Source organism: Chenopodium album, chromosome 2 (genome assembly GCF_948465745.1).
Source record: "Chenopodium album chromosome 2, dcCheAlbu1.1, whole genome shotgun sequence".
Classification (NCBI taxonomy): Eukaryota; Viridiplantae; Streptophyta; class Magnoliopsida; order Caryophyllales; family Amaranthaceae; genus Chenopodium; species Chenopodium album.
In genome coordinates this window covers 10223468-10295556 of record NC_137835.1, presented here as the reverse complement: position 1 = coordinate 10295556, position 72089 = coordinate 10223468, and the positions used below count along the sequence as shown (strand labels likewise).

At 36.5% G+C, this 72089-nt stretch overlaps 4 protein-coding genes across 6 annotated transcripts; 2 read left to right on the top strand and 2 right to left on the bottom strand.

The window, feature by feature from the left end:
- Positions 1–33881: 33881 nt before the first annotated feature.
- Positions 33882–37881, bottom strand: LOC145595808 (uncharacterized). 2 transcript variants are annotated; one of them, XM_081652235.1, is made up of 4 exons: positions 37429–37881; positions 37086–37164; positions 34348–34416; positions 33882–34238 (listed from the first exon to the last, which is right to left on the bottom strand). In XM_081652235.1, exons 1-4 carry the CDS (start codon positions 37755–37757, stop codon positions 34134–34136), a joined length of 582 nt encoding a protein of 193 aa, XP_081508361.1. In that variant the 5' UTR covers positions 37758–37881; the 3' UTR covers positions 33882–34133. The 2 variants fall into 2 exon arrangements, with proteins under 2 accessions (XP_081508361.1, XP_081508369.1); XM_081652243.1 differs by having other exon boundaries at positions 37421–37559.
- Positions 37882–39527: 1646 nt separating this feature from the next.
- LOC145582777 (uncharacterized) lies at positions 39528–41707 on the top strand. Of its 2 annotated transcripts, none has more exons than XM_081639798.1 (5): positions 39528–39692; positions 40247–40385; positions 40476–40604; positions 40676–40766; positions 41131–41707. In XM_081639798.1, the coding sequence occupies exons 1-5, from the start codon at positions 39628–39630 to the stop codon at positions 41301–41303; spliced, it is 597 nt and encodes a 198-aa protein (XP_081495924.1). In that variant the 5' UTR covers positions 39528–39627; the 3' UTR covers positions 41304–41707. The 2 variants fall into 2 exon arrangements, with proteins under 2 accessions (XP_081495924.1, XP_081495932.1); XM_081639806.1 differs by having other exon boundaries at positions 39571–39692; positions 40308–40385.
- Positions 41708–42032: 325 nt separating this feature from the next.
- Positions 42033–49093, bottom strand: LOC145595796 (putative sodium/metabolite cotransporter BASS6, chloroplastic). Its single transcript, XM_081652224.1, has 9 exons — positions 48834–49093; positions 48708–48746; positions 48515–48588; positions 47257–47384; positions 44683–44876; positions 44348–44600; positions 44000–44253; positions 43806–43888; positions 42033–42546 (listed from the first exon to the last, which is right to left on the bottom strand). Exons 1-9 carry the CDS (start codon positions 48970–48972, stop codon positions 42484–42486), a joined length of 1227 nt encoding a protein of 408 aa, XP_081508350.1. The 5' UTR covers positions 48973–49093; the 3' UTR covers positions 42033–42483.
- Positions 49094–55510: 6417 nt separating this feature from the next.
- On the top strand, positions 55511–60626 carry LOC145595788 (uncharacterized). Its single transcript, XM_081652212.1, has 4 exons — positions 55511–56001; positions 57268–57504; positions 57612–57829; positions 60098–60626. Exons 1-4 carry the CDS (start codon positions 55714–55716, stop codon positions 60276–60278), a joined length of 924 nt encoding a protein of 307 aa, XP_081508338.1. The 5' UTR covers positions 55511–55713; the 3' UTR covers positions 60279–60626.
- Positions 60627–72089: the final 11463 nt, after the last annotated feature.

Below are 72089 nucleotides of genomic sequence, written 5' to 3'. Positions count from 1 at the left end.
AGGAGTTGAATGCATTTTTATAGGATATGCGGATCATAGCAAATCCTATAGGTTCTATGTAATAGAACAAAATGACTTTTGGTCGGTTCACACCACCATTGAGTCAAGGGATGCATTGTAACACCCCAATAATTCTCTCTTAAAAACCTGTGAGGACCCTGAACAATATTCAAGAGAATTACTGGCGTGCTACCGCCACGTGTTCAAACGTTAAGGCTTTATCAGAAATTAGCAGCGGAAAAACTAACTCATTTATAAATAAGTTTTAAAACCAACGAAATAAACCAAATTAAGTGTTACAAGTTGGAACCATTAAGGCCCTTATTCAAAATCCAAACTAGAAGAAATAGTATAAAAATAAAACCGAGTTTAAATAAATTCAAACTTGCAAAAGAAAATAAATTGCGAACAATAACTAACTCTCCACTCAAAATCCCACAACCCTGATTCAGATGCTACATGTGTAAGAACCTGTGGTTAATCTGCTCCCCAATATTACAAGTGTAAAAATTGGATCGTCACAGGGTCATTGAAAGGCGAAGGCCATGACCAAAGAAAGACACACACAAAAGCACGCAATCAGCAAAGCTGAGTACATACAAGCTGCGAAACAAATAAGAAATCCATAACATGCTACTAATAATCAATCATCATGCATCATTAAATTATAGACTCAACGAACACACGACTCAACTATTTATATTACTAAGACTCTATTAATTAATAATAGGTAAATCATTATTTTTATTCATTGGATTTTGCAATAGACAAGGTTGTCCAACCTATGCTCCATTTGGAACATCAATAAAAGAAAAACCCCATGCCTCATTTCGAAAACATCAATAAACATCCAACGACCACGGGCGCGACTCCGTGACCGTAGTTAGTATGAGATCTCACCTAACTCCTAGTTTAAAAAAAAATATTTGAAATAGGAGACTCGTAGATCAGACGACCTCGATAAAAGTACACGACTAATACCCCATGTACCCCAACCCCTGATTGTCATTACTCCAGATGTGCACCAATCCAGAGTTCTATTGCTCATCCATCTTGCACTTTACGTGATTTACAGGTTTAGACTTGGTGATGACTCATATGCAAACAATACAATCAATCCAATATCAGTTCAATCAAGCAAAACAACTTTCCAATTTCAATTCTTGATTAATTAGTGACAAGCAACATTTATTATTTATTCCTTTAACTACCTCGGTGTATAAACACCTTGAGTGCATAAGGCACCCCAAAACCTTAACCTCGTCTTACAAGACTTGAATTCTTCCTTTACTCATCCTGTTTGCATAATCATGAATGAGTAATAAATTAATCATTACACCAATCACATACCTTTGCCTCTAAGTGCACCTTGCATAATTAAAGCACAAATAATGCTTGCAATATAAAATAGTGCACATCATATGAAATTCACAATGTATAACCAAACAATTTAACCCAGTCATCCCTATACATGATACTAAGTTCTCGATCCGTCCTTAAACATGCACCTAAAGACAAGGTTTCGTAACTCGTACGTACCTTGAATAAACGAATTGGTATGCCACTTTACTATCTAGAAATCACATTCAATAAATTCATCTCCTAAACCAAACAATAACATCTCAATCAATACCCAATCATTCAAATTTACAGCAATACTAACTTACTTTAAAACCTTCAAAATCCTAATCAAACAACACTTTAAAACCTTCCCTTTAGTTAAAATTAAAGGCTTATATATAGTTCTTTAAATTTTCTTCATAAAAACCTTAAAATACACTCTTATACATGAAATTACAGCAAGTTCAAAGTCTAATAAAAATCTGAAAATTATTTTAAAACCCTTAATAATCTCCCTTTTTAATGGGTGATTAAACCCTCTTTATAAAACATCAAAAATAATACTTAGAAATTATTTCTAGCACTTAAAACTTCAATAAAAACATATATTTATGCTTAATTAACTTTAAACATAATTAATTTTATTAATCAATCTCAAGGATAATATTTTAAGTATAAAAAAACTTCGTTAAAATCAAAAACTGCCCGAAAATCATATTTAAAGGCTGAATTTGGCCACGAAAGGGTGGTGATCACTACCAAAGGTAGTGTGTCTTTCTTAAAACGTTGTTTTCACATGGAAAACACTACTTTTTCATCAAAATCGAATGAGTTCAGAATCTGATCGGGATTAACATTAACGAACGGAAATTTAAAAATTAAAACACGAATTTACGTGTTCAAAATAATATGAAATTAAGTTAAAATAATCAGTAGTTATAATCACCAAAATTTCAAAACATCCTTACTATAAAAGCCCTAAATCAATTGTTCATAAAACCCTAAAATCATGATTTTCAATAAATTGAAACCCTAGGTTTATAATTCATAAAATATGAAAATTTATAACATAAATATAATCTGAAATTTATAATCTTTATACCATCAAAATATAATTTGATACTAAAAATATAATCTTTATACTAAAATCAAAACCCAAAACAATTAAATTAACATTAAGCAAAATAATGAAACAAAGGAGGATGAAAATAAGACTAACCTTTTTGTGTGGGAAATTTTTGGAGATTCATGGGGTATTTATAGGAGAGAATTATTGTAGGGTAAAAAAGAAGATTGGGCCTCATAAAAATAATGGGTCAATTAAGTAAACAAATGAGTTAGGCTTGTTTGATTGGATATAAATTGTAGAATAAAGGTGCATAAAATAAGTGTTCAAATAATTTTCGACCCAGATTAATAATTTGAAACTTTTGAAATTAAATTTCGGAAAATAACAAATAAATATTATAATTAAAATAAAATAAAATAAAATTTATAAAATATTTAAAAAAAAATATGGGGGATTACATGCATTGTTTGAATTGATGAAAATCGATTTTCTTCAATTCCTAGACCAAAGGACATAACTCCAAGTGCCAATGCTCAAAGTATTGATCAAATTGTCATTGATCAAGAGGTGGATGACCAAACTCATTTAGAGGAGGCATCTACATCATCATCACAACCTAGGAGAAGTAAGAGGGCAAGGAAAGAAAAATCTTTTGGCCCGGATTTTCATGTGTACTTAGTTGAAGTATCAAGGGAATATGTTTCAACATAATTTCCATACATTTTTAATGTGGAAGATGATCCTTTGACCTATGATGAGGCTATGAGGTCTCATGATGCTCCATTTTGGAAGGAAGCTATTAATGATGAGATGGAATCTATCATGGGAAACAATACTTGGGTTTTAGCTACTTTACCACTAAAATGTAAACCAATTGGGTGCAAATGGATCTTCAAAAGGAAATTGAGGATTGATGGAACGGTTGAAAAGTTCAAAGCCCGGTTAGTGGCACAAGGTTTTACACAAAAACCTCGTATCGATTATTTCGATACATATGCACCTGTTGCTAGAATCTCAACTATAAGATTGTTGATAGCACTTGCGGCTATCCACAATCTTGTGATCCATCAAATGGATGTCAAGACAACATTCTTGAATGGAGATCTAGAGGAAGAAGTTTACATGCGACAACCGGAAGGGTTTGTTGTGGAAGGTCAGGAAGAAAAGTTTGCAAGTTGATTAAATCTTTGTATGGGCTAAAGCAAGCACCTAAGCAATGGCATCAAAAATTTGATGAGGTTGTGTTGTCTAATGGTTTTAAGTTGAACAATTCAGACAAGTGTATTTATAGCAAATTTGATGACAACGGTCAAGGTGTCATAATTTGTCTATATGTAGATGACATGTTGATCTTTGGAACTGATTTGTCACAAGTTGAAAAGACAAAGTCATTCCTTAGTTCAAAGTTTTCCATGAAAGACATGAGGGAAGCGGATGTCATCTTGGGCATAAGGATAAAGAGGGGAACAGAAAAGTTGATCTTGTCACAATCTCATTACATTGAGAAAGTGCACAAGAAATTCAATGTGAGTGAAGACACTACTTCTCTTTATTCAACACCTATGGATCCTAGCATAAAGTTGATACCTAATGAAGGTTATGCGGTTTCACAATTTGAATATGCTACAGTAATAAGTTGTTTGATGTATGCCATGACAAGTACTAGACCAGATATTGCTTATGCAGTTGGTCAACTAAGCAGGTTCACTAGCAAGCCTAGTATGCTACATTGGCAAGCGGTTCGACGCTTGTTGAAGTACTTGAAGAAAATCAAGGAATTTGGTTTGTCTTATAGTGGATATCCTTCGGTTGTAGAAGGGTATTCGGATGCAAGTTGGATCTCTAACAAAGATCATTCCTCCACAAGTGGATGGGTTTTCCGATATGGGGGAGGTGTCATTTCATGGGCTTCAAAGAAACAAACTTGCATTGCGGACTCCACAATGACATCGGAGTTCATTGCTTTGCATTCGGCTGGTAAAGAAGCCGAATGGTTGAAGGATCTCATGTTTGAGATTCCTTTGTTGCCAAAACTGATATCACCAATAGTGATACATTGTGATAACAATGCTACCTTGGCAAGGGCTTATAGCCAAGTTTATAATGGTAAGTCAAGGCACATTGGAGTACGACATAGTTACATCCAAGGACTTATCAAGGATAGTGTGATCACTATTGATTATGTTCGAACGGATCTTAATCTCGCTGACTGTTTTACAAAGGCATTGGCTAGCTAGAGATGTTAACAATAGGATGGCAATCGGTTTAGGATTGGAGCCCTAAATAATCACAATTAGGAGAATCTCAACTTAACGCCCAATAAGACGTTGGGTCTTAAGTTCAATGAGATTAATTCTCTTAATTGATGATTGGGAACTTGTATATTCATCCAAGGTAAAGTTCCAGTTTTCTGTGATGAAAAGAGGTTGTTTTAAACTTAATAGAATTCCTAATAAAAGTGCTTTGGTCACAGGAGCATGTTGGAACTCTACCTATATAAGTACGAGGTTTAGCCACTTCAAGAAGTTATTAGGGGTGTAGCTTTGATGTACTTATGAATAGATATGGACACATGGCTTATAGTGTCAAGCTAATATGTATTTAAGTAATTAATCTTGTGTGTGTAATATCTTCAAGTTTCCAAATGTGTTGCTTTTGGTTCAAACGTTTTACGATACCAAATCGATACGGATTCTTGAATTGTATATTGCACTAAGTGGGAGTTCAAGTCTATGTACACTTTCATTTATGCATAAGATTGTTTTGTGATGATGATGTTTTTTGCAATGTGTCTAGTTTAAATTCTCAAAATGGGGGAGGATTGTTGAATAATTTTGAGAATTGGAGACATAATTCATGTTAATTAATTATATTACTTAGGCAAAGGTGTTGTATATAAATAATAAAGAATATTATAGCAATTAATACATTGAAGGAAGCTTAGAGTTCTCGGCAACGAGAAACTCTGTTTATGGAAGACAAAGCTGCTGCCCTGTTTTGTTGCCCGGTCAGCCGCCCGGTCAGGGTGGTGCTCGCCCGACCGGGCGCGAGGGTGGCTTGAAATCTTCCTCTTCACCGCCCGATCGGGCAGCAACCGCCAGATCGGGCGCGAGAAGGATGCTATTTTGACTAAAATCGTATTCTGGAATTTGGGGCTGCCGCCCGATCGGGTCACCACCGCCCGATCGGGTGCGAGGGGACTTGAAATCTGACGTTCCAGTTGGCCTGATCGGGCGCGTGTCAGACCTGCTTTGTATGGCTGACGGTTTTTTTTTTCCCTCTCTTCCTTGTTTTTTGACGGTTACATTTGTGGCTGTTGGAGTATTTTTTGCTTCAATATATATATGTTCTTGGAACATATGTTGGATATACTTGAGAAAAATAATCAGATTTTGTTTTTCTTGAAAAACCTTTGCAACTTTATTTTTCATCATCATAAATACAAAAGCTTATATACATTGTTTTGTAATCATCCACTAGTAGAAAAATGTACATTTGCGTCGCCATATTTGCGTCACTCATTCTAAGGAGCGAAGCAAATGTTTATTTTTACCTTCCTTTTAAATTATTTGCGTCGCATATTATTTAAGAAGCGACGCAAAACTCAAGTGCATTTCAGCTTTCTATCATTTGCGTCGCTCCTATTTATTAAAGCGACGCAATTAATAAACTTATTTGCGTCACTCATTAGTTAGCAAGCGACACAAATAAGTGATTAAGTAAATTGCGTCACTCTTTTACTAATGAGCGACGCATATGTACATTGTACAACATTATAAACAAGGTTATTTGCGTCGCTTTTTTATAATAAAGTGACGCAAATAACTCTTTTGGCTTTAGGTTTTTCTGCGTTTTTTACCTTAGTTTTTCATCAGGTACCTACATTCACTATACAAAAAGAAAAAAAAAAACAAGAGTTCTTAAATTCCAGCGAATTTCTAAAGCAAAACACCCACAAATTTGTCTCTGAAATCCAACAAATTCGGCCAAAAACTTGCGTTTCCCCAGCAAATTTAACATCTAAAATCGCAGTGAAGTCGAAGACCCATAATCGGCTGCAAATCCGAGCAATTTCGAGCAAAAATTTAGACCAAAAACCCTAAGAAATTCGAAGCCTTAAACCCAGAAAAATTAATTGTTTCCGACCAAAAATCCCCCATTTCGAGCAAAAAATCAACTCAAAAGCATACAAATTCGAACCCTAAAAACCCCAAAAAATTCAATTTCGGTCTTCAAGTTCGATTGGGGGATTTCGTGGGGGGATTTCTAGGGTTTTTGGCAGCGACGCAATATACCCTAAGAAATTCGTCCCATTTCAGTCATAAATAATTTTTGTTTGAATTTCAGTCAAGAAATTACAGCAACAATAGGTTAAGTCAAGAAATTACAGCAACAATAATTGTTTGAATTACGTCTTTTTCTGGGTTCAAGTCAAGAAATTACAGCAACAAAAATTCGAGCAATAACTGAAATTTTCGAGTGGAAAAATTGCTTAATTTCGCCCCAAAAAACCCGAGGAAGTTCAAGCAAATTACAGCAACAACAATTGAAGTTCGATTTCGGCTCGACATTGTTGAATTTTTGAAGTCAATTCCACCTATGGTAAGATTGCTTCTATTTATGTTCAATCTTTTCTTGGTTTAAGGCTTCGAATTCGGAGAAGATTAATGAGTGTGCTGAGTAAGCTTAATTTGCAAACTTTGGCTATTCTTACATGATTCATAATTATTGTGTCTCTGCTTGGTAATTTTGCAAACTTTGATTTAAGTTATTACTGCCTTAATCTATTCTAGTCTAGTACAAATGTACATTACTTGATGATTTAAGTTATTACTGCCTTAATTGCAATTAAAAAGTCCATTATGATCTCGGGTTTAGTCATTGAAGCATGCTGAACGAGCACTTCAGTCGAGTGATACACTGTTATGTCTATCTTAGTTGTAATTAGCCTAACAGATGATTAAGGTTTACGTGCTCGCATTTGTAAGCATCGAAAAGTCGATATCCATCATACATACTGTCATGCAGCTTGATTATTGCTGGCATGCTGTTCAACATACCTTAAGAGCATGGTTCAACCCCTGGCCTAAGATCTGCCTTTTGGTCCAAACTTAACTTTTCCGGCAGTTGGAAATTGAACCTTTTCTGAACTTGGACCACAACAAGCAATTCAAGAATTAACATGAAAATATAAATATAAATATGAATATAAATGGAAGTATAAAATGTCAATGTAATCATTGAAGTGTAGCAAACTTAAAATTTACTGTAATGAAGCTTTAGGTGTCGGCTCCTGTAATGGTCTTCACATATTCATCAGTTCTGTAAGACCTTTTTGTTTTGCTGGTATTAGAAATTTAGTTTAAACCTTTATTGAAAAGGAGGCAATGTCAGTATTTCTTACTCAACTAAATTTATGACTATTTGGCTAATAATGAAAAATAGTGTAAATGTACTTTTTTAACTAGTAGTTTTTAGTGATGATGGTTTTTAACTTGTTTTTAAACCTAGTATCAAGTTTTCTTATCTGTTAAGCTACTTTTGAAGGCCTAAATCTGGAGGAAAAAACCCAGAATTATTATTATTATTATTATTATTATTATTTTCAATTTTTTTTTTGTAAGTCTCAAGCATGAACAACTGTCATCTCCGATTCATTAAAATGGAGAATCCGTATGTTCCCTTGTAAATGGTTGAATAAAAGGAAGTTATTGTGAATCAAATGATCATTGATAAAACAATTAATACATATGAAATTATATAAGGGAATGGTGTTGTATGCATTGCTTTTTATCTTAGTCTAGGGCTACCGGGGTAGATTCTAAAACATTGCTAATTGCAGATCATTTGATCCTTACGCTTAAGTAAAAATTGATATGTACTGTAATACACTTTGGTTATGCATGACATATTCATCCTTTGTTACATTAATTCACTTATGATTCTAGTCTATTAGCCGCTTCATCTATATATACTGCTTGGTTAGTTCTCATCTGGAAATATTTTTTTCTTATTGATTTCTAAATTTTGGTTGGTTTAAATCTTGGCAGTACTTGGATGAAAACAAGTCTTTGATTCTGAAGATTGTGGAAAGCCAGAATTCGGGGAAGATTAATGAGTGTGCTGAGTATTGTGTCTATTCTTACATGATTCATAATTGTGTCTCTACTTGGTAATTTTGCAAACTTTGGCTATTTCTCTCGTGCTCACTCTTGTTCTATGAGATTTAGGATCACGAGCACACACGCAACTATGTTGGTTTAATATATGTAATTTTTTATGGCAGATTCTTAATTATGCGGAAGTGAATTCCACAAGTTGCTCGAGGTATGAGTTGTCAAATATTTCATTTTTGTTTGATAAATACAATTTGATGTTAGCTACAATCTTGAATTAAAACTTTCCTCTTGTATATTTGTTGTGTTGATAGGATTTTTCAAGAACTACACCGTACACCGAGGAGGAGATAAATGAGATCCGAGATATTTGGGCAGAGTATTTTATATGTAATGTTGAACTTTAGATTTACCACTTAGCGCATGTTTGACTCTTGTTTTGGATTATAGGCTTGAAATGAAGTAATTTGGTTAATTGGTGTTGGGATGATGAGTATAATGTCTATGATATTGAGATGTAAATTATTGGACAGGTTGTTAATATAATGCCGTCATTCCCAATTTTATGGGTAGGCCAAATTACAAAGGAGACTCTGCCGAAATTTACATTTGCATTATTCAATAATATTGCATTTTAATTTCAATTATATTAGCGTTAGCATATTACTTTATACCTAGGAAAACAGGTACTACAAACAAATACAAGGCAATTATATTATTATAATTAAAAAAAAAAAATTCACCTCATTTGCGTCACTCATTAAACAAACAAGTGACGCAAATACAGCAGTTTTGTATATTGTCTACTCAGTCATTTGCGTCACTCCTATATAAACAAGTGACGCAAATAACAAAAAATAAGTTTATTGGAAGAGTCATTTGCGTCGCTTGTTTATAAAGGAGCGACGCAAATAACAAAAAAAATTTATCTGAATAGTCATTTGCGTCGCTTGTTTATAAAGGGGCGATGCAAATGACTAAAAATAAGTTTATCAGTAAAGTCATTTGCGTCGCTCTTTTATAAAGGAGTGACGCAAATAACAAAAAATAAGTTTATCTGAAGAGTTATTTGCGTCGCTCCTTTATAAAAGAGTGACGCAAATTGATTTGGGTATTTTATACCCGGCCAGGTGGCCCAATCAGAAAGTGCCACGTGTCCTCCGTAAAGGTCCCATTTGGACCTATAGAATGATGACACGTGGAGGGTGGACTCTTCTCCGTCCTACGTGGACTGAAGGTCCAGCAGGGACCATTCAGGTGGCAACGCGTGTCACACAAAAAGTGCTTCAAAATCCTTTGGGCACAGTGACACGTGTCACTCAGGCATTGGCCCTGGGATGGCGGCCTTCTAAGGCCCAAATCCCGAGGCGCCGCAAAACGGCGTGACCTAATTACTAGGTCACCAGATCCTAGGAAGGCACACTTTTCAAAAGGACCCTATAAATAGGGACATTATGTCATTTATGACAGGGAGAGAATTTTTGACACGCAATACGAGACAATACGTCACTTACCACAGAGCTGTCGTTTTCAAGGAACACACAACACTTTACCTGAGCTTGGAATCCAAGCAGATAACTTTACTTCCGCACGTTTTATCTCCGAACATTTACTGACTTAATCTTCGGAGGCGGACCACCGACCATCCGGCGATCCGTTTGCTTTGCAGGTACAGGCATCCTCAGTTGAATCCAGTTTCAGTGTTGTAACTCTCCCGAGGGACAAAAACCCCCGAAACATTTGGCGCCGTCTGTGGGGAGAGTACCTCTGAAATGGCTTCACAAGAACCTGTACCAAATCCGGAGGCCATTCGGCCTCCAAATGATGTACTGGTCCAAACGGACCATGACTCAGGTGACGACGCTGATGTCGAAACCTATGTGGATCCAAATGGATCCCTCATCTCTAAACGCATCCGCAGTAAGGAACGACGAGAGCGTCCCCATGTTCAGGCAGGACCAAGCAAAACTGCTGGTCAGCCAAAGAAGCCCTCGGGGCGGCCGGTTGATCCTTCCCAGGCGGCAGGATCAACTCCCGTCACTCGGGATGAGCTAATGTCACTCCTGAGCAGCCTCAGGGGTGAAATCAAGCAGCTCGCCTCTAAGAAGTCGCCTGCCCCTAGAAAGGAGCAGTCGGCCAAGAAGCCAGCCCAAGCTGGCAAACAGAAGTCGGTCAGGGACCGTCAGCCGACTCCTCATCCTGCTCCTAAGGAGAAGGCCCGGCCCCAATTTGATCTCACTCGGCTCCGTTTCCCAGAAACAAGCACAAGAAAGCCCATCCGGCATGTACAGCCGGATGGCAGCAAGAAGACGTTCTCCGACGCTCGGCAATACATCGAGGAGAAGAGAACTCAGCTATCAGAGTCGGCTTCAACGTCGACTTATCATGATAGCTTTCGGAATACCTCTGTGAGGTGTTCCCAGTCTGTACATGAGACCCCAGCAAGCAGCCAAAGGGTTCAGTCTGGGCCTCATGTGATTCAATCCGCCCAGTACATGGCACCGCCACTGTACCAGGCGCCAGTAGTACCTTACATGCAGCCTACCCTCTACGGGGGACAGGCGGCATACGGCTATCAGCCGATGGACTGGAAGCTTAGACTGCAGCACCTTGGAGATCAACCCTCTGCTTTCTCCAGAGAAATAACTGAAGCCGTGCAACCGGCTAAAGTTAAAAACGTTCTGGTTGGAGCCTATGACGGGACCTCCAACCAAGAGGACCACCTGTTGGCATACACCCACCTCATGTATTTACAGGGGTTGGATGATGCCGCATGGTGTCGTTGCTTTCCAGCCACCCTGAAGGGCATAGCCCAGCAGTGGTTTGGCAATCTGCCGGCTGACTGCATAAATAGCTTCAAGACGCTTGCGTTCTTGTTTGCATCAAACTTCTCTATGAACATCCCTGCCAAAAAGACAAGTCTTGACTTGGGCAATGTACAGCAGGGAGATAGAGAAGGTTTGCGATCCTACGTCAGGCGGTTCAATCTGGTCCGAATCCAGATTCATGGGCTGTCTGATTAGGTCGCCTTCACAGACTTCTTTAAGGGTCTAAAGGACGGGTCTACTTTTAAGTACGAACTCGTCCGCAAACAAATCTTTACCCTACAAGGAGCCTTGCGAGAGGCGGAAGCCTACATACAGGCGACCGAACTCTACTCCTCCAGTAAGCAGTCGGACCATAAGAAGTCCGACCGGCAGAAAGAGAGTCGGCCTGCTCAGCCGGCTCCTAAGCCAGAAGAGAGCAAAAAGAAAAAGCAAGTTTGGGCCATTGATAACTCTAATCAACCGGCCCAGAAGAAGAAAAAAGAGTGGAAACCGTACGTCCCAAGGTACGAATTCCACAAGGACTGCTGCTCCATCCTTTTGGAAATTAAGGATCGGCTAACTCTTGAAAAGCCGACTGCTATGAAAGGTTCCGCTGAAAATCGGAACAAGAACAAGCATTGCCATTTCCATGAGGATGTTGGCCATGACACGAACGACTGCTTTAGTCTCAAGCGGGAGCTCGACCGTCTGGCCGACAAAGGACAGCTGAAGTCCTATGTGAAGTCCAAAGTGACTTCAAAGGCAAATCCGGGGCAGTTTAAGAAAAAGACTCCCCAGCCCGCTGTGAGTACCGAAACTGATGAAGAACCGGTGTACACCATAGCAGGCGGATTTGCCGGTGGTGGCCCGACCATTCGGGGTACCAAGGACCATCTAAGAAAGATGGTCAATTCTGTTGAGGAGGGGGATGCAGCTAGCACATCCACCTTCCCTAAAGTTGTCATCACCGAACAGGACAGAGGCAAAGTCCGTCGGCCGCATGATGACCCTATTGTCATTGAGTGTAAAGTCGCCAACCAGCTGGTTGGCCGAATTCTGATTGACACAGGAAGTTCCTCTGACCTCATCAGCCTCAAATGCTTGTCCAATCTCAAGTACAAACCGGATAGCATGATGGAGGTCACCCACACCTTAGTTGGGTTTGGGGGAGGACTTGTGCACCCGGTCAGACGAATTGACCTACCTGTCCGCCTGGGAAGCAGGGGAGATGGTCGGCACATGACCATCCGTTTCCTAGTGGTTGAAGAGCTCACGGCTTACAACCTCATCTTTGGCCGACCCACTCTTAATGAGTGTAAGGCCGTCATCATCCCTGCTCTCATGCTACTCAAGTATGAGAAGGATGATGGAACAGTTGGTTCCCTTAATGGGGACCAAAAGACGGCTCGAGAGTGTTATCTCTCGGACGTCAAGCCTGCGGCCGCAGCATCCGGCCGGGGCAAGCAAATGATTGACCTCGACGATGTCGAGGAAGAACAGTCGGCTCCACCAGCCGGAAAGAAAAGAAAGACTGATCAGCTGGTGGTGGTCAAAAAAGAAAAGCAATAGCAATCACTGACCGGGGAAAGGTCGGATGATCTTCGTCCCCAGCCTACTGGAGAGCACATTGATATCCCTCTGGATGATAGCCGTCCAGAGCGGACTGTTAAGGTGGGGACGATTGCCTTTGCAAAGTTGGGTGAAAACCTTCACCAGCTGCTCAAGGAATTCAAAGACATCTTTGCCTTTGAAGTGGAGGAGATGTCAGGCATCAGCCCGGATCTCGCTGTCCACAAACTCGCCGTGGATCCTAAAAAGAAGCCCATCCGGCAAAAGAAAAGAAACCACGGCAAAGAAAGAAGTCAGGCGGCAGCTGCCGAAGTAAAAAAGCTGTTAGATGCCAAGTTCATTCGGCCGTGCAACTTCCCTGAGTGGGTAGCTAACGTTGTGTTAGTAAAAAAGCCGAATGGAACTTGGCGGATGTGTGTTGATTACATAGACCTCAACAAGGCATGTCCAAAGGATAGCTATCCACTACCTAAGATCGACAGTCTGGTCGACTCAACAGCCGGACATGCCCTGATGAGTTTCATGGACGCCTATTCAGGTTTCCATCAGATCCCCCTGTGGAAAAAAGATCAAGAAAAGACGGCATTCGTCACTGATCAGGGGTTGTTCTGTTATACGGTGATGCCGTTTGGTTTGAAGAATGCGCCTGCTACCTTCCAACGAATGATTAATACGGTCTTCATTAATCAAATCAGAAGGAATGTAGAGGCGTACATTGACGATATGATAGTCAAATCCAAACAGCAGGCGGATCACCTTGCTGATCTCCGAGAAACATTCGCCACACTCAGGCGGCACAAGGTCATGCTTAACCCAAAAAAGTGTGTCTTTGGTGTTGAGTCTGGGAAGTTTCTCGGATTTTTGATTGACCAAAGGGGAATAGAGGTCAACCCTGAGAAAATACAGGCGGTAATCGACATGCAGTCGCCCCGTACTGTGAAGGAAGTGCAAAAACTAACAGGTTGTCTGGCGGCCCTGGGGAGATTCCTCAGCCGTTCAGGCGACAAGTGTCTCTACTTTTTCCAGGCAATAAAAAAGAAGACAAACTTTGAATGGGGGGATGATGCAGAGGCGGCCTTTCAAATGCTAAAAACTCATCTGCACTCTTTGCCGAGGCTTGTCAGCCCTTTGCCTAAAGAGAAGCTCTTCATGTACTTAGCCGTCTCTGATCATGCCCTCAGTGCTGTCCTCTTAGCTGAAAGAGACGACATCCAGCTCCCGGTGTATTTCATAAGCCATGTTTTGAGAAATGCGGAGCTTCGGTACCCCATGGTTGAGAAATTCGGCCTTGCCCTTTACATGGCCATCAAGAAGCTTAAACCTTACTTCTTGGCGCATGCGGTAGAGGTCTATACTGACCAACCGATCAAACGGCCACTCACAACCTTGGAGTCTTCTGGACGAATGCTCAAATGGGCGATTGAAATACAAGGATTAGAAATCACTTATGAATCAAGGAAGGCAATAAAGGGACAAGCATTCGCTGACTTTATTGTCGAAATGACAAGGCCGGTTGTTCCGGACAATACGGACCAGGTCTGGAAAGTGTATGTGGATGGGAGCTCCACGGTGAATGGCTGTGGTGCGGGGATTATCTGTCAATCTCCTGAAGGAGATAAGTACGAATACGCACTACGGTTCAAGTTTCAGGTCTCTAATAATGAGGCCGAGTATGAGGCCCTGCTGGCCGGCATCCGGTATTGCAAGGCGGCAGGGGCGAAGAAGATATCCGCCTGCTCTGATTCTCAACTAGTTGTACTCCAAGTTAATGGAACGTACGAGGCCACTCATCCGGCCATGATAAAATATTTGCAGGCGGTCAAGAGTGAAGTTGGGACACTTGAAGAATTTCATCTAACTCAAGTGCCCAGGTCTTCAAACAATCAGGCGGATGCTCTGTCCAAGTTGGCATCATCCGCCTCCTGTGAAACGCCTCGGTCAGTCTTCTGGGAGGTCATGAAAAAAAGAAGTATATCTGAGGAAGACCCCATTGGAATTCTTGACCGAAGCTCAACCTGGATGGACAGCATCCGGACCTATCTTGCAGACGGCACGCTCCCTGACTCACCACGGGAGGCGGCTATTCTAAAAAAACGAGCAGCTAACTTCGAGTTGCGACAAGGAGAGCTCTTCAGGGCTGGCTTTTTGAAACCCCTGTTGAAGTGTGTTACCCCTGAAAAGGGGAAGGAAGTTCTCGAAGAGTTGCATTCGGGATTCTGCGCCTCCCATATAGGCGGCAGATCCCTCGCGGCCAAGGCCAGGCGGCTTTACTTTTGGCCAACTCTGGAGTCGGATGCCATGGAAATGGTGAAAAAATGTGACAAGTGCCAAAAGTTTGGCAAGCTCATCCATCGTCCGGCTACAGACCTGACGGCCATCCACAGCCCAATACCCTTTGCCAAATGGGGCATGGACATTCTGGGGCCATATACAACTGCACCAGGCGGCAAGCGCTATATATTGGTGGCTGTGGATTACTTTACCAAGTGGGTAGAGGCTGAGGCAGTCAAAAACATCAAGACTAAAGATGTCATTTCCTTTATCTGGAGGAACATAATCACTCGTTTCGGGGTGCCCATGTCTATGGTTTTTGACAATGGTCCTCAATTTGAGACGCCTCAACTCAAGACTTGGCTGGGAGACCAGGGGGTCTCAAGCTTCTTCGCATCAGTCGGCCGGCCGCAAGCAAACGGCCAGGTCAAAGCCTTCAACAAGTTAATCTCAGACGGGATTAAAAAGAAAATTGAGCGGGTTGGTGGCCTTTGGGCGGATGAATTACCACACGTCCTTTGGTCCATCAGAACGACTGCTAAAGGGGCAACGGGAGAAACCCCATTCTTAATGGTGTATGGTGCAGAAGCTGTTCTGCCCATTGAGCACTATGAGCCGACCCTTCGAATCATGTTGTATGATGAAGAGGCGAATTGGGAGGCCATGCGCCTAGCATTGGACTCACTTCCAGAGCGCAGGGGCAATGCTTCCTTGCGTCATGAGATATACCGTCTGAGAATGACTCGGGCATACAACAAAAGAGTACACAAGCGTCCTCTCAAAGTGGGGGACTTTGTGCTACGGAAAATGGAGGCAGTCGGTAGGACGAACGAACAGGGAAAGCTAACCCCAAATTGGGAAGGCCCCTACCGAATCTATGAGGAAGTAAGAGACGGCACCTACCGCCTGGAAAACCCAGACGGTAGGCAGCTGCCCAAAACTTGGAATGTAGACAACTTGAAAAAGTACTACTTCTAAGTACGCATGTAAAAACCTCAATTTTGTAAATCTCACGTATTGTTAATGAGAATATGCCTTCATTTCCCAACTTGTCTTTTTATTTAAGCTCTTAGTGTCGCCTGTATACAATACAGACGGCCAATACGTTTGTAGAGCGTTTGTCTCAACAGCAGACATTCCAATCCTTCTGAAGGAACCGATTGTTGTAGAACAGTCGTTCCTACGAAATTCATCAAGTTTACACCAACACTTGACGAATATTTACTTAATCATTTAAGAGGCCTAAGGCCAGATAAAATCATGATGAGGCCCATGGCCGGATGTTAATAAACAAAAAGAGACCGAATGGTCACAGTCTGCTCCAACATGAGTCAGATAACCGGCGACGTCCATTTGGGCGAATTCGTCGAGGAGAAGCATCTCCCATTTGGGTGGCACATTGTTCTACGAATATATCAAGCGGCCCTACCGAATGCTAAGGCAGCATTCGCAGTCGTTTGTTTTAATCGAAAATGAAATCTAAAAGACCTGAATTTTCTATTTAGCGCAGTTCAGAAATGGTCACTGTTTCATAAGTAGAGGCTAAGCGAGGCATAAAGCCGGATGCGCCTGTTATTGCTCAGGGGCAAAACAGGCGGAATATTTGATTATATACAAGTTAAGTTAACTACTTAACACTTATTGAGGCTATCGGCCGGATGACGCCTGATCCTTGCCTATGGGGCAAGACAGGCAGACAATTATTTTTAAAGGAAATTGGTTAAGTTACAAACTTAGCATTTTATCTCAAAGAGGCCTATGGCCGGAGGCGCTTGTTTTTGCTTATGGGGCAGAACAGGCGGAGGTTTACCCTTAGCAAATTAGCTAAGTTGGAAATTTGAGTTAGTTCGAGCCAATGGCCGAATGAACACTTTATGTTTGCCAATGCTGGATGGACGTCTGCCGCGTGGTTTGGGGCAATCATCGTAGTGATTGATTGACTTAGAAACCATGCATACTCTTCTAAGTATCAAAAATTTCTAAGCCAATCAATCCAATAAACTGAAACCACTCGACATCCGTCCAGGGGCAAGAACATTCGCATTGTATACAGGTTATAATACTTGGCCAAAAACATGAAATGAAAAATTCAAAATGCAAAGGACAACAATATGGATAACTTCAGCCAAATGGCCGAATGATTCAAATTAAAAAGACCAATCGTCACCTGACGATTGGTTAAGATTGTTATCTGGCAAAGCCAGAAAGATTGTTAAATTACCCGACCCCTCGGTCGGTAAAGATACAAATACTCGGCACACAGGCCGGAAAAGAAAAGTACATGGCCATTCGGCCGCAGAAAAGCATAAAAGCTTAAGTGATCAGGGGAGAGCCTCTTCAGTGGCAGCCGGCCTGTCGTCCTTCGGCTGCTCTTCATCCTTTTTCTCTTGCTCCTCCGCCTGATCCTCCTCCTCGCCACCAGAGGACGACTCCCCAGAAGAGTCGGACCCAGAACTTTCCTCGGCCTCAGCATTCTCAACCTCTTCAATAAGGCGAGCGTCGAATGCTTTGCTGGCTTCGTCAAATTTGGATTTTCAAATCTGATAGTCCGAGTCCGGCTGTACAGCCGCCCAAGTGTCCCGCATGATGGCTTCATAATCGCTCATCATTTGCTTAACAAGAGCCTCTCTCTCTTGATCAGCCACGGACTCAAACTTGGACTTCAGCTGATGCTCCTGGTTGCTGAGGCGCTGCTCCAGGCGGCCCACCTTCTGCTTGGCTCTCTCGGCCTCTTCTTTGGCATCTTGAAGAGGCTCGAGCTTCTCCTTAAGAGTTGTAATCTCTTTCTTAAGGGAAGTGATGCGCAGGCGGGCCGAGTCCAGGTCCTTCTTCACCTGCATATTGGCTTCCGCTTGCGAATACATCATATCAAGCGTCAGATACTCATTCTGAGCAATATTAAATTGAGCTCGATCCAAGGCGGACTCGGCCCGAGCTTTAGCGATTGTTACCTCTTTGGATTTCTCCTTGAGGGGTTGCCTGAGCCCTTGGACGCGCAGCATGGCCTGCAAAAGAGCCGAATGGTTAAAACCAGGCAGAAAAAGAAATAATGCTTAATAAAAAAAAAAAATTGCTTGAGCTAAGACTCATACCTCGCAGAGGTTCCCCAAGATGCCATCCAAGTCAAGGGTGCCGACTCCTCTGACAGACGCCTTGTCGTCAGGATCAACCGCCCTCAGCATGGACTTGGCCATCTGGACTACAGTCGGCCTCTGCACAGGAACTGAGAAGGAGAGAAGTTAGAAAAATAACTCAAGTACATCTAAATGGAAGAACAATAGGGGCGAATGGATTTTACCGTCGTCCTTCTGTTCCTCCTCTCTCCCCAGGCTCCTCTTCTCTCCTGCTGAGCCGACAGCAGTGGTGGGTTGCTTAAAGCCACCCTTCGATGCCCTCTGGGCATCCGGTTTGCTGATCTCCTTTTCAGCATCGAGAGAAGAGGCGTCTGGGCCCTTCTTGGGCCTATGAGCAATGTGCTTCCGGCCGCCCTTGCCGGATGCGCTCACATCACCCGCCCTAGTCTTTTGGATTTTAGGGTCGGATGGTTTTGAAGGAGATTTGGAAGGCGCACCCTACATCAACACAAGATAAACGCAAGTTAGAAATCATTCGGGCAAATTTAATATTGGTCAGAAATGAAAGTATAACAATTTTCTACCTTGGAGGTGCCGCCAGTTTTCTGCTCGTCCACTTTGGTGTGAGTGGTTACTTCTGCCCTGTTTAAGACATTCGACCTGTATCGAGCAGCAGATACAGCCGGCTTCCTTGTGGCCGAGAGCTTTTCCATTGCTTTGTCTGCAAAAATGAACAAGTGACTAGCATCATTAAACAAGTACTGAAAAGCAGAAGTAAATTGCATAAAAAATAGACGGCCGACTACCTCTCGGCATCTCAGAACTTAGCCCACAGGCGACTAAGAATGTCCCTTCTTCAAACCACTTGTACAAAGGGAGATAGCATTGAGGGGTGACCTCCTTGTCCCCCTCATCATTCGTCCACACGGACACGGTAAACAACCCCGCGTCCATGATCTCCTCCTTTGCCCGCCTGGGAATAGGCGGCAATGCGCTCCTGCCTGCTAGGAGAGGTGGATCCTTATTCCACCTGTTATACTTTTGGTTCAGGCGGCTATCGGCAGACTTGACTATGTAAAACTTAGTCCTCCAGTCTTTCCACTTGTTCTCTTTGCCAACAGCCATCATGTACCCCTTGCAAGTGGTCAAGGTGTACCAGCCTTCACCGCCCCTAGCAGGCGCCCTGCTCAGATAGTGCATGTGGGCGAACGCTTCAAAGCTCGCCTCCACCTGCAGTATCTCACAGGCGGCAACGTACCCCAGAATATTGATCCAGGAGTTGGGTACAAGTTGCCAGATACCCAGTTGGTATCCGTCCAAGATCCTCTCCACGGCCGGATGGAGAGGGAAGCGGAGGCCAGCTTGGAAGGCCGCTTCATAGCAGCCGAATGCTTTGTCTTGATAGCTGGCCAGGCTCGGCCAGGTTATGGTGTCGCCCTCGTTAGGGACCGACAAAGTGTAGCCATAGCCTAGGACGACCTTGCGCCTAAAATTGGCAAGGCCGGACGCTATGGCGCTCCGCCTGCCTGGCGGAACATGCTGATAGTAGGGGGCTCTCTCCAAGCGCCTGGAAGCACTCGGCTCGGCCCAGCTTTCCCCCCTATCCACTGCCAGGGACTCTCTGGCAGAATCTATGTTTGATCTAGCCTCCTCTGAAGTTACGGAGGCATTCTCTGAAGAAGATGACGAGGCCGACTCGTCATCAGAGCTCTCATCAGAGCTAGGGGACCGCCAACTGGTGCCAGCGGGGTCCTCCCCTAGACTCTCTTCCGGCGCCTGTCTAGAAGGCTCGGGTTGATATTCTTCATCCGCCTCCCCCAAGATTCCATCACTGGGAGTTCCACTAGATGTGGGCGAATGGTAATAAGTGGGGGTAGGAGGAAGATAGGAAGGGCTGTCAGGGTGTTCCGACAGCTCACTTCGAGGCACTCTTATTGAGCCGTCTGAAAAAACAGTCGACCCATCCGAATGGTAGAAAACTCCATCGGAGCTACACTGCCTTGTTGTTCTTTTGATTCTGGCCATAGTGTCCTGCACAGACACGGAAACGATCGGATTCGGAGAAGTTCGCAAAGCAGGGTCTTTGGCCAAGCATTCGGCACTGCTAGTTCTAGATTCAGCCGTCCCCGGTGACCGGCTGATCACTATCCTACGCCGTGCCGCATGCATTTGGGGAGCCATTTTTTCGAAAACAAAGAAAAAATGAAGAGTAAAAAGAAAATACAGGCGTTACCTTTAGAAGAAGGGAGAAAGACGCCTGGTTGACTAAAGAACAGTCGAACTGGTAGCCGAGTGTGGGATGCTTGAAAAACGCTTAGGGAATTTTGAGATTCTTTAAGTCAAAAAGTCCAAGATTCTCCAGAGATTCGCCAAGGTGTGAATCCAAGAGGGGGGGTCAAACCTTACTATTTATAGGGGGTAAAACCCTAATTTTTTCCCTCCAGTAAATTTTCGAATCTGACCACTCAGATACTGACACCTGTCACAGGAGTCACGTGCAATGCACGTGGCCCCTGTGAGGGGCAAATGATTTGGGTATTTTATACCCGGCCAGGTGGCCCAATCAGAAAGTGCCACGTGTCCTCCGTAAAGGTCCCATTTGGACCTATAGAATGATGACACGTGGAGGGTGGACTCTTCTCCGTCCTACGTGGACTGAAGGTCCAGCAGGGACCATTCAGGTGGCGACGCGTGTCACACAAAAAGTGCTTCAAAATCCTTTGGGCACAGTGACACGTGTCACTCAGGCATTGGCCCTGGGATGGCGGCCTTCTAAGGCCCAAATCCCGAGGCGCCGCAAAACGGCGTGACCTAATTACTAGGTCACCAGATCCTAGGAAGGCACACTTTTCAAAAGGACCCTATAAATAGGGACATTATGTCATTTATGACAGGGAGAGAATTTTTGACACGCAATACGAGACAATACGTCACTTACCACAGAGCTGTCGTTTTCAAGGAACACACAGCACTTTACCTGAGCTTGGAATCCAAGCAGATAACTTTACTTCCGCACGTTTTATCTCCGAACATTTACTGACTTAATCTTCGGAGGCGGACCACCGACCATCCGGCGGTCCGTTTGCTTTGCAGGTACAGGCATCCTCAGTTGAATCCAGTTTCAGTGTTGTAACTCTCCCGAGGGACAAAAACCCCCGAAACACAAATAACAAAAAATAAGTTTGTCAGAAGAGTCATTTGCGTCGCTTATTTATAAAGGAGCGACGCAAATGACATAAAATAAGTTTATCAAAAAAGTCATTTGCGTCGCGCCTTTATAAAGGAGCGACGCAAATGACTCTTATTTGCGTCGCGAGCAGTTGCGTCGCTCATAGAAGCGACGCAAATACACTATAAATGAGCGACGCAAATAAGCCTTTTTCTACTAGTGATCCTACTTGTGATTGCAATTGTTTCTTCGTTGTATCTCCTAAGTAAATTTCCGTGAAAACCCGGTTGTAGTATAGGGTCGGAATTATACTTTTGGGAAAGTGATTCCGTTCACGCCTCGAAGATTTTCCGTTCTAATTTGTTTGCTATTTTTGTGACCTTTGTTCATACACAAATTCCCTAACAAATACAAGCAATTATACGTATATAACATTACAAAAAAAAAAAAAAAAAAAAAAAAAAAAAAAAAAAAAAAAAAAAAAAAATATTTGGATCATTTCGGAGATCCGTGTAAATGGATCGAACTCGGATCCAAAAATTATGAGTCGGATCGGATTCAGACTCGGATTTTTCGGATTCGGATCCGAGTCCATGGTCCGTTTACTAAACGGATCGGATTCGGATTTAGCCACATCCGACCCGAATCCGATCCGTTGCCATTCCTACCTAAGGGTGAACCGGGTGAAACACCAAAAGAAAAAAAAAAAAAAAAGGAAGTTAACTCCTAACTGACTCAAGACTACAGAGAAAATATTTAACTCTCTTCATCAAATTGATACAAGAACTAAAAAGGAGACTGAGGTTATAGACGTTGTGAACTGCTTGACAAGGTAAATAAGAGGGTTGAGAAGATCCATCGCCGGAACTATCCATAAGTTGTTCCAAACTTGTCCTCGCTCTTGCGTCTTTATCCCGCATAAATAAAAATTAGAATAAGTATCTTTACCTTTCTTGTTCTTCGCCCTTGACCTGATTGGTCTTCCATGCATGATAATCAACTATGTGTTTTATCAGTGAATTTTTCTCCATTCCTACGTATTATAATATCGTCTAAATGCTAATGAGCAGTGATATGCATGTTACTACCCTATATAAGAAGAATGATAATGTACAATACATTTAGTGTAACTGGCCATAATATTATGTGGTCGATTGTAAAAGAACAAAGTAATTCCTATAACACTGATGAATTAACCACTGTAACACTGACGGAGTAACTCTTACTTGTATAACACTAATAAAGTAACCTCTTATTATGGCCAGCCACATATTTGAGTTTAAAATAAAGTTTTTTTTTTTAAATGGTGGCCTGGGTTTGTTAAATAATTAGAAGTCACCAAATTCAAGTGAATAAATCAAGGCCCAAGTCACCAATATAACCAATTAATAGGACACGTGTCTCATGACCTTTACCTTAGAATCAAGCCACACAAAAATTTCTTGTTAAAGTCAAAGCATCTCACTAAACAAAAGAAGGGAAGTGCCCGTTGAGGATTGATAAACCAAGCACATTTTGTGGGGGTTAAGAATCCACACGCATCTCCTGTTCGTGCTGAAATACTCATCTTTTTAGCTACAATCCATCCTAAACATATGTCACTGATATTAAAAATAAAATATACATATTCCCATGTTTAAGAACGATTGATCCTATCGTATAAATTTTTTTAAAAAATAAAAAATATGAGTACACTTCGTGATAACATATTAAAAGGTAAAGTAGTCATAATTTTCAAACTCAAATCGAGTTTCAATGTAATTCACACATGCATGTGATTTCGAAAAAAATTTGAGATTCATTTTGAGTTTGAAGATTTACAAAGCTAAACCAAAGCAACCTCAAGTTCAATCTTAGTTGAGTTTGTTAACACCCTAAAACGATTAACCTAATCTTAGTGATCAACATACCAATCCTTGTCGGTATGCCTTTTCTTGTAGCATCACATCCATGATCGCAAGCTACAAATTCAAATATCTTATCAATGAAATTGATATGTTTTGATATCAACCCATATAAATACACGATAACAATAAGATAGGTTTCAACGTCACCATATGTTTGTAAAGAAGAAAGCCAAGTGAATTTCATATGATGAATTGCAATTGTAGTACATCATATAACAGGCACAAACAAAGATGAAATAATAGCTAATTTCGCAAGTGTATATACAACACCCTAAAGTTTACCCCAAATATCAAAAGTCATGATGTTTAAGTTGAAAATTATTCAATTTCATGTGGTCTATTTTTTCACACAAGTTCAAGAATTGCCATGATGAATTATGAAATACATGATTACAATCATAACTTAGAAGAGGAAGAAGGGGAAGCATCAAATATTTGTTATTGATGATTTTATTGACACCCTTTATAATGAAGGTGATACGATTTCCTACTATTTGGAAAAAAAAATAAAAAGTAATCAATTACTAGTGCAACTATACCCAAAAAGATCCGATCCATATTTTTGAAAATTTCATGGTTTTTGCCAATATATCATGATTAACCTCCATGTGAATTTGCACTACTAAGTGTCAAGTATTTGAGTAGTACAAGTGTAGGAAAATAAGGTAGAGATCCATTCAGTTAGTTCACTACAAAAATTAAGTACAACAACGACTCACAATATAAATATCTTTTGCTATTCTTCTTTTTTAAGTATGTTCATTTAAACTTGTTTTACTGTCTACGAATATAAGTTCAATCAACTACTATCTCGACTATCTCAACTACACTAGATAGATTCGATCCATGTAATTATTCTTTCATGGTTTTCGCCAATTTATCATGATCACCCTCCATGTGAAGTAGCACTATACAATACATGTCAAATATTTAGGGTAGTACAAAGAGTAGGAAAAACAGATAGAGATCCATATAGATCACTTGAGGGTAAGGTAGAATAAATAGAAGCAAGGGAGTGCATAAAACTTCATTTCATTGTTGACTACTATTGTATATCAAACCATCATTTCATTTTTTTAATTAGTCGTATTTGATTTTGATTGTTTTTCTTGGAAGGGATATCAAAATAGTAAACGAAGGAATAAGTGAGCATTCAAGTGGTGGGTGTAGGTATCAAAACCTCTTCATTTTTTAATTTCAAAGTAAAATTATTAGATTCTACTCTACATATTATCTTGATTTATGATAAATAATTTTGTACAAAAGGGACCCCCCAAAAAGCTTAAACTTGTGTTGGCGGCAAGGATTAAGTAAAATTTCTCTTTTCTTTTATTGACAAGGCCAAATTAATCTTGCAACTATAGTGTTTAAAAAAAAAAAAAAAAAAAAAAAAAAAAAAAAAAAAAAAAAAAAAAAAAACCCTCTGCCTCATTCTATACTATTTTAGGCCAAAAAATTAATAACTTCTAATTTATACAATAATAAGACATGCATTAATCCAATATACTTTAAGTTATCTGTCACTTTATGCCGACAACACAAAAAATCAACAATTTCTGAATTAATATGCCAGTCACTAAATGAACAAATAACTTGCTCTTAGCGACATTGTAGCCAAATTTGCAAAGTATTTGGTGCACCGGATCAATAAAACATATATACTTAGTATATTCTTTAGTTATTAACTATACGTTATTTTAATAATTTATGTTTGTATTATTTCCAATACAACCTGGTTCTTTTAATTTTAATAAATTTAATATGTTCTTTAAATTTGAAAATTCATATTCTTCGTTATTTTTAGGATTCATGTTCATTCGTTTTATATCTTATGTTCTTTTAGGATTCATGTTCATTTGTATTAATCTTTATGTTGTTTGAAGATGTTCATCGGATGTAGGGTGCACAAACCAATAATTGGGCAAAATATTGAGTCATAGATTTCTTAATAATATAAACAAAATTTAAAATAGGTCATAGTTAGTGTATGAACAATACAAAAGTGTAATTATTATGATTAATAAAAAAAAATAAAGATCTCATATTAGGAAATTAAAATTACAATCAACGGAAGCAAGTAGGGTTATGCAAACGTGCAAATGGTCAACAAAATTCAGAGGACGACGCGGTAAAAAAGAGGGTAATACATCCATAATTCCATACAGGTCCCCAAAAAGAAATGTTTGACTCTAAAATATTTGTGTTCAAACCTAATTATGAAAGCAGATTTAATCATGAGAAATTAAATTAAGAGGTTAATTAAAGAGAGAAGGATCAAGATCCCTTCCTTGATTAACAGTCTAACTTTGCTATTAATACTATTGATTACGAGTAATTAATTAATTAATTAAAGTTCGATTAAGGAAACCGGCCTTAACTCACGTGGAAATCACATAATTTCTAGCATAAGTATAACCTGCATGGACCCGGATTATGTTATAAACTAATCCCATTTTTGTGGAAATTTCTGTTCTTATGGGCCATCTATGCCCACCCGAAAATTTGTTTTGTTATAACAGCTAAACAACAAATAAAAAATTCAAGAGTATAGCAAATATGGATCCTTAGATGAGACAGAGTTACGATAATTTATACGGAGTAATAAATTAAAGATAATAAATCCTTAAAAATAATAAACAATCACGATAAATTATGGTAAGTCTCTTATAGAAGATATTGTCCTATGATGTTCTAACTGCCCTTCGGATATGGTCTATAATCTACAATATTTGGTAATCAAGCCAAATGGAAGCCTTAAAACGTAAGAATTCTATATTTACAAGGAAATTCAAACTCATTGATGAATTTTCAAAACTAGATATAATAGTGGACATGATAATTCCACCTAATCATTCCCTAAGTTTTGTTCTTTATTAGGGGAAAAAAAAAATTAAATTCCTTACTTTTAAGGGGTCATAAAACACATAAGAGAGTTATACCAATAATTTAATATAAGATATATTACACGAAATAAAGTTTCCACACCTGAAGCATAAGGACGGGAAATTCTTTAAGCAATTTCGTAATCTTCACAAAGTTGTTTTACGTACGTCGACAATTTATAGGCCACAATTATTTAGAGTCAATTTTGTAAGAACAGCCTTCATTATTAAAATACTTAATAAATTTAGGTTATTATGAATCGGCTTGACTTGTGATCACCATTGAAAATTCAAGTTCGAACTTGTTATACTCGAACATGACTAACAAAAATCAAATTTAGTATGTTTGTAGTACCCTTTACCATTTTTTTTTTTTTTTTTTTTTGAAAACTAGTACCCTTTGCCATTTTGGTTGCTCTTAATAAAAAAAAAAAAAATATTATTATTATTTTTTTTTTTTTTTTTTTTTTTTTACATTGCGAAAAGAATAATGTTGAAATCGATAGCACTTACAAAAGAAGACATTTTGTTACATTAATAATTTGAATTCAAAAAGGGTATACAGTCTATCTAAAATTAATTGCCTAATCGATAATTTATTTGGAATACTAATGTAACAACTAAATTTCAAATATGGATGAAAATAGTTGGCTATAATTACAATGCATAACCTAGGGGGAAGAAAGAAGATGGAGCAATAACGATGCTTCCATTTTCTTAGGCTTTTAACTCTTTGGGTGGCAATTGCCAAAGATGGGGTTGCCAAACTTTATAATGATGAGTCTACCTGCCATCATTACCATTCAAGAACCCAAAAGATCACTCCATTTCTCTCTCCAACCTTAGCCCACCATTTCACTACTTTGGTACATCTACTTCTTCTCCTATTTAAAGGACCTCACCTTCCCCCTTCTTCTCCCCCTCAATCCACCGCCATCGACTTTTGTATTAACTTCACCTCATCACCAATCACCATAGTCTCTTCCTCTCCCACACACACTTGTTTGATCCATCTCGAGTCTCGACCTCAACCTCTACCTCAACCACAAACCTAAACTATTTACCAAAGCTTGCTTGATAATCACACAATGTGTAGCGCAAAAGATTGGCTTCAGTCTCCTCCGAGTCCTTGCAATGGCCAACGACCCTCGAGGAAATCCAAAGTTCGAGTCCATTGCCTCATCGTAAGGTACGGTACATGTTAACAAAATACATATGCAAACCTTTTCTTGTACTAATTCTACAGTCTGTAGGATACAACCATAAACAATCTCATATAGTTTTTACTTCCCCCACTATTTTTCCGTTTCTTTGCTATGATCTTCCATTGTACAAGGTATTAACGTGTGATTTGGTGGAACAGGAGAAGGTACGAAGGAACGAAGACAGAAGACATGGAGCTAAAGAACCTGAAGCTGTACTTAGAGAACAGAAGCATTTTAGAACAGAATGAACAGCTAAGGCAAAAGGCTATTCGCCTTCGACAAGAAAATCTAGCTCTCCTTTCTGAGTTTCAGAAGAGATTCAAATCCTCTCAGCTCATGACACCAAAATGATCAAGGACATAGCAAGGAGATCGTAGTCTAATTTTCATGATATAACTACTGTATGCTAGACTGCTAGTATTCCCAAGTCCTAATGTAATAATCATTAGTATTATTTTTATTTTAAGAGTAGCTAGCTTAGGGGTGGACTAAGGAATAATCAGAGAATTTTTTCATTGGCCAACTTATCTCTTTGTATCATGATCTAAGATCCTGAACATCTTAGGTGTAAAATCATTAGTTTGTACCAAAGCAAAAAAAAAAAAATATGTAATATACACAAGTATTGTTATAATTATTATTTTAGCATGTTACCAAAATTTAATTAGAAATGGCACTTATTATACATATATCTATATACATATACCGGAAAATAGATAAAACAAAGCCGCCGTAATTTAGAATAATGTATTTATTAATTAGATTCGATCCACAATCATTTCCAAGCTTCTAAATCTAGTATATCTCTGTTTTATATTTTACTGTACTTAAAAAATAAAAAAAAAAATTAAAAAAAAAAAAGTTAACAGCCTAAATCAAAAATATATAATTTTTTTTTTTTTAAATCCCAGTAACTGAAAAAGAGAAAAGAGATGATGTAGTTAAACATGGGCAACGGGCCGTGCCGTGCCGCCGCGGGCCGTGCCTGACCGTGCCGCGGTGGTGGGCGTGCCGTGCCGTGCCGTGCCGGCTTCGCGGCGGGCCGTGCCGTGCCGTGCCTAAATTTGGCACACCCCAGCCCACGGCACGGCACGGCCCACGTGCCTGGCGGGCCGTGCCGTGCCGGGCCGCGGGCCAAACCGTGCCACTTTTTTTTTTTTTTTTTTTTTTTTTTTTTTAAATGAACGTATAAAAAAAAACGATATATAAATATTTTTTAGTACAACTTAATTTTATATAAATAATGTTATTAATTTATATTTGTGTTTATGTTAATGTTAATATATTTTGTTTTGAACAAACTTTATTTTAATTAAGGTTATAAAAATTATTTATCTAATTATGTTTAAGTTTTTATAAATAATTTTATTAATTTAGCAAAAAACAACAATACATATAATAAAAATTAAATTACCACTGCCGTGCCAGACCGTGCCACGTGTCGTGCCGGCGTGCCGTGCCGGCGTGCCGACCCACGGGCCGGCCACCGTGCCTCGTGCCGTGCTCGTGCCGATTCCCAGATTTTTGTTCACGGCACGGCCCACGGCCCACAGGTGGGCCGCCGTGCCGTGCCGTGCCGGTGATCGTGTCGTGCCGGGCCGTGCCGGAATCGTGCTAGGCCCGTGCCGCCCGCGTGCCGGCACGGCCCATGCCCATCTTTAGATGTAGTAAAGAAGCAAGACAAAATAGGAAAAGGAAGTGAAAAAAAGAGGCAACCCTACAGCATAGTGTAATTAAAAATGAGGTCCTAAAAAGGAGGTAACTTTATTTATGTCATAGTAGTGAGTAGCAAATAAAGAAGAAAGAATGAGGAAGCAATGGTTACAAATTAAACATCTCCTAGAATTCAGCCAATCCAACACTGAATGTACTTTGAGGTATCAGTGAATGAAGAAGAGAGTGTCTCAGAGATGTAAAGCATCAAAAGTGAAAAAGGGTAACATTATACTAAAGGGGTAAATCACTCTGCATTGGCTTCAATATGTAGGACAGAGTATGTTGTATCATAAAATCTGAAATACTACATGTGGAGTTATTTCTTTGCAAGTAATACATTCAGCTGAGGCATTGTAAAGCCGATAATTTATGAATATATACGACTTTACGAGTAAGATTAATCAACAACATTATACATCATAATATGGGGATAAAGCTCTTTCTATTACTACACCTGATAGTCTGATACTAGTAATAAACTAATGATAGTACACATATGTTTTGTGGGCATAGAACTTTAACTTTGTATCTATAACAATGGTAACTATAATGTGTGTAAGTGTGTTCATTTTTGTTGTGTCTCCATCTTACTTACCAACGCGTCCAATGCCATACCTCATACTATTAAGAATTTATACTACATAGAAGAATTTTGCAAAAGCAAAGTAATTGAATCCGATGAAAAATAGAAATCCTCCCAACCCAAATAGTCTTCTCACCATCTTCTTCCCAAAAGTCTATTGAAGTGAGAAATTGAGGATATGTTTAGAGATTTAACTACTCCGTACTTTGTATTATTTATTTGTATTTAAGAAAAGCACAACTTATTCCGAATATTTTACAGCAATACTCCCTCTAATCCTTTATGTTATTCTCGTGTGGACCTTTTTTTATTTTTTGAGATTAAAGGGTATATATATAATTATAAAAATTAATACACAATCCTGATTGATTCCTAATTATCTTTAAAAAAAAAAAAACACATTCAACCGTAAAACTCCCGTCAAATAGGTAGTACAGTACAACCTTCGCAATCCAATCCAGTGAGTGATCAACTTTCTTTGCCCACCTTTTTATGAAATAGTAGTAGTATAAGGGAGCATCTTGTCAAAATGCAATCATGACCAAAAACTCTTCCCAGAATTTTTACTGGGAATTGCTTTCAAATTTCTATCCAACTTTTTCCCAATTATGTAAAAACAATAAAACACAAAATCTAACCAGTCGTATTTAATACATACACAAAGTTTAATCAGTCAAAGCAATCATAGTAGTTAAAAAAATAAAAATGAAAAACTTAAACCAAATGACGTAGGAGATGCACTGAACTACTACACAAAGATTAATAATTATATTTAAAAAAAAATGACTGAGAGAAAAACAGTTAGTCTACAGACGCGGCAAAATAATCATTAGCACAGACTCCTTTTGGAAATTATATGCTTATGTTAATGCAACTATGCTCTAAACCATTTCCCACTTTGTAATTTAGCCTCATACATGCAACACATATAACCTTCTTGTCTAGGTACAAATCTAAGGTTACCATCATGCATGGATATGGTCTTAATCGTCCCATCGAGTAAACTAAGATTTGGCAAAACTAATAATCGCCCCGTCAAGTAAAATAAGACACTTGAGTTAAATTACTCGACACAAATCTGAACTATATCCAAAACAACATGGCTTCAAACTTAATCCAAACGAACTATTTGCCTGAATTGCCACGTCATAGTAGAATTCTAGTCCTTTATTAAGCACGTCGGGCTAGATATTAATACCAACAAACTATTATATGGCACCTTAGATGATTTTAGAATTAGTTATATTGGCATGTGCTCCATGCTATGTTATTTCGACTCTGTCTTATCTTCTACACCCATTTCGGACACTCAAGAGTCAAACAAGGGTGTGGGATACTTACAGACTCTTCATTGCTCACCCAAACACTTCTACTATCTTGATTCTTTTTTTTTTTTTTTTTTTTGAACGGACTATCTTGATTCTTGAACCACATAATTATAAGAGAAAATGTGAACAAGAGAAGGGAAAAATAGAGTATGTAGGATAAGTGCTAAAAATAGGACTTGAGACAAGTAATTAACAAGAATTGACTATATGTGTGTATGTATCTATACATTAAAATCCATGCATAATGTCTTCAAAAAAACAAGAATGATCCATTTATGCTGAGCCCCAGTCACCCAGATCCAATTTTAGAACGCCTCCATGTCTTAAATTTTTGGCGTTAGACATAGTTGACGGATGGATATGTACTCGTGTTTGAGTAACATAGGCTCCATATTGGATAAAGTATGCACATACTGAAATGCACTATAGGTTCAATACAAACAATTCTCTTCCACATCTCTGTCACTAAAGAGAAAACATGAGTTCAAGCTATTAGAAATTTAGAATGGCAGAGTTCGTCCCTTAATGTTTGCTCCACTTTCCTAAGAGTATTTAGTTCGCTCCGTACTACAAATGGTTGTAGGGGACCACAACTTTTCTCTCACATCCCTTACATCTAGTCCTACCACTCTTCTCTCTCATCAACTCCCCTAAACCAAATATTCAAAAAACTTCACCCCACTAGGGAAAAAAATTAATAATAATTAAAAAAAAAAAAAAAAAAAAAAAAAAAAAAAAAAAGCGACGGATGGAATACAGGAATAGCAGTGAGATCAGGGGGCTTTAATTAGCATTTTGCTGTCCAATCTCACTGCCATAAATCGTACCAAGTAAACTAAAATTTTCAATCAGGAAAAACAACTGTTATAAATCATGTCAACCTTGACAGTTTATAACTATCCCTCTTGTCAAAGTCTCCATTTTAATAGGATTTGCACAGAACATCTCAAAGTTGTCAATAACTAATCCACACAATCTGTAGATGTCTCAATTCTTAAATTCAACTGATACATGCATGAAATAGACTAGAAACAACCCATTTGTCCAAACATAACACTAGTTTATAAAACGCAAAAAATGAAGGCAATATGCATGTAGAGAAAGTCAGCAAACTTGAGCTCTATGATCATGTTAATATATAATATAGTACTCTTTAAAACTTTTTATTCCGTACTTTTTTTTTTGGGGAAGATAGGAAGGAACAAAAAAAACCGAAAGTTTTTCTTTCTGGTGAAAATGTCAAAATAAATAAACCATCTCATACGTCTTTCTCTTGACTGGTACTAAAAATTTCTTCTCCTTTCTTTTTCTTTTGATTGTTGTAAGTGTATAATGTGGTTTTTGACTAGCTAGTTCTCTTAGTCAGTAAGGATTAAAAGTCCTTTCCTTCTCTTATCTTTTTATTCAAAACTAAAAAATAAATAAATAACACAAAGTCTTATATGTGGTGTGTGGCCAGCCACTTTAAGGGTTACTTCACTAGTGTAATGGGGGTTACTTGGTCAGTGTTAAAGGGGTTACTTCGTCATTGTTATAGAGTTACTCGGTTAGTGTTATAGGGGTTACTCGGTCGGTATTACAGAGGTTACTTAATCAATGTTATAAGGGTTACTTTAAGTGGGGTAAATTTTGTTCAACTACTGAATACCAAACATTGCCCTCAACATTGAGGTGATGCCTTCTTATGGGGTTGCATATAGTAAGAAAAGGATCTTAGCTATCACAAATCGAACGAATGCATTGGAGAAATTGACTACTATCATATTGCTTTACATTAGCCAAGTTAGTTATAGGTCAGTAGACTTGAATCGCTAACATCTGCCCCAGTGTCCACCATTCTCCAGCTCCACAAAGATAGACTAGTCCTCTCGAAAAAAAACTTACAATTAGTACAGGTTATACTGTTTTCACCAGCACTATCACATATTAAAACCTTCCAGCAGTTTCCTAGGTTAAAAATACCAGGAAATCAGCATTGTAACCACTATAATTTCTTCCCTAGACCTATCAAACAGCCAAAATTATAAAATACACCATACAAACTTTTTGATGGCAGGTGTTCTGGTTAAGCCAATTCCAAATGGGACATAAAACAGAGCATCTATTGCTAATGAGTTCTGAATATCAGATGTCAATATAATTAAGATCTCAATCAGCCACGTAACACCTTCACCCATAGCGCATTAGGAAGAGTAAATACCCCACCTGAGCTTCATAAGAAAAGCTTCATTATTCTGACTCATCCTACCTATGCCTAAACCCCCATTAACCTTTGGTTGGCAAACCTGCTCCCACTTAACAAGATGGGGCTTCTTCTTCTCATTCGTAGACCCCCAGATAAAAGATCTACTGTGAGCTTCAATCTCTTCACAAGTCAATGTTGGCAGCTTAACCGTTTGCATTGTATAAGTGGGTAGGGCCGAATCACTCTTACTCAGTCAATCATTTCGGCCCGCCAAGGAAAGCTGGTTGATTTTCCATCCACTCAATCTATCCCGAACTCTATCAACAATATATTTCTAATTTCGGTAACTCGCTCATGGAGTAATGGAACACCAAGATACTTGCCTAGGTTAGATATAATAGAGAACCCAAACTCCCAACTAATGGCTTGCTTATTCCTCTTCTTTAATTACTATATGCAAGTGGTTCTATACATGTATCTTGTCCTCCTAACATCACTACGTACCACCTTTTTTTTTTCATAAATTGGCAATATATAATAGAGGACTGAGTTCTCAGCCATACTGTAAATTGTATCTTGTACTAGAGCTTGCTATAAAGACCCACAAATAAAATAAATATAAATACATACGTGACATTAAGAAAAGAAAAGCCCGTTACTAGACTAATTCAATATGAAATTACACAAATATGTCAATTCTCAATTGCATCCATTCCTACTTCTAAAAAAAACCACTACCATTGATAAAGGGAATAAGAATGTCATTTTCAGCTCCATAAAAATATAAATACAGCACAATGGAAGGAGGAGAATTATATTACAGGAAGAGCAAGTTTAATCGATATGAGAAAAAAATACCTCAAATCCAATTCTTGCAGGACATATTTAAATGTTATTTCTGTTGAAGTATCTTATAAATTTTCTGGGCGATTCTGTGACTTGTATATGCGGTACGCAGCAGCACACATAGTGGCATTGCCACAAACTGTCAAAGCAGCTTGAAGTGCCACCAGTACCTTCAAGCATTCAGACGAAAAAATTGTAAACTGTCATCAGTTAGCGTGATTCAGAATGAAGTCAGAGCAGTTCCCAATTTATTGCCAATGTTTGAAAAGGCATAGTTACCTCAAGTGACTCAGCATTGTAAAAGAAATGCCATGTACATGCACACATTGCTCCGCCAAGTAAGGGCACCTAAGCAATAATTAATATCCAAGGTTTTATAAGAGGGCGGTTATTGGCAACCAGTAAATTAAGATCAAAGCATCTAAAGGAAAATCTAATAATTTGAACGAGAGTCACAAGAGTAACTGAAATGTACGTATAATTTTTTTTATTTAAAGCAACTTATCCATTTTTCGATTTTAAATGAAGTCTTAGAATATTGCATCACCAATACAGACAGGTTAGCTCACCACTGGTCTTCTGAAATTAGTAACAGTGACTCAGTGAGTAGCTTAAAGCTTAGTCATAAGCTCTTTCATTTTATAGTCCTTTGGTAATTAATTATTCAAAGTTATTTCAGTCACAGCAAAACAATACGAACAAACATGGAAAATTGGAAACCACCCCAACTGCTAACAAGCCCCAAACAGCCAGAGTAAAGAATGAAAGGACTGCTAAACACCATAAGGCATGCTTGGAGGAAGGATAATGCATTTGAGCAGAAACAAAAGAGGTAAATAATTACTTGGAGAATGAATAAATGGAAGTGTGATATGAAACGAGGGTAAATATTACTCCTATAATGACGACTACCATTTTTCCCTCTTCTTCATACCAACACTATTTTATTCTCTTTACCACCATCTCCTCCCTCTAATAACTAACTCTTCTCATCTTCATTTTCCTTAGTTTGACTTTTTATCACCCCCTTAATGCATTACCCTTAATCCAACTATGCCCTTAGAAATAAAGCATGATTCTCTTACTATCTCCTCCAAAATTATTGACAAGTTTGAATGGACTCGACAAAGCCAACCATCCAAATTACTACATCACTGCTCACATATAAGCCTATACTTCTTAGCTCATTATAAGAGAAATTAGTGCTACAGAGCATGGTACAAACCCCCATTCAACAACTGAATTCAAGCATTCCAAAAAGCGACTCAATTCGGTGAACAATGCTACCTGGTTCAACAAGCCTATTACCAGCATCATTAATGGTATTTTTGCTTATTATTTGTAGTTCACTACAATTCCGGGCAGACCTAATTCTCTTTAGCATCCCATGTTCCTGTTCCCCTATCACGAATGGTAACATAACACATACCATGTAACATTGAATGAGATACTACTCGAATTTACAAATACCCAGCTATCATTTCCATCAAGGTAGAACATACAGGGTACAACTACAGAATTGGTGAAATTCATCATTCTAAAATTTCCAACTTAGCTAGAGAGTTATATGGCCCATGTTTATGACTTTGACCTACCTCAACACAAAGCACACTATCACCTAGTAAATTCTTTCAGGAATTAAAGAACAGTATATAAATTTCCCAACTAAAGGCTTCATATGCAATACATAACAATAAAAAACAGAGAAACAGATATATCTGATGACACTATAAGATCAGTTAATGTTCACAATGTTGGGTTCTTGACTTCTTGCTTCCTTTATATTGATAATATTGTTAGAATTCAGTTATATTGTTGCTAATCTTCATACTTCTTGATCTCTTGGACTTCTTAGATTAAAATCTAGACACGTTTATACTCATTCACTTTCAAACATAAGAGAAGCACGAGGTCTAACTAAACCAACATTCATATACAAGCCTTCGGGAATGTCCTGATCACTAAACTGATCCATAGCCTTGCAGGAATTTAAATCAATAGAACCCACTATCATGGATAACCTAGTCTCTTCCGACTAAATTAATTTTCGTCAGAAGTTTAATTTTCAGATAGCATCAGCCTATCAGGTGAGTCTTATACATAAACATCACAGACCATGATAATGAGGAGCGCGTAATGTCATAGATGATTTCATCTACGTAGTATTAAGCGTCTGGTTATGACAATGCTACATTTTCCTAATACTCCATATTATCATTAAATACCCTTCAAAGCAACGGTCATCACTATTCTACACCGCTATGGCTCCGTTTGCTTGGACAGAAACTATTTTAACTAAAAACAGTTTCCATGAAATATACTTCCCAAAGGAAAACGCAATTGAACATAGGTTTTCCTTCCTTTGGTTGTGTGGAGAAACGACTACTACCATCTCAACTCCATCTAGTAGTTAAGTGAGAAGGCAAGAAGCTGCCAGTCTATTAATATCTTTCTAGACACAAAATGCATCATCCCTTCCAAATTGGAGAGCAATGGTTCCACTAGTTGGAAAAGTAGAATTTCCATCCAAAATTTCTTTTCTTATCATCCGGTCTAATCCAAAAGTTGGAAAAAAAGATATCCAAGAATACACTTTCCTCCAAAACAAACAGAGCCGATATCATAACTCATAAGCACACACAAACATACATACATCATCACATCAGAGATTTAGGCTACACTGTCATTGCTGGATTGCAAGACCAAACCTCGTCAAATGCAATGGCAATGGCCTGATAATGTTGCAGCAGTTAATAATACAAAATAACCTAATCTTCAATGACAAAATCATACCCAATTCCATAGCATTGCAGAATCTAAAACAAATTGCAAGCTTAGTTAAGCTTCAATAACAAAATCACACACACATAATCATAGCATTGCTACGGAGTATAACTAAAAGCAAAGTTCGACAGCAAATTCTAGCATTGCAATAGTTAAACACACACATTTATAAAATTATGACAGCTTCAATGATAAATTCATACCCAATATCATAAAATATTAAACAAACTTACCATTCCCCAAGAGAGACCCTTCCAAGATTCATTGCCAGGCCTATCCCCATATTGCCAAACCAAAGCCATTGCTATCACCCTTAAAAACACAAAAAAGATTGATAATTCAGTATAAATCATCCGAACCCGATACGATGAACAATTAAACAATTTTAATATATGCAATCGTAAGGGCTAACTATAAGCATCAAATACATATCTAGGGTTACAAAAATCATTTTCCAAAATATAATTACACTATACAATTGCAGCAAATAATCAATAGAATCAACAAGTATAACACCAATTAAAATGATAATCAACAAAATCAAATAAAAGGGGGGCAAAATTGAGACCTGCTCACCATTCAGCAACACTGGAAACGTGGACAGCCCAGGTGGGGAGAGAGAGAGCATTGGAAGGTTCATGAAGCTCAATTGATGACAACAATGGCGGCGAAGAATCGGCGGCAATGGAAGGACCCACCAAAGCAAGAGCAACACCAGCGCTTAACAAAGCGGGTACCCATTTCTGATTTTTGCAAATGAAGGTGGTTTTCTGGGTTTGATTGGAGCAGGAAACAGTGGGTAAACGGAGATTTGAGTGGTTTTGAGGAGAGAGAAAACAGGGTATTGTAGAAGATGAAGAAAGGGGTGAATTTGAAGGAGAGAGTATTGAAGGAATGGATAACATGGTTGGCGTTAAGCTTGCCGGGAGTTTTTTTGCCCCCACTTAAGCTTGAGAGGACATGTATCTTTTGAACTTTCAAAGTGTACTTTGCTAATTTCCTAACTTGGGTTTGAATTGAGAAATTACAAGTTTAAGAGGATATTGAAGTCTTTTTGCACACTTCATTAGGAAAGCATATTTACATATCTAACTTATAGAAACAACACGCTAACGTCGTGTGTGATGTGTCACCCTTCTTTTAAAATGATTTGGTGTCAAGTGTGCGATACGTGTCATCAACCTTCTATTATCGCATTGAATTGTCCTAATGTTTAGTCTCTTTAAGAAACTATTTACTTGTCTAAATTTAATTTTCTGTAATAATATTTTTTTTTGCTTGAAAAAGTCTTCATATGTATAACCTTTATATATTTTCATTCACTTATTAATATTTTTCAACATTAACCCTTCTAAACTAATTTTGACCAAACTTATAATTTATGATGATTTGGGGTATCACCCGGGCTAATAATTAGATAGCTTTGTAATTGTTAATTGGTCGTTATCTCTCTTGTTAGTCCTCAATAATGGAGCTTGAATTCTTCAACAATGGAGGTCGAGCAAATCAATGGAGGAAGCAAACACCTATCATTTGGGGTTAAAAATGCCCTTAATCTTTATCCTTATTTTGAATATTTGATAGGACATGGCTTTTAATCTACCTTAATGTTACCACTAGTGGCGAATCTTGGGCTAAAAAAGACCTTAATCTTTACCCCTGTTTTGGACATTGTTTAGGACATGGCTTTTGATCAGCCTTAATGTTACCACCTGTGGCGGATCTTGGGCCAAAAAGTTAGGGGAGCAAGGTTTTATCCCCTAACCTTTTTGTTCAAAACTAACATTACTTGACCACTTTGCCACAATGATTTATATGCAATAAATAGACATCAAAGTACTTATAATGAACAACTCCAAAATACTTAAGGGGGTCAAGCCCTTGCCAGCCCAAACAAAGGCATGCCCCTGGTTACCACCAATGTCAAGGATGGCATGAATACATTTGAAGCGTGTATTGACAATATACTTGTGAACAAGTTATGAACAAGTTCGATTGAAAACCATTCATTAAATGAATGAATAACACATGATCAAAATGTTGTCAATGATTGATTCTAACTTGGACAATTTGTTCAATTTGGCTAGGCTCACAAGCAACTTGATTGTACTTGTTAAAAAAAAAAATCTTGTTATGCAATTAACATCTAGTTACTTATATAAAATAATTATTATTATAAACTATGAAGCATGATTTGATTTAGAGTCGAAATCAAATCCATAAGTGCAAAGCTCAAGTCAAGTCTAAACAATTTTAAATTTCAATGCCTCAATCTCAAATTAGCAATATAAATGGATATCAATTGTCAAATATTTTGGTTAAAATGTTAGGCTATTATCCAAAACTTGAGATTAAATCCTGTCTATATTGTTATTCTTACGACTCATTAAATTCAACTTAGCTCTTGTTTTTTTCTACTTCAAACCTTATTAATTCAATTAAGCAAATTACAATTTAGTTTAGCAAATTTCGATTCAAAAGAACGAGCCTTAATCTAGAGGTTTTGTTCTTTGATCTTTCTCAAAACAAAATTCTATATTTGGGCTCATTTGTTTAATTGTTTTCATCTTTCATTCTATTTTTTTTTTCTTTTTCTTTTTTTTTTTTTTTTTAAAAAAAAAAAAAAGTCCTCATTCTTGTTAGTTTTTCAATTTTAAGAGCATTTGAGGAAGAATTAAACACAATTATACTCTACTATATTCCTAGATTTCCTAGTACCAAAAACCGCAATTGACTCTTATAAGAGCATTTGAGGAAGAAACACAGGTTAAATTGATGTCGATTCTCAACATTCTTGGTATCTCTCTCTTCTTTTTCTCAACTTTCACCTATGGAAACGGGTCAGTCTTCTTTCTTCAACTCAAGTTTCATCCTTTTTTAGTTTCCAACTATAAAAATTCCATCTTGCTGCATTCAAATAATTTTACTGTAAATTGTGTTTAGTATTAGCATTATTAATTTTCCTTCTAATCCTAATTATTGTTAATTTGTTTTTTGAATACAATTATTTCGTTTGCTCCATATTTAATCATTTATTCGCTTGTAAATATATCTTAATCTACTGTTGCTAGAATGAAATTTATACATACTGTGAATTATTCACCCAAAAAATTAGATTTGTAACTTTGTTTAATTTCTTGCATTATTGGGAAGATTATCACCATTAATAATCAAGAAAAAGTAACCCCATAAATTCGTCATACTTTTTGCTAAATTGGGATTATTTGAAATGTCAATAATTTTCACCCTAGAATACTATAATGGTGTATTAATCTGGACTATCCATTGTAATTTTAGTGCAAGCTACTTTGGATATGTTTCTGATTATGTTCTTTTTATTTTCACTTTTTGGGTGAATTTGATGTCTGAGATATAAAACAATGATATGACACAGAGTTGATGAAAAGGAGTTGATTGTTGGGAAGGAATTGTTTAAGGAAAGTTTACCATTTCAGATGGGATCGCGCTATTATTTGCTTCGAGGGTTGAAACCTGATACTTGGTATGAAGTGAAGATCTCATATCCAGCTACTGTATGTAATTTATAACATGATTAACTTGTGTAGTTATCTGTGGGATATAGTTGATTTCGAGATTATTGATGGGTGTTGTTTGTGCTACAGACACCGGCTATGTTTTCTTTACAGTTGAAGAGAGGTGTTTCTGATGTTGGATTGAACAGGCTAAGGAAATTGCTCAACACTGAGAAATTGATTTTCAAGGCGGAGGACCTTGATGAGATCAATCGTCAGGTGTGTGTATGTTCATTGTATATTGATGGTGATCTCATGGTTTACTATTTTTGATTGTGGGTTATGGACAGGGTGGATTGTATGTTCTGATTACAGTGGAGCCTGAGGGATTTGTTGCAATACCTGGTGTTCAGGAAAGGGAGAATATCTTGTTCAATATAGGTATGCTGCTTTCTTGTCTTGGATTCGGAAAGAACAATTTATTATCATGGACTAAATCATGCTTATATATATATGTTTAGGATGCTTAGAGCTTATGTACATCCATTTATAAGCAGCTATTATGTTTTCTTGCCTAATTGTATGCCTATTGGAATGAGCTATTTTGTTCACCAGACTTGATGCTTCAGTTTCTGTGAAATGGTGAACTGACCAGATAAATTTTGCTCTTATGCTTCTTGTGCTACCTGTCTTCTATGTTTCATCCTTAAATTAACCCCTGTTGTTAGTTCATTTATTTCTGCTTGTTATGTGCCCGATACATAAACTTGCACCCATTACTCATCCTATCTCCTAACTATGACAGTTTGTGATGAGCTGATGTTGGGCATTCCCTGTAAAGCTTGGCTGGTTGCAGCATTCGCATTACTATGTGTAGTGGTGGGTTTTTCTGTGCCTCGATTTCTCCCACCTTTTCTTCTGCCAAGGGATCAAGATCTCAAAAGATCTGGGCAGTTGGTCACAGAAAAGGACTCCTAGCACTACCTAAACTTCTAGCTGATAATTAGATAGTCAATGGCCCTGCTTAGGGTAGATTGCATTTTTTGGTGTTTCTGAGGAAGTTAAGGAACGGTAAAGCCAAAGCCCAAATGAATGCTTTGGAGTGAAGGAAGCAGGAAACTAGAAAAATGTAATGGATGTCCACATGGAGCCGAGAATGAATGTTCACCAGAAGGGCTGAATTGTTCAAATCAGAAATGAAGCTACAGATTTTAAGTCGCTGGGAGATTTTTCTTTCAATCAAGCATTATAAACTGTAATATTAGTTTAGCTTCTTTTCACAAGATGCTACCATTGCTGTTAAACCATGTCTTTTTCACAGAATTATAGCTGATGGTGATAAAAAAGATTGATTGAATTTCATAACCAAAATTTATTGTAGCTGTTGAAATGATGCACTCTTTAACTTCCTTTCACTGTTACATTATTTTGTTCATCCAGCTACTATGTTCAGATTGCAGTGGTAAACTTCAATCTCTGTGTCAGAAACTTTTCTACATAGACTGTATTACCAATCCCAAGGACAGACAGGAAACATTTGTACAACTCAATACTGTAATACCTAACGTTCTTGTCTCATGCAATTTAGTAACATAATACGGATTTTTAACTAGAAAAACTTCCATTAAAATAGCACAACAGAACATATTGGATTATAATGCATATACTTAGCTCACTCTATAATTCATATGCTGCCTATGTCAAACGTAAAAATAAAAATACTTCATACGCTACATTAATTTGAGAATCAGCAATGTCTACAACAAAATACAAAAGCCAGAATGGTGAGAAGATTGGTATATAAAATTGTTAATAGGTTATAGGTGTTAGCACAAACAGGAGGCTAGCTGCTAGGCCAGTAGGCCACTGCCTAAACCTACACACTATCAGGTGTATAGACACCAATATTTCAGACACTTTGCTATTTAAACCTACTTTTTAGCAACCACAATCTGATCATCATAAACCATGGTTACTAATGCCTAATGTTATATACAAAATTAGAGAAGCACTACTGCATCAGCTCTCCCTGAACTAATAGGTCCAGCATGGGCTTCGTCTTCATCATAAAACTTGTATACTTATTCAGTTATTCCAGATGTCGATACAAACACGCCAGTTCTTTAACAACTTGTGATGGCACTTGTTCTTGAATCTATCACTTCTTCTTCTTAGCCCACAACATAACAAGAGAGAATCCCATCAAAGACATCATAACAGTCTGCAAAACAAAACGACTGTGAGTACGTGTGAGACATAAGACTTAATCAATTGATGTTTTGGAATATATTGAAGTTTATGCATCTCAAGCATTATAATAGTAAACGAGCAATTATGAGTTTTTTTTAATCAACTATAGAACTTGAGAAATGAATTACTATGCACAAAAAAGCTGGATGCCTTCCTACATCTACCACTGCAATCTGAACATACATAGTAGCCTTTACTCTAAAGGACACCTTGTTTCTAAGACTATTTTTGTCTCTTGCTCTTCTATTCTAATAGTTAAAGTTATAGTTGCATCCTAGTAAACTTTTTTCAGAATTCTATTAGGATAAACCATGTAGAATCTAGAGTCCACTAGAATCCCACTACACCGTATTTAATCAGGCCATCCCCATATGGGAAGAAATCTTTCCTTACAGATGCCGCTTGGTACCACTGGTAAGTAATGAAAACATAATCCACAACATCTGGCGGAATAGAGCTAGAGACTTTCCATTAAAATAGCTTTCTTTTGCAACTCTAGCATAGATAAGTAATCATGACTACATCTGCTTATAATGATATTATCCATAAAATTTCCTCCTCATTGTGATCTTGGGGAGCATTCAGTGGACAATTGGAGGCTCAAAGAGGCATTTCTCGTTAAGAGCCTTGTATGTCAGGTGAACAGAACAATGATGCAAATTATATTTCAGAATGGATCATAAGTTTTTAGGCTATATCTATGGAAATAAGCTGCTCTACGGAGTCCTTCCATGGCATCTTTGTTGTACAACTAAGCTTCATATTCAGACAGTTGTGTTGACTCTTTTAATATGCTATAGAAGGTTATACAGAAACCTTAATAAAAGTTTCTCTTTCACACACACAATATTGGAGATATTATAGCTGAATCACTATTTTTTTATTTAAACAACTGAGAAAGCCACCAAAATATATAATCCCAGTTTTAATTGCTAGAGCTAACCAACCTGCTGAGGTAAGATTTGATATCACATTGAGAGCAATTATATAAATGAAATCCAAAGGGCATAACAACATACATCCTCAAAGAAGAGAAGAAAGTACCCGGGGGGGGGGGGGGGGGGGGGGGGGGGGGGGGGGAAGGAGTGTCAGTGTGAAGTTTTAAGGCAAGGTTGTCACATGCATGTTTGTCTATTCAGTGTCAGAACTATTCAGTCACCTGCTTCGTATATATCTCAGAAAGTATACTATAACCCAGTTTATGAGTGACAGGACAAAACTTGGACTTACAGATATAGCAGGAGGAACTCCCACAACAGGATCCTCAAAAAACCGATTAGCAAGTGCCAGACCAAGAAGACTGCTTTGCATGCCTATATGGTAAAATTAAGTTAGTTTGATTAAAAGTTTTAACACATATAATATGTATTACATGTCGAAAGAAAAGATAAAGAAGAAATCAGCAGTGGAAGAAAGTGCATTACCTGTCTCATAGGAAAGTGTTCTTTGGAGAGCTTTCGCATCAGGTGTGTTATGAAATACCAAACCAGACATCACATAACCAGCAACAAATGCAGACAGGTGAAACATAGTTACAAGTAGAAGGATGGTCAATCCAAAAGGGGACATAACAGCATTTATATTGATAGCGAGGGGTGCACCAACACAAAGAGATGTTACAAAAACTGATAGCGGAGGCAGAAAGGGCCGTATTGCCTTGCTGACCTTAGGAAACAACCTGTACTAATGTATAAGAACTAATCACCAACAATAGCATTACAAAGGGTGTGAAAAACAGATGGAAGAATAACAAAGAAAGAAGTCAGGTTCACCTATTCAGAAGCAAGCCAGTTACAATAGGTGCTACTACAATCTGCATAATACTAGCCATCATTCCTTTAACGTCGACAGGTAATCTCTTTCCAATGAGAAGCAGTGATAGAAGGGGTGTCACAAATGTTGCAGAGGCTGTAGACAATGATGTCATAACAATGCTTAAAGGGGCCATTTGAGGGTCAGTTAAGAAAGTTGCATAATTTGAGAGTTGGGCCCCGCTGACACAAGATGTCAACATGATCCCAGCACCTGTAGGTACCAGTTGAAACATTAGTTACTATAACATGATACAAAGTAGCATACATTGAGAAACAAGCTGGAAGACTATTACCAACAGGAGTAGGGAGACCAAAAACTGTTACTGCAATAGTGCCAAATATAAATCCAAGCAGAGGCTTGACAACAAATTGCCCAATATAGCCAGCAAAAATGGCAGCAGGTCTTTTAAATGCTTCAAGGAAATCTTTCTCACTTGAATTTAGACCCACTGCAAACATCAAAAATCCCAGTGCAGGTGCGTAGTACCTATAATAATGTAATAAACACCATGAAGCAGTATATAGGTCAATAGGTGGGTGAAATCACAATTTAAAATTTTTGCACATCGAGTTTTCAGAATAAACCAGCTAAGTAGCTAACTGATTGTCTTTACTCTATAGTGTACCAAGCAGAATAATTTATCTAGATTGGTTTAGTGTTCCAAGTAGAGAAATTTGTATCTAGTGAAATCATTATCAGACTAGACTGTATTTAGCGTTCCAGGCAGAGAAATTTTTTATCTAGTGAACTCATCATCTGACTAAACTGTATGTAGCAGTTACAGGCAAAGAATATTAACAGCAAAAAACTTCAGATCTAACCATTGAGAATTACTGAACTCACAGCCAAGACAACTCCAGGACTGTATGTAATGTTCCCAAGCTGCTACCTTATGGATACACTTTTCCAACTTAATGATTACTTGCATTTTATTGCCATGCATGCTCATAACTAAAGTTATGCAAATACTCCATAGCAGTAAGCTGTTCCATTTAATCATTGGACCGAGACATGGGCCCAGTCTCTCATTTTTAATTTCCAATATAATGGAAAATTTTGAAAATCAGTAAGATTGTATAAACTTGTTGGTTATTGTTATTTTAATGTGGAAAAAAAAGAGGATACATTCTATCACATTTATGGGAGCACCCAACAAATAAACCACAAACTACAAAGCTAACTTCAGCAACATAAGATCACATATCAATATCAGAAGCAAAGATTTTCTTGTAAAGCACCAAGTAGAAAACAGTGGAAGGAAGGTTAACACTATTGCAACCAATAATATTCAAATATTAGATAATTTAGGGTTTATAATCTCAATTATATCAGCAGCGGAGGACTTCTATGCTTGGGAAGTGGAATATTTATTGAAAGGTGAATCACAGAAACCGTAAACAATTTTGAAGACTTGAACTGCCAAGGGTTTAGAAGACTTGCCCAAATAAATTGGCACAGCAGGATTAGAAATTGAAAAGATGGGTAAGTGTTGAGAATATAAAACATGGTTAAATAATGGTCGATTGACTAGCCTATAAAGTGTAAAGGATTATGAACCGACAAACCGTTTGGTTCAAGATGCCTTGCTCTGAAAGGTTTCAGTAGCAACTAGCAAGTGAATATATTTGCAACTTAAGGAGACCTGCTATGCCTGTGGTCATTGGACAATTAACGGTAAATTTGAAGCCAAAATTGAAGCTATTTGATGTGCTATGTCAAGTTTGGAGCAAGTAAGCTAGATACACAAAAGGAGAAGAGGCTACAAGGCGAATAATACTAATAAGGATAGCACGTGTTAGTGTGTTACACATGCCAAGAAGGACACTTAACCTTTCATTACAAAAGCTTGTCTTTAAAGAAAAGAAACAAAGAAGTAGTGAGCAGAACTCTAACGGGGTGTTTGGTTTAAGCATATTAGGTATAAGGTATGGGTTTGGAATGACCAGAACCCATACCTTGTGTTTGTTTCTAGAAATTTCATTTTTCAAACCCATACCTCAAACCCCCAAGGTATGGGTTTTTGAAACCCAAGGGGGGAGGTGGGTATGACTCATACCCATACATTTAGGTTTAAAATTAAAAGGAAAATTGTCATACCTGGATAAAAACCAAACACATGAAATCAAGTATCAAGTTCCAACCCCATACCACCTAGGTTTTTTCATTCCTCATTCCAAACTCATACCATTGTTTGAACCAAAAGCCCCCTAAGTCTTCAAGATGGAATAAGGATGATTTATACTAGAATTCAGTATGGGCATAAATAATCCCTAGTTCCCAACCCAATATTGTGATCCAAGGGTAAAGGATGGATGTTACTAGAATGTAGTTCAAGTCTTCAGCCTTCAGAATTGTCAACCTTGCATATTATACTTTAAGAATAACTTGACTGGTTTACTAAAGTCAATTAGGCATGGTGATCAAATTAAATAAACAGGTTGAAAAGTCCCAAAACTTACATATTTTGCATCTTATTTGAACTGTCAATGTCAAATCATGAATTAACATGTTTTATGGGCAACTTTTTTTGTCAAGAAAATTTACACAGGCAAACCTTTTGGTTTTACTACAGGTAGAATATGAAGAACAAGTGATATCTCATTCCACAGGTGTCTAAACTCTTATCTAGAAAAACAGGATGTGGTATCACTATGAATGTGTTCAAGAGAGAAAATGGAAAGGCTGTCTATCAGACCCACAAAAAACAGGAGCTATTTAATATGTAGTAGAATCTTGCATTCAAAAGGCAACAGAAACACATAAAGATACCAAATTAGACAAACAAACAAATTTAGACACATGGCTATTAAACACAGCACATACTTTTCTTCTCCAAATAAAAATTTGAAACAGGACAAACAACCACCTGTTGGTAAACCAAGTAAAAGAAGGAGGATAAGCAAGAGCAAGCAGCGTACTTGCAAGCACAACATGAGGCAAAAAAGAATTCGCTTTGCTCAAGATATTGGAAATGTCTTCTATCTTCTCAACCTCCTAGAACAAAAGAGAAATAGCAACAAATCAGCTACATAATCACCCTTCTAAACGCATCAAAATTCACATTGATAAATCCAAATCTCTAGAAGCAGTGTGATTTGGTCACACCACATCCACTATATAATATCCAGATGCTAGTTCAGCCATTCATTATGTGGATATCAATATGATCATCTGGCAATTCTATGACAGGAGAAATCATTAATACTTCCTCCGTTAATGGTTAATTGCAACAAAGGGGTATTATTTGTGAGATATAAAATACTTCTTTGTTGCAATTAACCATTAATGAAGGAAGTATACAGAATGGCATTATGAGGTCAGAATTGGTCCCTTGAAAAAAAAAAAAAAAAACCCTGCGCTTATAGTATTATCTACAATGTTGTACTCCATAACCGATTCCTAATTCTTGCAATGTTTCCCAAAAAATGATCAATCAGATTATACGCTTTATTTGATCAATGTGTCTCCTTTACATCATTGGACATTAATCAATACGGAGTATATCTTAATCAAAGTTTACATACTTGCAGGTTCTCTTCAGCTTCAACCATTTAACAAAAAAGTCCAATTCTTTCCCTTAACCCTAATCATTAGCCCCACAACAAACTATTCTATAGTATAGACATTGACAAATAATACTACTACTCCCCTAGAATTATAAGTATGAAACAAGAAACTAAAAAGCTCAAGCCATCAAACTGGATGACCGATTTTAAAAACAGCTTAATTTCTTGGAAACACTGTTAAATAAATTTTTAAAAGCACACTTTTCTTTGAATATTTTATACTGTACTCTGAAATTCTATTAGAAAACCCGTAAGCTCACGCCAACAGCGCATTTGTTCACAACCCAGAAACCAAAGGATATGCAATATGTGTACATTACACAACCAAAGTCAAAAGCAACACAAATCCAGAAAACATTATTCCTCCTACAATTAATCCCAATATTTATACATATCCATAGAAATTATTGGTTTCCAGCCTAAACCAGACAAAATACTTAACAAATATTACATACAATTAAGAATAGAATCTCATAAATTCAACTAATGATTAATAAGCTAATTAATTAAGCAAACAATTATAATTAAAAATTAAAATAATCAAAAGAAAACACAAACCTGAGGAACAACATTGGATTCTGATTCAAAATCTTTTGGTACACATTTAACCACCACATTACAAGAACACCCACCTATCAAAAAAAAAAAAAAAAAAAAAAAAAAAAAAAAAAAAAACCAATTAATTACTCTACTATAACTCAAATTTTCAAATTGAAATTACATATATAAGTAAGAGAAAGAAAGCAATTACATTTCATAATATTGGGGTTCAGGGCAAGAGAATTTGGACCTGTAAAATCAAATACAACATACATTATTAAATTATTTTTTGTTGAAAATATAAAAATCAAAGTGGAAAAAATTAATGGGGTTTGACCTGAAAGAGAAACACTGCATTTTGAGGAGAGGAGAGAGAGAGAACGAGGGAGTGAGAGAGAGAAGGATGAGCAACGATGGCGTTGAAATTGAAGGTGGCGAAGATGGAGGAGTTGTAGATTATTAATTGTTGTGCTCATTTTTTTTGTTTAGATTGAATTTTGGAGGAATAAGAAGCTTCTCTTTTTGTTTTTTATACCAATGCTTTTTTAACTTTTGGGATGATCTTCGGTTTTGAGTGGAGTTGAAAAAGGTTGTTGCTGTCTTTGTTATACGGATTACGGAGTACGAGTAGTCGAGTACTAGGGTGGCATGGCCGCAGGGGTGTATGATTTTAGGTTGCAAGGCACCCGTCTTAGAGTCGGTTCTCTTCAATTTAATTTCAATTCAGTTTACTTTTTAATTTTTCTTCTCTCATAAATGATTCAGTTTAGTAAATGAGAACAGGCTCTTAATCCTAATTATGTAGATATAGAGTTTAAATGGTTTGGGGTTTGAATCTTTTCGAGTATATGAGGGGTAAAATTTCTCTTATGTTTTCTCTATTCTCGAGTAAAATATGAATATTCCGTAAAATTTTGACGGATAGTTAACAAGTATGGATATCAAAAGTCATATTCATCGTGACTAATAAGTAGGTGGTGCATTTGGAATTATACTAGCTCAATTCTTACCCTTTAACTAACCTTATTGAATGTATAAATTTATTTTTTAGAAAACGTATACGTACTTTATAACTATACAGGTCGATGATTTTCTAAGCTAATTATATATTTGGTCAACCAATACTTAACACGTACTTTCTCTGTTCCAATAATATTCCAACAAGGATGAAATTACGCATCTTAAATCACATTTTATGTGTTAAATATATATAATAATTAACAATTTAAAAGTAAAATTAAAAAAAGTTGGTATTGTAAAAGTATTTTATGAGACAGATATATGAATATGTCACATGACTATATTTTGCTTAATGTCTATAAATCATATTATATGGGCAAAAAAGAGTGATGAATAGTGCAAAAGTCCACTTGTTACATTATTATTGGAACGGAGGAAGTATATTGTATTAGGTTGCAAGTGTGAGTTTGTTGTCCCACATGGAAAAATTAAAACAAAAAACAATTAGTTTATACCTAAGTAGGATACTCCTGTTGTCATATGGTTTTGAGATGGAACCTCACTTGAGCTTCTCTCCCCAATTCCTAACATATAAGTCCTAGAAGTCTATTAGTGGTTGGGATGAATATTTTGTATGAAAGAATTAAAATGACAAAAGTTTAATTATGAAGCTATAGAGTATAGAAGAATTCTATGAAACAAAGATTTTTATAAATAAAAAGGAGGCCATGGTTTGATTATCTTTTGACAAATTTCACCAATGAAAAATGTTTCAATCATCACGTAGCGTTACTCTTTCTTATTGAGTATTCCATCAATCCCTTAATATTTTCTCTATTTTCCATCTAAAAGTCGTAGGAAAAACTTATGTTGATTTCATAACATCAATTTCATATTTTTACTAACTCGTAGTTGAATTGAAAATATTAAAAATCAAATGTTCTCATGGAAATTTTGAAAAATTATTACAGTATATATATCACACCTATTAAGCTACAAATGCAGTTTGGTGCAATCAGATTTGTACCTAAAAAACCTTGCTTATATATAGGAAAAAATTACTAAGATATTCTTTTGAACTCAAATACAAAGTAATGAAGTTGAATAGGACGGTTAAATTAAAAAACAAGTTCGTTGAGACAACATAACATAATTTAAAGATGACGGTCGAAGATAGTGATCTTGAAAAGTTTGAATTTATAAATAATTGTTACAAAGATTTTTTAAATGGGGTGAGGATAGTTAGATGATTGTGATGTTTTATATTATTATATATTTTTATTAGGAGTATTTTTTATTTTAAAATTACTTAGTTTAAAGCTAACAATTTTGTTTCTTGCATTTCTACTACGCCTACAGTCATACTCTACTCCTCATAACAAAGTTTATTTTAATCTTATACAACCCTATTTTATTACTCCTTGTGCTTCACAAAGGTATTAACACTTACTCCCACTATCTCTTAAAGATTTTTTTTTGAGGGAAACTATCTCTTAAAGATTAAAGTATATTGTATATATCCATTTTTTTTTTTTTTTTGATAAACTTGTGTTTTGACACATATGTTAGTCAAACGATTGTAATGTTTTTAGAATGGAGGAGTGTTACTACTATTTAGACCTATTCACTTCACCTAAAGTAATTTTAGTTCTACTCGTATAAAAATAGTTTCATTTTAGTAAAAATGAGTTCAATTCAGTATAAATCAGTATTTTTAAAGAAGATATATAATAGAAAATCAATACACAGAAAAAGAAAAATTCAATTCAATACAAATAATTTTAGTTTAATAAAAACAATTTTAGTTCAACAAATACGGAGGGATGTAAAATGCATAAATGGATAAAATGTATCACATCATTTTTTTTTTTAATTTAATTTAATTTATATTTAATTTGGAGGAATGTAAAAATGTAAAATGTACAAATGGATAAAATATCTAGTGGGCAAAAAATCAATAATGAGCGTGGTAGTGGATGACAGTAGTCAACCCAACTTAATCACAGTTCATTTTGGATCTTTCAATTCGTACCGTTTAAGGGACGGTCCACTTCCATGGGTCCCACTTCACCGTTTTCCTGTACACGTGTCTTATGCCTGAGTCTATATCCACGTGTCATATAATAATAGGACATAGAACACTTACTTGCGACGTCGTTTTCTTCCTTTTCTTTTTCTATTGTGCCAATTTGGGAAATTCATTTTCATTCGAATGAAATACGATAGGAATAATAGGATATTCTTAGATTTTTTTAAAAAAATTTGTTTTGAAAGAACAGATTTTATTTTTGACGAAGACTGGTTTTGATATTTTTTTTGACTTTTGTTAATAAAGAATATAAGGCCGTCTAATTTTTATTGTAAAAATAAATTATGATTGTTGTACAAACTTTTTAAAACAAATTAGCATCTTTCTAACATTTTCTAAGCAAATTACAATTACCCGTTAAAAACATCTTAAGAAAGAGAGATACAACTAATGCTTAATAGAAATTAATACTCGTAACATTATATAAGAAACTAAAAGCAGTGAAAATATGAAAAGTTTGTTAACTTGTTGTATTTACTTCATTATTAAGAACACAAAATACTTGGATAATGAAATTTGAAATTGTTTATGTAAATTTAGTTAAACCATGTACTGCATAATAGATGACCTTGAGTCCTTAATTGATAGAAAGAAGCAAAAAAAATTATAAGGTTTTTCTCTTGGAAATTTGGTTATATATGATGATGTATTTATAAATCTGAAATGAAAATTTTCGAAAATTATAAGCGGTCTTCATTTTTAATTACTCATCACAACATTTAGGTTTGAATTTAGTTTTGTTATGAAGATTTATGGATAGTGAATGAAAATTAATAAGCTAACTAATATTATGTAAGTTGATAAATTGATGTACTTTTTAATTATTGCTTGTGAGGCAAAAAGATAGAAATTATACAAATGGAGTTAATTAATTAAACTAATAGTGATCTCGTATTCTGGTGTCAATAATAAAGAAAATGTTTGTATATATTCATAAATGGGCAAAAAGTTTTTTAAAAAAAATTCAAAAATATAAGAACATATATGTAGTATACAATACAATACATAGAAGTTTATATAATCACAAACTATTGCGTCAGTCTGGACTGACAAAACGCGGATTTTGATAGCTGGATCATTTTCTCTATTGGCTGGATGAAGCATGATATCCTTTATTGGCTGGATGATAACCTCTATTGGCTATATGATATCCTCTATTGGCTGGATGATATTTCTGCTGGCTGGATGATATCCTCTATTGGCTATATGATATCAATTATAATTGTGTTTATGATATCCTTCTTTGGCTAGATGATATCCTCTATTAGCTAAATGATATTATGGCCGGATGATATCCTCTATTCGCTATATGATATATCATTCAGCTAATCTAATATATATATATATCATATCATATAACTAATATATAAAACTAAACTTTTAGCCGGGCGACGAGATAACGACTTTCAATTTTTCGCCAAGTGTCGCGCCACGTAGGATAGAGTTATATAGAATTCAATTTGTAGGATAAAAAAATTAATTTATAATTCTATTTTCAATCAAATTTGGATAGAATTTTAGGATAAAATTGTTAATTTAGAGTTTTATTTTCGATAAAGTAACAATATTTCATACGTACAAATTAAATTATAATTTTATTAAAAAAAATTATAACACTCATAAATTATCATATAAATTTATTTTTTGTATCATAGTATTTTTTTTTTGGAGCAAAGGGTTTTTGGAGCAAAGGAATAAGCTCAAAGTGCACCACATCCATTATTTATAATATATTTTAATCAATTAAAACAACATATTTTACAATCTAATATAATTTTATTACTGTGTGTAGACCTGTCAATCGAGTCGGGTCACGAGTCATTTCGGACAGGGTCATTATTTCAGGTTACGGGTCAAGAAATGTTTTTCACCAATGTTATTATTATTAGTCATTACATGCCTACTATATAGTTTAAATCATCACAAAAACACATAAATTCCTAACTAATTTTGTATCAATGATATGTTTTAAAATTTGACATATAGATTAAAAATTTATCTTAAAATTCAATAAACAACCCGGGCATCGCACGGGCACAAAACTAGTATATATATAAAGGGGAGTTTTTCCCGAGTTTTTAGAGAGCCACATAGGATCTAATTTTCATAGTGTGCCATGTAGGATTATAAATTTTAGTAGTAACCAATTAAATAGGAGATTATTAAAATTTTTTATAATTAAATAATTCAAATGTCACGTAAACAAAATTGGCGAATGAGATTTTCCAATTTAAATTAATTAAATATAAAGTATTATCTTTTCATATTAGGAATTTTATCTAAATATATAACAAATTTTAGCACATAAATATATGTATAAAAAAAATTATTTTTAAAAATTCAAACAAATTTATCCAGCTAAGTGAGGATATCAAAATTTGCACTTCGTCAGTCCGGATTGTATACCTTCTCTTATATATACGTAGTATATATATTTTTTAAGGCAAATACCTTCTCTTATATAATTCACAACAAAACACTACTATCCACTAATTACATGCAATGTCGAGCATAAACAAAATAACTACCTTCAATGAATGTATTGACTTAAATTTAAAAGCTCATGTCAAACCTTACAATTTAACATAAAAACCATGATAACTTGAAACAAAATTACCCAATCTAAAAATGAATTAACCTAAGCTTATAACTAAAAAAGATGAATTGATTATCCGAATTTTGTTTTCGATAAAAACCATTGCATTTCATCTATCCCTTAGTAGATTCACAACTTTTAATCTAGGTCAGCCCCAAATAAAATTCACTCATAATTTTTTTTTTTGAAATAAAATTGATTCATAAATAAGTCATACGACATCTACAAATACAAAGAGATTTAGATCTAACAATTACGTAATAATTGAATCAGATAAAAACATTCTGTAAGCAAAGCTATGATCGTTGTTGCAAATCGTACATTCTTCATACTCTCTTTCATATCGCTGTGATTTACAGCCTTCTTCGGCGAGGGGGTCTATCGATCTGTTGTAGCCGTGCAGAAAATTTCCGTTTGATTAGTTCGATTGTTGTCGAAATATTAATCTCTTTTTCAATCCCGCACAAAATTTTACCCATGAAACAACTCTATAGCAATCCATGAAATAAAAAAGCAAATCCTCCCTCAAAAAAGAGAAGAAAAACCCGGTCTTTTGAAGGAGCCAAATCCTCCTAAAGAGGAAGAAAAACCCTGTCTTTCGAGGGAGAAATATTCCTCATAGAAGAGGAAGAATTATTATAAACCTAAAGCAAGTTTTGGCACAAAAGAAACAACGATTGAGGCTTTTCACCGGTAAATCCGATGGAAGCCCCTTCAAAATTCAACAATGGAGGCTAGGGTTTTAGAGAGAGAAGAGAGAGAAAAGAGAGGCTAGGGTTTTTTTTTTTTTATTTCAAATACAGTATAACTTAATAAATTCACTCATAATTATACACAGTAAAATTGTAATCTTATTCCACATAAATAGTGCAAAAAAAGCAACCAATTAATCTATCATTAGCTCCTATATAACAAAAGAGTATTCTAGAACTATCTAATAATGATAAAGGGTAGCAAATTACTTTTTTTTTTTAAAGGAAAGGGGTAGCCAATTACTAAATCACTAATTTTTTTTTAAAAATAAAATTCTAAGCAATTCCTTAACCAAAAAAAGTGAAAATTCGAGTAAAATTCGGACTAATTCACCTTTACCCCTATTAAAAAGGAATTTCCTATGCGAATATTATCTCCTCTCAACATCCAAAAAATTAAATTCAAAATAAAAGGTTGAACATCATTAAATTATACTTTTTATCAATTAAAAAACATTATTGATTAATAATAAACACAAATTCACTTTTTTTTTTCTTCAATAATAAAAAAGAAAAAAACAAACACAAAAAATTCACAAATATACAAAAATGCAAATTGCAACAAAAAGAAGAGGGAGAAAAGGTGGGGGCATAACTTGCTAAATTATTTACTTTAACAGTTTAACTCATTCATTCATTCATCCCAAAATTATTTCCTCAATATTCATTGATTCTCTCTCCTCCTTCATCCTTCCAACGGTTGATTATTTCCCCAATTCAATTCCAATCTCAATCTCAATTAGGGTTTCAAATTCATCGGAGATTTCTCAATTGATTACAAGTGGAAACCGAATTAACCGGACGATCGCCGGCAGAGGTGATGACTTTTGTCGGCAATGATGACAACAGCGACGTCATCGCAGTGCCGGAGCTAACAACGTTAAGAGTCTCCGACAAGGATGAGTTTTACGTTAATTTAGTTCAGTACGAGGAGGAGGAAGAAGAGGGTGATTCAGTGGTGGAGGATCATTGTTTGTCGGAACCTTCAACACCCAGAATACGATGTTGTTTCATCTGTAAATGGATTAAATTTTTCTTATTGTTCGTTTTTTTGGGTGGTCTTGCTCTTGTTGTTATCAAATGGCTTGGACCTTTTGCAATGGATAAGGTATACGATTTTTCTTTGATTTTTTCCTCTGATATTTGGTTTTTTATTTCATATGTCAAATTGGGTATTTTTTTTATAAGATTATTGGAATTCTATTCAAGAATTTGCTTACAATTTGGGGGAATTGATCATAATTTATACATATTATAATTATAATTGTTGTTATTTGATTCGATTTGTTGCTAAATTTGTCAGCTCAACAGAAGATTTAGCTGATTTACTTTTTTCTTTCCCCCTTTTTTTTTATAGATAAGATTTTCATTTCTGGGAATTCTGGGTGTAATTTTAATAATCTTTTATGTGATTAAGATTATTATATTACTCCGTACTTTTTATATGTGGTCTGATTATTGCTGTAATCATAGTTTAATTATATCCGTACTTTGGAGTTTTGTTCTTTAATTGCTGGGAAGAAAACAACCTGAATCCGAGTATATGAGGTTATATGTACCCAAATTTAATCTTAGCGACTTAGTCAGCTCAATAATAGCTGAGAGGCGGTTTCGAAAGGTAATGGATGAACAAAAGAGGTGGATTTATATTGGGTAGTGTTTGTGATTTAGTCTCATTCTAGTGTATGACTGACTATTCATAACTTTTTGATCTGTAAACCGAAGAACATGAAACAAGATGATGATTGATTTTGGGGAGAGGTTTTAGAAGTATAAAACTGGGAAGGAGATTCAGACTAGGACTTGTACGTAAGGAATAATAATTATGTGCAAGTTAAAATCATAGATAGCAGATTAGCAGCATAGCACCATAGCTACAATATTGAATGTTGTTTGTTCCATGATCACATTGATGAATCGTCAATTTTATTAGGAAGTGAAGTGTCAGGGCTTGCAATAGGGGAAGTAAGTAGTTGATAAGATACAAGATACATGCTTGAGGCTATAGATTGTTTGGAATGAATTTGAATATCCATCATGTTGGTTGGTGTTTAAGGCTGAAGGGGGAAGACATAATCACCACTGGCTGGATAAATAAGAACTTGATGGAACAAGAAGGGCTAGCTATAGTTTTTTTTTGAACTAGAATTCTCTTGTATATGTATTGAACATTTACAATAATTGCAAAAACTTGGTGATCAAAATTTTTCAAAAATATTACAATTAGGAAAAGCCTTGGTGACATTTTTTTTCAGTTTTTCCTAGTAGCATGGCAGCATGTTCTCAATCATTGATGTGGAAATAACTGTACATCCCTATTGTTTGAGTTCTTGCATCTTATGTTCTCACAAAGATAAATATTTTCTTTCTGCAGGGAATAATTCCTATTCTAAACTGGGAGAGAACGTCATTCAGTACCCCTATTCTGGCACTTATAATCTTTACTTCCGTAGCATTGTTTCCTACCATTCTCTTGCCATCATCCCCTTCCATGTGGGTGGCTGGGATGACTTTTGGTTATGGATTCGGCTTCCTGTTAATTATGCCAGCTGTGTTCATTGGTGTTTCTCTGCCGTACCTTATTGGTTCCCTCTTCTACCACAAAATCCAAGTAAGTGTTGGCTGTAACATTGGATATAAATCCAAAATATACCTAAAAATGGAACTTGTCTTGTTCACTTGTATGTCATTTGCTAATGCTTTCGCATGCTTGAACAGAATTGGATGGAAAAGTATCCAAAGAGAGCTTCTATCATAAGACTAGCTGGTGAAGGAGAATGGCTTGATCAATTTCGTGCTGTGTCATTGATAAGAATTTCTCCCTTTCCCTACATCATATACAATTACTGTGCTGTAGCAACAAATGTCAAATATGGGCCTTATATTTTGGGGTCAGTGCTGGGAATGGTGCCTGATGTTTTGGTTGCACTCTACACGTAAGTTATTTCTTTGGCTGTCTAGGAATGTTGCTTTGTTTTGGTCATATAAAGAGGTCCTTTTTCTTGGAAATCATTCTTCCGTGTTTGTTCCACTGTATTATGTTTTTGTATGCTGCTTCATCTCCATGAATTATGTCATTATGTGTCTCTGTTTGCAGGACTTCTAGCTATTTGTTTTAGTTACTGGATTTTCAAATAAATGATTCAATAGAAATATTGTAAACCTTAGTGCATTTTTTTAAAATTATTTATCACCTTACAAACTTGCCCTAGAATAGCTTCCAGCCTTATTTAGATTCTGATAATGAATTCATGGTAGCAAATCAGAAAATTTGGGGAAATAGCAATGCCTCTGCTGTCACAGTTTAGGGAGGTCATGATGTGGGCAGCCTTTCTAGTAACCAATTTTAGACCACTAGATTGTGGTTTAAACCCATATGAATAGAAGTGCAAATTAATGGCTTCCTAATGTGAGTAATGTTTTGGTACCAATACCAGGCCAGTATGTGGCTGTCTGGCGTAGTCGTCTGCTTAATTTTGATGTCAATGATAATTTATTAGAAGGTTTGCCATTTTTTTATGCCAGCATAAAAATGTATAAGTCCCTTTGACTTAGAGTTAGTTCTTATGGTATATTGCTCCAATCTCAGCGGATTTGATTGGAGTAACTGTTATTATGTGTTTAAATGAAAAAGGTATAAAATGTGTTTGGGATGGTATACTGTATACATGGAAAAGTCAATCCTCAAGCTATTCATTAAAAAAAATGGCATGGTTGATCTTACTCACATCTGGCTTTTTGACCGATGTCTGCCAAGGAATTTGATTAGTAATACTGCATCTTGTGAGCGAGATACTTGTGGCATTTTAGACATAAACTTGCAACTTATTGACTACTAATAGATGATTCATGTCATGCAGTAATTTTATGTGTAAACCTTTTATGGTGATCGTTACCTGTTATTTTCATTCGCAATGCTTAATTATATGCAAATTCTTGTTGGGAAAACTGATTTCACTGTAAACAGATTCACTATATTGTGTCAAGTTGCTTAAAAGATGATTTGACCATGTGCGACATGAGTAAGATTATATTCAAGGTGTTACTTTGCCCTCATTTTAAGGGGGTAAGTGGTGAGTTGGGTGTACTTTAGGAGGAACACATTGATTATCTAGGGGCTTGTAGTCATGTGTTTAGGTGCATAAACAATATGTTATGCTTGCTCTTTTCTAGGTACATTTCTCTTTTTAAAGGAAGATTGCAGGGTATTTCAGAGACGTGTTTGAATGCTCAAACATATGTATTGTTGGCAACACTTGTATAGAGTCATTTTTCACATCTTTTGAACAAGTCTCTAGAGGACAGTAGATAAACTCTACTCCATGTCCACATGATCTGATTGAGATATTGTTGACGAGCTTTATCCTTTTAGGGTGGCCAGCTATGTGGCCCTTCAAGTCCAAAAGCGTACTTTTTATCGTGAGGTTTACATGAATTCGCCATTCTCTTTTGTGGGCTCAGCATATGCTTATTGCGGGCTTAGACATTGTTGCATTTATGTACTTCAGTGAATAGCAATCATGTGGACAAAATCATATAATAGCTTGTGTACTTTAGTGAATAGCAATCATGTGGACAAAATTATATAATAGCTTGCTAGACTGCTCAAGGCTGGAATTTGAGGATTGGGGATCATGTAAGTCTAGAAGAAGCTAGTGGTTCAACGTGCACATTAATCGATAAAAGAAATAAACAAGTAAATGTGGTGTGTGATAAATCCTTGAGAGCGACTCATCTTTCTGTAATTGGTTTAACATCTGATTAATTAATGCTCAAGAATAACCAGTCTTCCTGTGAGAAATTATAAAATTCAGCTTTTACCTGTTTGTTAAAGAGGACTACTGTCATCTCATAAAATGGGTCCAGTAATTACCATTTTGATGAAAAGCTTGAAGGAGAGATAGAAAATTAGAGGTGGTGAGATGATAGTAATTTATATCAAGCATAGTGAAGGGAAAGAAATTATCTAGAGGATTTTGAAACTGATAAGGTAGGTTCTAATTGTACAGCCTTTCGACTCTCTGCTAATCTAGCTTTGCAGATGAGCTTATGGTGATTTGGTGAATGTCATCTTAAGCCTTTTTTGACCTTCTGTTTTTCTTTGTCCTGAATCCTCTTTTCTTTATTGTTATTATTCCAGGTCAGTTCATGCACAAGTAGCAGAATGAGCCTGATTAGAATTGTATTTCTTTCTGTTTTTGCAGTGGTATCTTGATCAAGACATTGGCAGATGCATCTGACACAAAGCATTCACTCTCAGCACAAGAAATTATTATGAACGTTGTTGGGTTTGCTGCCACAGTTGCTACCACAATCATCTGCACGATTCTTGCAAAGAAACGGCTCAAGACAATGCCAATTGAAGATGAGCCGCTTCTGCAGTAATTAACTTATTTTAACAAAGAGTTTGAGAGATTCCATGTGCCAGCATGTAATTGGTATTGTACAGTCGAGGGAGATTTGATTCTGGAGGATGACATACAGAGGACAGAGTCACGAAAGAGAAGACTCTGAACAACATGACCAACTACACTATATGTTATAGATTCTTTTGCAGGAGATGGTATTCTTTGTTGTTCTGCCAGTGTCTTTGTGTTTTGATCTTCATATGCTGCACTTCAAAAACTAATATTGTACATAACGGCATTTCTCTGCTATGGAGTTGCAGCATGTTGATCATGTTTCTATCTTCTGTATCAACTACTCCTTATCAATTCTATATATTTTTTATCACGTGTCCAAGATTTGGAGCCCATATTTGTTTGCAGCTGCTCACCTGTTGTCAAATATAAATATTACTATCGGAAGAAGGTATATATAAAATACAAGTTTTCTGAGAAAATACGACATTAGTGTTTATTATGAATTTATGACTGTATGGCTGTATAATAAAACTCGGGTTACTTTATGATTTGTTGGTTAGCCTTTTAAGCAACTTATGTGACTTTTTAGTGATGTAGGATTGTAGGTGGCATCGCATTCATGAAATGCGGTGTGATTAGAGTCACTGATTGACTTAGACCTGTGTTTCGATCCAAAGATGGTGGGGATGGGAGGCAGTGTATATGATCCAAGTGTAGCTCGATGTGCGTATATTGGTACAACAAACACTATATAATGGTACCAACACCAAGTATACTTCTGGGTTATATAATTTGGATTTGGTGTATATTACAAATGAACATTTCCCATGTTGCTGGTTTTGCAATGACATGTCAAAGGCAGATCATGCGCTGCTTAGCGTTATATTTGTAGCCGTTTGTGGCAGCAGCAAAGCTATAGAAGAGATTCTGCGACAGGTAAAAAAAAAACAAGGGGATATGAACATTTATTATTGACCCACCAAATATTATTGACGTACTATATGCAAATCATAACATAAATCTAGTGATTTACTTCAAGGATGGTGAATTTATATTTAAATGAAAGAACAAAGACATGAACAATATGATTCTAATCTAAAGACTGCAATATAAGCTACAAATTTAAAGACACGTTAGCTAAAACGCCTAAACGTGCCATAATTGGGGGGGGGGGGGGGGGGGGAGACAGACTTCAGCTTGAGCTTAGAAATGAGTTTTAGCAGCCACAGCAAATTGTACTGTTCTTTCATTTGTTTGCATGATGCTCGAATGGGTCGGATCATGAACCATATCATCACTAAAAAAATTCTGAACCCGAACTTAAACAAGAATGTCATTCATCAGACACAACATGCTCTAACGTTGAGTTATAGAAAAAAATGCTCCAACTACACAACTTTTTAGTTCTATCCGTTGGAAAGTGAATAGAAATTGTCTAGTTTTCTTGATTTGTTGATGTTGGGAAACGTTTTCCAGGGTAGAATGGTTGAATATGTATTCCTAGTTTCCTACCCCTTTTAAAATATTATCCTTTTTGTTATATGGAATGTCAAACACAACATAACGGCGAAAAAGATACAGTATAGGTTTTCACAATGTATGACACTGTGAATATAAAAATTAAAGTAGTGCTTGATGGCCTTGATCAGACCTGTAGTATCTAAGATTTCTATAATATGATGTACAATTATATACTGTATTCAAAATTGTCATGGATAGCCCGTTAAATAAGTACTTCGTTCCTCTGTTTCTTAATATTTGCAACACTTCTTTTTTCATGCTGGTCAATGCACTATTTCAATTGTTAATATCCTTAATTACTAATCTGTAAAATTATAAAAATTTGATGTTATGAAAGTATAAATTTAGACGGGTTTAACAAGATCCCACACTAATATATTTTTCCTAAGTTATAAATCACCAAAGCTAGTTAAAGTAACATATGTGAATAGTGTAAAAGTCAAACTGTTGCAAGGAAAAGAAACAGAGGAAGTACTATTTTATTCATACTTATGTTCATTTAATTTATGCAAACTTAAGGCAGAACATAGCTCTTTGTCACAGGACAAGCACAAATCACCCGTGCGCCGCCTTAATCCCAAAGCTCGATCCAGTCACCTTTCCTCGTATGCATAATAAGCTAATAAATAAAGGAAACAACACGCAATGACACTAACCTACACCACAAATACATGCATCAATAAGGCACACGGGTATAGAGAGGTTGCCTCGTATGAGACTTATGGTGCCAGGGCATTAGGGAAACTATCAACACATGACAAGCTCCCCCACCTAAGCCACAAACACCCTCGTTATAGCGCTTCAAGGTTAGCTCCACGTTGCTTCCCTATGTACAATAAATCACCGATCGCTTCCGTTAAACACAAATGACATGCATTCTACACACTCGCCTAATAATGAAGCCAAATGCTAATACGATTGGTCTCCCTCCTGAGCACCACATCGTGACTCCTCATCGAGACCCTCTTTGTTGCAACTTCTTCGTGTTTCTATAGATCATCTCTTCCTTGATCGCTCAACTTGTCCCTCTTGCATTGGCTTTGACCATGTAGTAGTGTAGACACCCATTTGTGTCTCCCCAAAACCAAACCCAGTGATGAGTACCTTTCGCGTCGAATCATAATCGAATGAAACGAAAGTGTGGAAAGTCTAGTGTTGCGGATAATTTTAATTTCTTTTCTCTTCTCTCTGTTTTTGAAAACTTATTTTAAGAAAACAGCCAATCCAGTTTGGTTGGTCCATGATAAGGGTCCAATAATGGTGTAGTTGGATGGGGCTTGACAAGACCTTTCCAACGATATATTATAAGCCCAATTCCGATGAATATTGAGGAAGTTATGGCCAATTTACTAAACTGGGCCCGGTTTGAACCTTATATGCGGCCCAATGATCTAGAGGAGGGCCTAATATGGTTTATCATTCCTAATGCAATTAGGAATGGTTTTAGTCTTCTAGATTCTTCTAGAAGGTTCTTTTCATTCCTAATTCAATTAACATTGATAAATTGACTTTTGTTGACTTTTCAGAGTTTTAATTAAAATTAAAGAACATTTTTGAGGAAAAGATACGATTTTATCCTCCTGTACGGCAAAACAAATCAGATTTTAGAAAACGCGTCAAAAACAAGATTGGCGCCTAACACTAGGCATTGGCGCTTGGCGCCAATGGCCAATGGCTGGCGCCAATCTCGTTTTGCGTGCGCCAGGACTCTGTTATGTTAATTTACCTTTTTAGCTGATTTTCTCTATAAATAACGTATTAAAAACTCCGTTTTCATTCACCAATTCTCATCAACAATCAGTTTTCAATTATATTCACCTACAACCAGTTTTCATTCGCTAATTCTCATCAAGATTTCCTTAATCATTCACCATCATCATCTCTCTCTCTCTTTTTCTAAACTTGCTTTTACATACAAAATTTCGCATTCACAAGATCTAGAAACACCTAGCCATATTCGAAGTTGCCTTCGCCCTAGACGTGAAAGGTTTAATTTCTGAGGGTTTGGTTCCAAATCTTTCTTTCAATTATTTAATTTAATTGCTTTTATTTTATTATTTTTCTTGAAGTTACTAACGTGTGTATTTTGTTATTAGAAAGAGGTACGAGGCATCAAAGTAAGTACTTTAATGGTTTTTATTGATGTTATGATGTAGAAATCATGTTTATATTGTTATTATGATATTCCTAGTATCATGTCTAGGGTAATTTTAATATTAAATATGATTGTTACGATGCTTCCTATGTTTTTCCTAATATTTATGATTGTTAGTATCATTTTAGGGCTAAAGATTTGATTTTTATTGCTTAGTGACATGCTAAGGTTTGTTATTAATCTTGTTAGTATCATGCATAGGATCTTGCTATTTTTATTATGCTTTAATATTAACATGAACATGACTATGATTATAATAATGATGATTATGAATATTATTATTATTATTTTGATGATTATTATTTTATTTATGATTATTATTATTTTGATTATTTATCATGTTGCTTGATATATATTTATTGTTATTGCTTGATCACACCTTTTATGCATGTTTAAAGGGAATTTATACTTGTAATCACGCTTAATAAGATATTTAATAATCTTGTTAGGGTTAATTTGATTATATTTCAAGTGATCGCCAATAATAGTTTATTTGTGCATTAATATCCAACCAACATAGATAAACATGTTTAGGGTTAATCCTATTGATTGCATTGATTGCATGTTAGTCAGAAAGCGCACATGAATACGATCAGAATAAAGTAGAGGCCTATTATTAGGGCAGGTTCAATCTCTTTTAGGTTGGATTTGTACCTTCATCCCCGAACCCTTATTTGGTTCTAGACCTTATGGAGTTGACGATCTCATGGATCGTTAAGGGGTGTAACCTTCACCTCGTGAACAGTTTACAAGTTTCTAAAACTTGTTGGCGACTCTTTTGCTCTATCTTCTTCCCCTTTGGACGCCACCGTACTTTAGTGTATGATCACAGTGGGGTTCAAGCAAGGGGTTAACGCTTGAAATTATTCCCTACAAGTAGTCACGAACATACCCCCAATCCTATCAAGAGGCGCTCCCCCCCCCCCCCCCCCATCGAGCTTGCCGCTTACTCTCATGGTTAGCGCACCATCCACACTCCTTCAAGTTCCCCACAAGCACTCCTAACTTTGACAATTTTTTATACTTGCACTAGACTGGGTCATGTCAACTCTCCCGTGCCACAATTATAAACGGTGGACCTCCTTGATGGTGAACAGAACTTCCCCACTTGAATGATGTTCAAACGGCTTTGATACCACATGTCATGGGACTAGCACAAATTGCCTGCACGAATCCTCTAGGCTTGATGCAGACCAACTTTCCACATATACGCAACAAGCTAATAAAAAAGGAAACTAAGCACAATGACACTAATTAGCACCACAAAGGCACAAACACATTCATGCCCCTTAGTAATAAGGCACACAAAGTATAGGAAAGTTGCCTCATATGGGACTTGCTGTGCCAGGACATTGGGAAACTATTAGCACATAACATCGTGCTGTCAACCAAGACAAAGCATGATTCATTATATATATTTGTACTACATATTATACTTCCTCCATTCTAAATTAGTTGACACATTTCTTTTATCACGATTATCAATGCAAAAATTCAATCAAAAAAGAATTTAATTATATTTTGTAGATAATAATTAAATTAATTTTTAATTAAGTATACATTGAAATGAATCTAACAAGATCCCACATTGCTATAAATTTTCATATTAAATCACAATTATTACTCAAATTAAAGTTTATGTTAATATATTGTTAAAATTCCAACCATGTAACTATTTAGTATACAGGGAGTAGTATACATTAATTAATATTTAACAAGTTCTTTGCTGTTCTAGTTTTCAACTGACCTGGCCTTCCCCTTCTCTAACCACCCGAAGGATGAGTTAGGTTAGCCTACTTTCTTTTTACAATTTTGGTTTTTATTTCTCTTGCAACAAATACTTTTGACATACATAGTATTTACAAATAACTTAAGTCGGGACTCGATTCGAGCAGTAAATATAAATAATTGATCAAACTAGCCAAATAAAACAGCCGCTAACCAAATGATGATTGTCACTTGAGGTACATGGGGATTCGCAAACTCGGTTCTAAACTTTTTGTATCACCTCAAAACTTATTAACCTAACTAAATAAACTTGCACCTACTTCAAACATACGTAATATTGTATTTATTATTACGCGTAAGCCTTAACTCATAATCGCCAAACACAGCAATATGTTAGTTTTCATGATGACCTACACAATTTATGTCATAGTCGTATAGTAACGAAGAAACTTCCTAGCTTTATAAGTTTATAGAAAACTGAAATTAAAAAAAAAAAAAAGAAAAAAAAAAAGGAAAGTAAAAATGTAAATTATATAATAAAATAAACTGAGAAATGATCAGAGAGTATGTGAAATCAGAATCATCCAAACCAAGTCAGCGACAAATACAAGAATAAAATCTCACTCTTATAAAAATGATTAAACTAATGAAAGTCAGTTGAGCACATTTTAGGTGAATTAGAGTGGATCTGAGGAAGAACGTTGACTGACTATTTTTCCTTACAAAAATTTATTGATAATATAATAATTATTCATTGCATGTCTGATGTCCTTTTAGATGATTGTCCAAAACAAATTAAATCTGATCTAACTAGCTAAGAGTAATAATTACAACAAACGTAAATGAAGAAAATTATTAGCGAAAGTCATCCATTAATTTGTATTGTACTCGTATTTGTGGATAATAATGGACAAACAATTGTAACTCATTTAATTTAATTAACTCTATTTCAATTAAATTAACATTAATTACACCGAACGACGCGTGATTTTGTCATGAATTCCTAACTTAATACCATTTTAACCAATATAATTTATCCGATCCTTAACTAACGCCCCGGGGCGCTCGTTAGCAAGATCGTTTTTTTAAACGCTACTAACATTTCACATTGTGTTATTTTCTTAGAAATAATTGTAGAGTCAATTCACCACAGCCCTACAAATCCCAAAACTCAAATCTCATGCATTTTCCAAGTATCCATCCCATATTCCCACTATATTATTTATTTTAAAAAAAAATAAATTAATAAGGACAATAACTACCCATCCCACCGTTTTAAAAAAAAAAAAAAAAAAAATTCAAGGGACTACAACAATTAATTAAATTCACTTTTTTTTTAAAGCACTACTAACATTTCACTTTGTTTTATTTTCTTTCGTGCGGAATAATATATGTCGTGCATTAGCACGAAAATACAGTTCTTTTATCAACAATTCACCATAGCACTCTAAATCCCCAATCCTTCAATTGTATGCATACTTTTTGGGGACTATCCTACAAACAATTTCCGCTTCTCTAATCATAAAAAAATAATAATAATAAATGTACAACACGTTATTTGCGCAACTGGCCTCACCGAATAACTACTTGTAGAAGATCAAAAATAGACTTATGACACTAAGTAACCCCTATAACATAGAACGGGTAACCTCTATAGATTTAACAAAGTAGCCCCCATATATGATGGGGGGTGTTAAATACCGCCATCCAAAATGATCAAAACCGCCCTCATTTCAAGCAAAACGCCGTTATTACCCTTATTAAACCCTAATTATTTTTTTAGTTTATTTTTTACCCTTTTATTTTTTACTGCCCCATCAAACACCACAACCACCACTTTCTTTCTAAACAACCACCACAATCACACACTTAGTGACCACAATCAGCGGAAGGCGGCAGTAGGCGGCGGTGGCCTGGTGTTTTCATGGCTGGAAATTCGAAAAAAGATAAGAGGTTAGTTTTTATGTATTTTTTTTAAAAAAATCGATCGCTGGCAACCGGCGTGTAAAACTGATTAGCCAATTACGGTTACCGGCGATCGAAACCGGTTAACGGCAGCGGCTAACCGGTTTACCACGCCGGTTAGGTACCAGCGACGGTGGTTAATTGTATTTTTATTTTTGTTTTTTTTTTTTTAAATTCGAATTAAGGTTATCGGCGATTGTAACCGTGTGACCGTCGCCGTTAACCGGCGTGGAAAACCGGTTGACTGTCACCGGCAAACGGCAACCATAACCGGTTAACGGCGGTGGTCACAGGTTCACAAGTCACCGGTAACAAGCGGCTCATTGTTCCCCCGAGGAGCTTCATAAGATCAACTTGCTGGAAGCAACTGGAATTTGAAATGTCTAAACATTCTTAGTTCACCCAAATATGTTCATTCTATCCACAATATATCTGGGACCATGTGAAAAGTTAAATATGAAATAGAGGTGTCAAATTCTGTCAGCATCAAGCATCAGTGTCAAAATTCATCAATATGAGACATCATTGGTGACCCTAGGATAAATGTAGAGAAACATCTTACAATATGTATACAAATATTTGAAGTGTCTAGATAATTTCCCAAGGCCACAGAAAAACCGAGCAAGTAATGGAATCAGAAGACATAACCAATCAAGTGAACATCAGCAAAGCTGTTTATATACACATATTAACCACAAAGCTGTCCTTAAGGTTCTAAAACCAACCTCAGCAACTTCAAAGAGTCCAAACTCCAAAGCAATGGCAGTCTGGTAGACCTACACATTCCTCATGGAAAGATTCCCCTACATATTTGCTAATTGATTAGAGCAACAAGGCAGGATAACACTATGAGCGCTATAAAATATGCTTTCATCTTTGAATTGGATGCAATTGTATTAATATGATCATTTAAAGTTTTAATATTTGTAATTGTAACAAGGAAAGATAAAGGAAAGCAGCTAGTGAAGGTTTAATTTAAGGTTGTGGACTTAAAAGTAGTTTAAGGTTCTAGTTAGATGGAGTCTTTAAGTGAAGAGGACTTGGTTAATGTTTGGTTAGGTTTTGTCTAGTTAGAATGGACAACTTTGATCTATTCGGTGTTGACTTTGGGGTAATAGCTAGAATTTATGCATCTAGATACATGGCACAATTAAGCGGCCTTAATGTTGAAAGGAACTCCACATTAATGGATAATGTTGCATATTGGCTGGAGAAAAAAGCTTAAACTGTGGATTTTTTTTCTTCTATTTGACACTGCATATAGATCACATGATGCTCCTCCCTGCTCGAATATCAGGCAATTACCGTTTCTCAATGATATTTTATGAAAAAGTGAGGGACAGTGAACCTGTGAGGGATAATGGTCACAGTACTAATTTTTATTATCATTATTATTATGAAAAAGTGAGGGACTAATATTATGATTGTTATTGTTTTTTTTACAGTTATGATTATTATAGTTATTTTATTATCATTATTATTATAATTGATTGTAAATATTTCGTTCATTTGGTTATGACGATAGTTGGGTAGGCTCAAAATGACGTTTGATCGTATTGATGGCTCGGGTGAGAGACATACCAGGACTCGTGCAGTGACTGCTTCGACTAGGATACTGAGGTCATCAGCTCCTATAGTTGATGGAGCATGTGTTGATGATGAGGTTCAAGGACGTGAGGGTGAGGACAAGGAGGAGGAGGAGAAGGAGGAGGAGGAGTGGGACGAGGATCAAATTAATGATTTGATTTACGATGATGAGAGTTTGAGATCTATTCGACGCCGGGGAGGCAGGGGAGAGCAAGGCCAGACGTCGTCTGGAGTCACTTTGAAGAGAGGTGCTGATGGTAGATTTCAGAGTACTGGAGCTGGTACTTCCCGAACTCGTAAAATTTGTGTTGTCCGAGCGTCGAATGATACTTCATGGCTTGTTCAAGCTCAAATGTCGGTTGGTCCCAAGGATGGTAGTCTCATTCCCAGTTACGCAGGTCACATCGCCACGCAAATTTGGATGGGACCACAAAAAGATCTGAAGGAATTGTGTCTTCGATAAGTGCAATTACTAGATATATCAAGGATCACTATTATGGAGATAATAAGTTCGTTCTTTTGGGTCGTCATTATCTGTTGCTAGACTATGATCAATGATCTTTAGGCTAGTCAAATAGTCCAAAGCCTACTAGAATGGATCCTATGAGGTCACACAACAAGGGTATTGGGTTAAGCAAGTAAGAGGCCCATTAATGGGCCTCATGAGAAACTAACTAATCATGAAATGGATTGGGCTAGCATAGTTAGATGAGAATTAGGTTTTGGGCTTTTGACATGGGCTCTTATTTAGAGATGAGATCTATAAATAAGATCCATGCCTAGGGTTGCTTGCAAGCAGTCATAATTCACACACAGTGCATTTTGACATCAAGGAAACCAATCCCAAAGACCCTAATTCCTCTCTCTAACTCACGACTTTCTCTCTCCTCCCCTCGTCCGTACGGCCGACCACCTTGGTGGCGCGTGTGGTGGTTCGTGGTGGTTCGTTGCTCGCACTTCTCCATAGAAGGTCAATTGAAGGGTTCAATTGCAACTAACTAGCATTAGTGGAGGTCTTAATCTGTGCCCGTGGACCAAGTAGAGGAATCACGCTTGAGGTTTTTTATCTCCCAATGTTCTTGCTCGATCGCACGTGGAATCACGCTTCAAAGGTACGATTATATGTTCTTTATGTGTTATGCATTAGATCTTGGGATTAGGTACTGTATGAATATGATTCATGTTTTTCCGCTGCGTAGTACCTATAATTCCCTACAGTGGTATCAGTTAGCCTATTGCATTTACACATATTGACTATAATTCTTTGATAGTCCACAATTTTAATTCAATTAGGAGGGAGAATAATTAATTATGGTTCAATCTTTATATTAAATGGAGATTTAATTTTTGGGATATGATTAAATATGATTTAATTGCTCAATTGTTCTAGCACTGAATAAAGCCCTAAATTTTGATTTTTGTGCTTAATTTTGATGATTTTCGAATAATTTATGCTTCATAATTTTAATTAGATTGATTTGATACATAAAATATGATTTTTGTATAATCAATATTTTAATTTAAGAGTTAGATTAAAATTGAATTAATTTTGTGAAGAACCCTAGATTTGAAATTGAATTATGAATTTGATTTCAAAATTGAATTAGGCATAAATGTTATGTTTTAATTCAATAGACCTAATTTAATTTAATGTTGCAAAAGTTGTTTAATTAAATTAAACTCTCAAAAACAAAAACAAAAAAAAAAAAAAAAAAAGGGAAAAGTTTTGTTGTTGGGAGGGGGCAGCCGTGGCTAGGTGGTCGAACCACCGTCAGGTGCCCACGGCGGCTGCCCAGGTAGTCGAAGAGAAGGGAAGGAGGGCGCAGGCTGGAGGACAGGTGGCGGCGACGAGTCACAGCTACGAGCGGCAGCAGGAAGTGCAACAGTTGCACTGCCGCTAGCTGCTGCCGGCGAATTGCTGCAGCCAACAGGCGCAGGTGGCTGGGCTCCGGCCTAGCTGCGACGCGCGGACAATCCTCAGGTTGTAGCGCCGGCGTCCTGCTGGAACAGTTCCAGTCAGGTTGCTGGTTGCGCCGTGGTGTATTCCTGGCTGTGGTTGGGAATGCGGCAGTGCCGTGGCTGGGGTTTGCTCCTGGCTGCGGTTGCGGGTTTGCGAGAAGCAGCTGCTTCGTTGGTTGGGGATTACTCCCTAGCTGACGTGGCAACAACAATATTAAAAAAAAAAAAATTTATTAAAATTATTTTGTTTAAATATATTTTCAAGATAAAATCTGATTTTATTTTGAGATAATATCAAATTTCAAAAGTTGTTTTTGATAATTATCCTTAATTAAAGTTGTTAATTTTGGATAGGATTTGTTAGAATATTTTGAGCATATTCCAAAAAGATAAAGATTGTTTTAAATAATGTGATTATCCCATAATTATTTTTGGATATAATTGATTTAAAATTTTGTGATTGGCTAGTAATTAGGATAGAATTTCCTAACATTGTTAGGATAATCTTTGAGGATAAATATGATTTATCTTTTAAGATTAAAATAAGATTTGATTTTATCTCATGACTAATTTAGAATATGTGATATTTTATTGATTGTCATGAATAATATATGATATTATCTAATTGCATTAATTAAAATATGAGATATTTTGGTGCCATGTTTCCTTAATTAGGATCATTCGATGTTGTAGTTTAGGAAAGCATGATGAGTGATTTATTATGTGGCACTTTATAATATATGATATTATTTACTGCTATATAATGACTAGTATGGCCCAGTAGATTGCTAAATACGATCTGCGCATCGTGATGTATTTTTGTAATCTTAGTACGGTCTACGTACCGGTAAAGTATTTTTGTAATTTATTTTATTTTATTTAAGTAGATAGAATAGAATAGTATTACAGGTTGCAGTT

What these genes read in the sequence shown, in the direction of transcription:
- LOC145595808 (XM_081652235.1), bottom strand. Translation starts at nt 37,757, where the DNA reads ATGTTATCCATTCCTTCAATACTCTCTCCTTCAAATTCACCCCTTTCT. An exon ending in AGGGTCTCTCTTGGGGAATG is followed by an intron (nt 34,417 to 37,085) that starts GTAAGTTTGTTT and finishes ATTATTGCTTAG; the next exon opens with GTGCCCTTACTTGGCGGAGC. An exon ending in ACAATGCTGAGTCACTTGAG is followed by an intron (nt 34,239 to 34,347) that starts GTAACTATGCCT and finishes GAATGCTTGAAG; the next exon opens with GTACTGGTGGCACTTCAAGC.
- LOC145582777 (XM_081639798.1), top strand. Translation starts at nt 39,628, where the DNA reads ATGTCGATTCTCAACATTCTTGGTATCTCTCTCTTCTTTTTCTCAACT. An exon ending in ACTTTCACCTATGGAAACGG is followed by an intron (nt 39,693 to 40,246) that starts GTCAGTCTTCTT and finishes GATATGACACAG; the next exon opens with AGTTGATGAAAAGGAGTTGA. An exon ending in GAATATCTTGTTCAATATAG is followed by an intron (nt 40,767 to 41,130) that starts GTATGCTGCTTT and finishes TAACTATGACAG; the next exon opens with TTTGTGATGAGCTGATGTTG.
- LOC145595796 (XM_081652224.1), bottom strand. Translation starts at nt 48,972, where the DNA reads ATGAGCACAACAATTAATAATCTACAACTCCTCCATCTTCGCCACCTT. An exon ending in ATGCAGTGTTTCTCTTTCAG is followed by an intron (nt 48,747 to 48,833) that starts GTCAAACCCCAT and finishes TTGATTTTACAG; the next exon opens with GTCCAAATTCTCTTGCCCTG. An exon ending in GAGTTCCTCCTGCTATATCT is followed by an intron (nt 42,547 to 43,805) that starts GTAAGTCCAAGT and finishes TTTGTTTTGCAG; the next exon opens with ACTGTTATGATGTCTTTGAT.
- LOC145595788 (XM_081652212.1), top strand. Translation starts at nt 55,714, where the DNA reads ATGACTTTTGTCGGCAATGATGACAACAGCGACGTCATCGCAGTGCCG. An exon ending in TCTTCTACCACAAAATCCAA is followed by an intron (nt 57,505 to 57,611) that starts GTAAGTGTTGGC and finishes ATGCTTGAACAG; the next exon opens with AATTGGATGGAAAAGTATCC. An exon ending in GTTTTGGTTGCACTCTACAC is followed by an intron (nt 57,830 to 60,097) that starts GTAAGTTATTTC and finishes CTGTTTTTGCAG; the next exon opens with TGGTATCTTGATCAAGACAT.